This window comes from Protomyctophum parallelum, assembly GCF_964188405.1.
Source record: "Protomyctophum parallelum genome assembly, chromosome: 16".
Classification (NCBI taxonomy): domain Eukaryota; kingdom Metazoa; phylum Chordata; class Actinopteri; order Myctophiformes; family Myctophidae; genus Protomyctophum; species Protomyctophum parallelum.
Window position 1 is genome coordinate 14,579,218 of NC_139711.1, and position 72,089 is coordinate 14,651,306.

Genomic DNA, 72,089 nt, shown 5'->3' on the forward strand with positions numbered 1-72,089 from the left:
CGAAATAAACATGATTAAAAAAAAACACGGTCAGGGTAGAGTGTAATAGTCACATTGATTGTTTTGGTTCATCGCCTAGAAAATATACGACTGGCAGTTAGGGATCAATTAGCTTGTCCCAGCCTGTATGATTTCTGGTCTAGAGGGGCTGGCATAGACATATTAAGGCCTCTTCCGGCTCTGGGGTGTGTGTTCTCGAGAGGGGGCAAAGCTTTCCCGAGCTTTTCCCTGCGAAGCTTAAGGCCTATTCATAGTCTGGATTTTCGGTGGTGAGGTGACCACCGCTCCGGTGGTGAGCTGACCACCGGAGCTGAAATAACGTTGAGCGGTGGTGAGTAAAAACAGAGAGAAGGGCTGGAGCGGTGGCGGTGGTTTGCTCTTCACCACGGCTCGTGACGTCATGTTGTAGTTCGGTGGTCACCCCACCACCGTAAATCCAGACTATGTATGAGCCTTTAGCGGAAGCTTGCCAAGCTTCCGTGTGCGTCACAGAGCGGATGTTCGGGTCTGACAAGTCCCGGAAAGAATGCACTGTGATTGGCCAGTAGTCACTTGAGTGGTCGACATTGCAGCATTTGAGTACTTTTTCCACCACTGCAATCCTATTTTTATTTTAATTATTGTTTTGCTTGTGCAATCACATTCAAACCCAGAATAATTCATAATTTTCAGCCCTGTACAGCAGTTGTATCATGTGGTTGCGTTGCACAGTGCCGAATTAACCCCTCCGAGGGCCCTGGCGCTACACCAAATCAAAAGGTTCCATGCACACGTGCATGTGATTCGTGATTCGCGTAACACAATTAAGAACAACACTTTTTTCATTTGCGCGCCCAGTGAATGAACGTGCGTGCGTTCAGCGCACCGCCAGCACTATCGCCGCTGGCTGCTCCCCGTCGGCTTCAGCGGAAGCAACAGCTGTATTATTTGAAATAGTCTCTCACAGGGCCCTGCAAGCTGCAGGCCCCCATGGCGCTTAAGATCCAGTAAGTCCATCGTTAATCCGGGCCTGGTTGCAGACCACTCCAAGCTAACGGCGCATGCTTCAATTAGCGTGGTGGTGGAGGGGACCACGTTGTCTCACTGATGTCGGTGAGTTCACAGGTTCAGACGAGCAGAGCTTATCTCCGGGTGCCAGCCGGACGCGGCAGGAAATAACTCAATTTAATATCCAATGCTGCTGCGTGATAATGGCTGCACTCCTATCACCATGGGATATTCTGGGTTCCCTTTAACCATTCTGCTTCCCCACTGTCTCCTCCCCCCCCCCCCCCCATTCACTGCCAATGCTTAGCTGGAGCTAATAAAACATGACATATTTTCTTATCCAATACTTTCTCGTATATCCTTATCACCTTATCAATCATCTTACTATGTATCCTCTCCTCTCCTCTCCTGCAATCTCGTTGTCAAAGCAATTGTAGTGCTTTACTTTTCCGTAGCTAAATTGACGGCCTCCGCTTTCATACTGTATATGGAGTATACGGGGTGTACGAACATGTTCGTAGATGGCTGATGCCGTACCCTATAGCCTATAGGGGGTCCAAATATGTTTGTAGATGGCAGAAAAATTATTAATGTCAGTAAACGATATTAGGCAGTACTAGCTCAACTGCCTTCCTTCCTTTCTTCCTCTTTCCTTTCAACTCAAATTATCTATATTGCTGTGATTGCCTCAAGGTTTTCATTACTGCTTCTTGGAAGAACAGATAACACTGGCAAAATGTCAGCCGTCCCTAAAGTAGACTATGAATCAATGATCTAATGCAGAGATTACCAAATGCCAGTGATGCATCTCATATATCTCAATGTACATTAGTTCACTCATCCATTATGTGTATGTCATAAAGAAGCCAGCCTTGCATGTGGATGGAAAGATGAACGTATACAAAGACCACTCTGGAGACGTATAGCTTGACTGGAATTAATCTCTGCCCTCTGTTGGTGTGATTTAGCAGGGGGAATAGATCATAAATAATCATCTGGATAAGACAGGGTTGAATGATTTATGTAAACACGGGGCACCGCCGCACCAGTGTCTCTCTCTCTCTCGGTCCGTCTATACTATATATACTATAGTCGCTCACACCGCACACACGCACAAATGCATGTACGTACACATAACGCCCCCCGCTAAACTCCACCCTAAAAGCCATTGTCCAATGCCAATCGAAATAGTTTAGCAACCGTTGATATAGGGATAGTAAGTTTCCGTCACCTCATAGCTGTTATTTTACATGGCTGTGTTGTTGAACACACACAGCTTAACATCAGGAAAGTTACACAACTGATTCACTCAGGTGATGGCAATAATACTAATCACCATGGTCTTACCGTGCATTAAATGAGAACTCCCACCGGACGTTAAAGTTGATTGAGTTAGATTCTGTTTCTTCCTAACAATTCCTCGTATTTCTAGTTTATTTAAATAATCTCATGCTCATTTTTGTACAGTGCATATAGCGTACTGCAGGCCGGGTTGATTAGATTTAGAAGACATTTTGAAGCTCTTGCTACTGAAATGATCGGGAAAATCTGATGATCGGAAAAATTATATGGAACAATTCTGTCATGTAAGGTCAATACAACGCGTCAATACAACCACAATTTCCCAGAATTGCGATTGTATAGACGCGGGAATCCACTGGGAATTGAATTATGTCTCGAATTCTTCATGTATTCGTATTTCTTCATGCAGGAAGCCATTTGCAAAAAAGGGCGCATGTGTTTGGTCTGACGTACCAACAGTTCGACAGACATTAGTCCGACACCATACCAAAAACCCAAACCCTAAACCTAATCTCACAGGAAGCCACGGGTTTGTTTTATCCTGCCACGCATGTCAGGAGCCACGGTGTTGTCAGACTAATGCCTGTTGGACTGTTAGTATGACTAACCAACATATATTATATATGCACCCCCAGAAAATGTACGTTGGTTTGGGTTTACAGAAAAGGTTACAAAAATGTCCATTGAGCTCAATGAACAAAAAAGGTTAAAGGACTTAAGTTATATGAAATACTTACCATTACTATAGTGTTTGCAACTGTATTAATTGATTGCCTGAGTCCCGTGGGTGATATGGACACAAAAAACATAGTTCCATGTAATAGAGGCGTCAAAAATGAACGAAAGTTGCGCTAATATTTTAGAAATAGGTCAACAATACAAATGACATCAGTTTTGTGGATTAATTTACGTTTAATAAGTGACCCCAGTGCCCCCCACAAAACCGGTGACCGGAACTACTTAATATTTCACCAAAACCAGAACAGAACTCCCACCATGGGACTCAGGCAATCAATTAATACAATTGCAACCACTATATTAATAGCAAGTATTTCATACTTAAGTTCAAAAATTCTGAACTATCCCTTTAACACAAGTTTACTTTAGCTGGCATAAGTTCTCGGACCTAGAACAATAGTGTGTTGCCTATACAGCAAACACACTACTAATAAACAAACATGAAGATATAGTCATATGGTCTCCCAGTATAGGGAGAGGTGGCAGGGGAACTAAGGGGCCTTTCATTCCGGGAACCCCAAAAACAAGTCCCCATCAGCAGAAATTGGCGTCTAAATGTTTCCTCTAAGCCTCCATTAGACGGCTCTGAAGTGTGGCCGCATCCGAGAAAGTAATGCTATGGCAAATGCAATTTCATACACGAGAGAGAGAGGGGGGGGGGTGCATGGGCACACAAAGCCCATTTGACTGTTCCCAGATAAAATTATTAGACTAGATCAACATTTTTTATGAGTGGGTGAAATTACCCATGAACATATATTACCATGCGATACAATGAGGCAGCCAAACCTCATTCTGCAGATTGAGTTGAAGAGACAGACATTATCCAAATCTCCACATACACATATCCCATAGACAACACATGCATGCCATGGGCGTCATTTCCACAATTGTGTAAAACTGCCAACTGAGGCCGGGAAGGCCCCACGTTGTTTTCAGTCAGCAAGGACTATATGTGTTAAAAATGGAGTCCTTCCATCTGTTCGGGGTATTAGCAGTCCACACATTGTGTCAACGTGATCCCTGTGACTCCAATGGTGTGTTACTGTGTAAAATTGGAGGACTTATCTTGATCATTGTTCCACGGTGCTGCTTTGCAGCGGATGAGGCGGCAGAGATGATTGTTGATTTAATTTATTTTTATCTCAAAAGTACATGGAGGGTGCCGTATCAACAGTCGAGCTTGGATACACTGCAAAACGCCTTGATAACCACCCTGTAACTTTAATAACTTTAATAGATAAACATGTGCCTTTCCAAAATCCACAACCGCACCCACACACGCACGCACGCACGCACACACTGAGATTTAGCAACGGAGACAAACAGTATGCTTGCTTCCAACGCAGTCTGAAAACGCAGCTCTTCAGACTCCATCTTAGCCCATAGCACTTGCCGTAGTACTTGCTATTGCCTCGACCTCCTGCAGGCGTATGCATAGGCTCAATTTATGTAACCTAAACAGCAGTTTATGTAGATATAGCACTCTATAGTCGTATAGTGTATTCACATATAGTTTCATTAGATAGGTTCTTAAGCTTACGTAGGATTCATGATGACTATTTTTATGTTTTGATGAATTACCATGTTTTTTCTCAGGCACAATGCATCGTCATCACTGACGGACGGATGCCTATGATGACTGTAAATCGCTCTGGATTAAGAGCGTCTGCTAAATGCCTAAATTGTAGAGGCAAACATGCACGCATACAGCACAAAAGTGGTGGAAAATAACTAACTGCATTTACTTAAGTACTGTACTTAAGTAAAATACCTCAAAATTGTAGGCTACTTGAGTATTTCCAATATCCAATACTTTTACTTCTACTCCGCTACATCTCTGAGGCAAATATTGTACTTTTACTCCACAACAATTATTTGAAAACTGTAGTTAGTAGTTACTTTGTAGATTTTGATTATTATTACAAAACATACATTAACCACTTCAGCTCCATGTATTCATTTCAGCCATTTGAAAATAGCCGATTGACGAGCTCACAATGCATCGCGACGCATTGTGAGCTTGTAGATCTACTCTTTTCAAAAGATTCTTATACATTTGAAAACATGAAATGGGACATTGTGTATAAAGAGTACATTTTACTTTTGGTACTTTAAGTACATTTTAATAACAATACTTTTGTACTTTTACTAAAGTACATTTTGAATTCCGGACTCTTACTTGTAACAAAGTATTTCTATATTGCAGTATTGATACTTTTACTTAAGTAAAACATCTGAGTACTTGTTCCACCACTGACAGCACATCTCGCGGGCTATAGTTCACAGGGCAAAGCTTGACATGCGGATCGTTCTCATCATCATGAACCCATGCTGTGCAATTGATTCTCAAGGCTTTCTCTCATGCTTGGTCTCTGCATGGAAGGACAGGGATGGAGAGTCTCTGCTTTGTCAGTGTTCCTACCCACTATAACGGGTCCGTTTGGTTCCATTTGTACACTCTCAGAGTTAAATTAACATTGATTTCATGATATAAATTGGTGTCCCAGAGAGACAAATGCCATTAAATGGGGCGTCCGTCCGTAGCTTAATGCAGGTCCAAATGGGGGTCCTTGAAATTAAACGGGTTGAGAATCACTGCTAGAGCTCTCTTAATCTTAATCTTCCCATTCTTTTCAAATGGGGGTCCGTCTGGCTAATGAGTGTCAATTTGGGGGTCCTTGACATGAAAAAGTTTGGGAATCACTTCTGTACAGGGTTAGGGTTAGGGTTGTACACTGGTGCTGTACAGCAGTGTACAGCACCTCGTAGCAGAACCTGGTGCTGTATACTGTTGTACAGCACCTTGTAGAAGATGGGTACCTGATGTTTCAAAGACCAGTGGGACTGAAAAGTCACCTTGCAATACCAGCTATAAGAAGATCAAATACAGTATACATACAACCAATACCTATAATAATAAAAAAGATCTACAAGTGAATTGTTGTGAACTTGTAGATCTGCTTTTTTAGTTTGGGTGCCAGGGATACATCAAGTTACCCTGGTGTGGTTTCAGTCATACCGTGTGTCTTGTGAGGTGATTTTTAATATCCTGCAGCCCCCTCATGTCTAGGCTCCCCCAAGGCTCTATCCTGGCCCCAGTATATTTCAATTTTGATAACACGATATTGCTTTCCATTGCTACACTGACGATGTTTAAATCTACCTACCCCTCTCTGCCAATGTCAGTAATTCACTTCAGTGCTAGTATCCAGGACTCCTTATAGATGATGTAAAAATCAGCTCAAACATCTTTTCCTCCGTCAAAATCGCTGAGGTCACCTTTGACAATTATCTTAAAATTCGACAAATACATTTACTCCACACGCCGCTGTTGTTAAAAATAGTTTCTTTCAACTACGCCTATTGGTCAAGGTACAACGAAAAGCCTATCTCCCACCTAAACAGCTGCAAGCCATGGCACTCGGCAGGTGCTAAAAAATTCATTTTAGTTATTTTTTTGAACAAACATTTGAGTGTATTGGTCAAATAAAGATTTGAACACGTGCACATTCAGCAACGCAGCATGACTGCTGTCATGTATGATTTATGACCACTTCTGCGTCAACACCCCCCGCTGTCCATCACTGTCAGCGCTTACTGGGCAATCACCAATCACCATGCTTGGCATGCTTAGTCTCTCCAAGTCAGCTGTGTTGTGTGAGCCGCTCACTCCTAGTCTACATCAAACGGCTCAAGCACAACAACATGAGATGCATCTGCCAATCATCCATCCATCTTCAACCGCTTATCCATAGTCGGGTTGCGAGGGCAACAGCTCCACCAGAGAGCTCCAGACTTCCCTCTCCAGAGCAACATTGGTAACTTCCTCCTGGGGTTTGCCTTCTGGCTCTCTTTTCGTCACAATAGTGACAACATAGCGACTTCAATGATGCATCGGCTGGATGTTGGAATGTCATTCCTTTGTATGTTGAGTGATGGAAATGTTCAGAAGACATCATGCAGGCCTGCAGGGAGCAACCCATGTGCTTTTTTTATCACCAGCCTCCATCTGACAGCCTTGCACAGTGAACAGGGACAGTCATTTGTAGAAGTGGTCAATTACTGTGACTCACGCCACAGAGCTGAGATCTGTGTGTGTGTGTGCGTGCGTGCATGCGTGTGCTTACACAAGTTCAGGGGCTCATTTCAGGAAAGCACGTGCAAAGAGAGCAGACTACATTACATTTAAGTTCACCTGAGTCGTGTCCAGCCTGCTGTCTCCTATATCTTTTCTTTCACACATTCATTACCTGCTAAGGACCTTGGCAGCACAGTCCGGCCAGCGGACAGCAAAGAGTTTTCCAAGGAGCTTTAAAGAACAGCCAGTCATCATCAATAAATAAAAGATGACCACGGAGCTTAATAAATAACGAGGGAGCCTGGAGACGGAATTAAAGGCCCTTTCTACTATAGGCATTGCTCACACTGCTGGAGGGCACAGGAAGACAAAAAGGCTCATTTGATGTTGACTTATGGAGTGGGAGTTTCTGCTCCACCCCCTCCTGCCTCAGATCTTCAGATCAATATTTGATTAGAAGAATCTTGGCTGTATCAATGGCGCACGCACGCACGCACACACCCACACGCATCCCAGGCTGGACCACCAGAGGAAACAATTTCCAAGTCCACTCCTGCATTGCCACCCGGTGTCATTATCGTTCTCCGTAGCGTGGCTGATCCCATGGGCCCAAAATCCACCCACTGTTGTTCCGACGGGGACGGACACACCGCTAGAAGGCCAGGTCTAACGCCTATCTTATCAGTAGTACCACCGGCTGTCGGCATACTCTATCGGTGAGCAGTGCCTTGTTTTATGCAAGCTTGTGATCATGTTGAAGCACACAGTCCACAGAGGTTGCAAATGCATCTTAAATCTGCACCCACTACATTAATGGTGGTAGTTACAACAGAGCAGTTTAACGTCATGCTCAGGACACACACACACACACACACACACACAGATAGACACACAGATACACACAGACACACAGACACACACACACACACACACACACACACACACACACACACACACACACACACACACACACACACACACACACACACACACACACACACACACACACACACACACACACCAAAATGGCATGGCCATATCTAAATGATTGTGCACAGCACTGTCTGCACAGTGAGTGATGCTCTGGCATGGTGGAGTTTTAAGCTGAGCTCGATTTGTCCTCCATGGCTCCATGCTGCTGATCAGGACTGGCCTGCTGGGCTCACATAAGCACAAAGCCACCTCAGTCTAACTGGCCATGCAAGTCAGTTTCACGATGTTTTCGCTTCGGTGGCAGTGATTTCACTTCCATGATTCCTAATCGCAGCCAGTACTGGCTCCATTGCATGGTCATGTTGAGTAACCTGTTGGTGATTATGGGTTGATAGCATTCGAAGCGGGTGACCTGAGGACATGGTCATGCATCTACTGGCTACTAGTTAGTCAGTCATTATATATATATATATATATATATATATATATATATATATATATATATATTCTATTTCACTTTACAACTACACAGTTTCATTGTTCTTCATTCAACACAAAGCTCTTCACATTCGGCACTTTATCCCTGAGGACAGATTGTGAGCATTATGTTCCACGCCTGACTCCCATGCATGTTGACATACTGTATGGCTCCATCCAGACAAGTGCACCACCATGAATATTAACACCCGATGCCACCAAGGAAATAAGGCTTCTCACCAGAGGTCTCTTTAACTGTGAGTGAATACTGATGGCATGCAGGAAGAAGATGATTTATCCTCTAACTCAGTGCGCTAAGAGGGTGAAATGAGAAGATGCCCCCATCTTAATAAAACAATACACTGTGACCTCAGCCCTCCGATTGGGCTTTTTATGTGAGGATTCATTGTGTGTCTGTTCCCTCACCACAGCCCTTTCTCTCTGTTGTCTCTGGTGTCCTTTGAATAAGGTTCTGAGCAATGCTAATGGCTCAAGCCTTGCTGAGCCATGAGGCTCTGTAGCGTGAAGCAGCTTGATGTACAAGTACACCCTCTGGACATGAGGGTATGTTGCAGGGACTTACCCCCATCCAGTCCAACCCTTGATGCCGAGAGCGACCTCCTAGCTGGTATATTGGTTCTGGGTAACCCATTTGTGGTAACACTTGCAGATAAGGTTCATGAAATAATGATTAACTAATGATGAACTAATACATTAGTAAAGCATTATAGTTAAGCATTATTTCATCACAATTCATCATTAATTCATGATGAATTCATCATGAATTAACTCATCACTTTGAAGCTCTTCCAAGCATCGATGCAGTGCAAACTACAAACACATGCTAACGCAATGGTAAATAGTGGGGGCAGTAAGTCAAAGGCATTTCTCAAAACAGTATAAAAACAAAACGAATGATCAATTTTATTAATAATACATCCAAAACTGTGAAAATGAAGAAAATAAAGTTGAAGAATTCACTAGAAACCTTAAAACAGGTCTGAGTTTTTCATCCAGTTGTAAACAAGGAAGTGGTCCGGGTCTGCGACCATTTGATTGGAGGAGACAATGTAAGGAGCCCTAGGATTGGCCTTGGAATGACAAACGTCATCATTGGCTGAGGGAATCTGTCAATAAGATTACCGCCCAACATTAGAAGAGTCTCAAAAGTAGCCCAGCAGAGTTTCAGCACAGAGAGAATTCACCACAACACAGAGAAGCTGTTGTATCTGGTAAAAACCAAACACTCTAGTTATACTATACGAAATACTTGAAGGGTTTGTGGATTTATATGACGTGTGTGGGGGGGAAACATTATTTGTAATTATTTTTTTGTTTGTAAATAATTAATACTTTTTGCAAAGTTTAAGTGTGCCTTTGAAACTGGATGTGAAACACAAATGTGACCAGTGCCAGTGGTTTAATATACAAGTGGGCCATGGTCATGGTCAAACTGCACACTGTAACCTTTCATATGATGTATTGCTCATTGAAATTGGGGGGAAAATGAAGAAGATATGACCATTTGAAACTTGTTGAACTGGAACCCCCAAAGTACAGAATTTGCCCTTTTAATATTTCAGCAGTGATCTGTGACTTTAGGGGGCGCTGTTTTCCCTTCATTCCTCCATTATTCAACCAGCAGTGTTGCCATGTCTGCTTATTATAATTAGTTGGCCTTGTTTCTAAAGAAAAATAATGTATAGGCCTACTGTACCAATTTTATAATAATTTATAACCTGTTACTAAATTATTATTATTATTATTATGATTATTTGGGCTTGTTTTTAAAGTGTAGTTGATTATGGAGAGTTGGTAACCAAGTGGACCCTTATTAGATCAGGCCTATGTAAATGTTCCAGATGAGTAGCCTACAAATAAAATAGCTATATTAGCCTGTTATTATTATTTGTCTGCAGAAAATAATGTATGCCAGGGTCCAGGGACAATTTTGTATTGTTGTAGATCGGCTATTTTCGCTTATTTTGGGCTTGTTTTCATATACCGGGTTGCTTATTTCTCAGAACCTGGCAACCCTGTGATAGCTTTTTAGCTACGTTTAGCATTATATTGATATCAATCCTGTAGCTAGAACAAGTACATATCGCGCTATATTACATATCGATGTGATCTGCGTTATTATGACCTTAATTTTCATGGCAGGTACATTCCAAAGTAACTAATAATAGCCACGTTATGGTGACATAATGTTACAATGTTAACAATGTTTACATTGTCTTCTTCTTCTGCTATTGGAAACAGGAAGCATGTTCCATTGTTCTGATTCACCAGTGCCCCCATCTGGAACATTAGCTTTAGGCGGACCGAAAATAAACACACTTTTTACAAAATACGATGGTTAATACTTCTTTCTCTGCTATTTCTGTTAGCCAGTTAGTAAAAGACTAGTATTATCTTCAAAAACGATTGTGTACAAAATTTGCATACTTTGAAAGGAAAGCTGATTTTCTGATTAGCATTGGTTAGCATTGCTTAACCCAATTGTTAAAACATTAGACATAGTGACTTGTTTAAGCAATTGCAACGACTTAATGACACTAAAACGACTTTCTGATGGAATAAAAACATTCTTTAACATTCCAACTGTGTTAATGTGGCTAAAAACGAAAACCACCAAAAAAAGATATGAATTGTATTTTCATCTATAACTGTATATCAACTGTGCCGACTTGTGGTTGAAATCACAAATTTGAAACACAAATGTAAAACACAGATGTGAGACACGGATACAAAACACATGTGAAATACAGATACAAAACACAAATCTGAACTTGCGGATACAAAACACAAAGGTGAACCTGTGAGAACTCATGTGAGTTGCAAATCTGAACTTCAAAAAAAAATCTGTGATCGCGACTGTGAGACTTTTGAGACGGTTCTGGCTCCATACTTGCATCTCATCTCATATTGTACTATACAGTCAGTCCCTCTGATATAAATTCGACACATTTTAACTGGTGTAGCCTATAAAGATTTTTGTATACATTTATGTTTCTAACTTACTTTGAAATATACCGTAGTATATTATAGGTATCAAGGAAGGGGAAGTACCCAATCACAGATGAATGGAGGCATGCAGTTCAAATACAAGATGCTTATGGACTTCACTTACAGAAAGGCAAACAATTTCAAAGGAACTGGCCCAAATCTAAAATCCAAAGAACAAGCAAAAGGTCAAACACACAGAAGCAGGTAGAATTTGTAATCTGTTATGGAGTTAGACCCAAGTGCAGACAATTCAAGGCACCGCAAGTTCAAACATAAATGCATTAAATAACCACAAATTTGGTAAAGCAGGCAAGGGTCAACCCCAAGGAGCAGTCAAACAAATCCGCAAGGGGAGCAATAATCTGATTTCCACGGACAGGCGAAAGGTCAAAGACACTGAGGATAGACAGAGCACTAGAAAATGGGCTAAGGCTGCAGAAACAGCAACAACAACGTAAAATAATATGCACATGCACTAACTTCCATTCTATGCAAGTGAAACTGTGGAGCTTCTGGTTGCGTCACGTTGATCCCTGCCCTGTGCAGCATGGGTGTAGGCTTCAGTTACAATGGATATTATTTTGTGATGATAATTGCTTTTTAGCTACAAGTTTGTGCCTGCACAGGCGATGTACCACCACGGTGAATGCACACAAGTGACAGAATAGACATAATGCACAATTATATCTGAGTGAGTGAAATGTGACATTTATTGCAGGGAGAATAATAATGGGGCCGCAACAATAGTCTCCCTCCTCCATTGTCCCATCGGCCAGTCACTCAGATGGCCTTCCTCTCTGCACACAAAAGGGGGATTTTTCTCACATTCAGAGCTACAGCAATTCACATGCAATGATTTATTGGATAGGTTTAGCTGCAGTTTGGCAGCACAACAAACGTTGGTTTGAAGTTATTATGTATTTAATATTTCACATCATTATTTTGAGCTTGAGAGACTGAAGATCCTAAAGTCAAATCCTTGAAGCCTGATTTGTCAGTTGCTGTTTTCAGAAACACATGCACATACTATTTGGACAATCTAATCAAAGAGATATTAATTTTGTAGCTGTGATGCTCAAATGGAAAGTACCACATTTCAGTCAGACAACTCTACATTTAAATATATTGAGCAAAATATAGCCATCATTTGACATCACAGCTCTTTCTCATTTCATTCATTCCCTGTAAGCACGACTTAAAGATGGAGTGCCACAATTTTTGTATTTTTCCAGCTTTTCATGTGTCTATGGGGTGATAGTACTTCATTAGACACCCTGGAGTCGTTTTTATGTGCAATGGTGTAATAACTTTGTATTTAGGGTTTCTTCCTGGAGGCTGAACACTTGACGGTCAAACGGGCCAATGAAGTAAACACGGAGAGTGTGACGTAAAAAAATTGCACACACACACGCACCTCCCCCTCTATATATATTTTTAAATACGACAACCTCTGTGGGCGGAGCTGCCTGCCACATACACACGTGTGAACTGAACGGCGCAGCCAGTTTGCTGCTCTGTGCGGCAGATTTTCAAACAGTCATTTCACACATTACCAGTTCACAGCAGAGCAGACTGTTCTCCGTTAGATTGGAAGCAAGTAAATGTTCACGTCGGGTCCTCAGGATAATCAAGGAAACCACAACAAACCAGCCTTATATAGCCTACCTGCTCTGCTGTATAGTTGCTCTTGTTGTTCTCAAGGAGTAGGTTGTTTCTTTTATAATCACAGTGGTCGGGCTTTGATACAGAGTGTAGTGTCACAGTGCATGTGCATTCTTGTTGGCTGTTGTAGTCAATATGTAGGTCCTAATAGTTATACCAGGCTGTAAAGTCAAGAATTAGAATCTGTTGTTGTGTCGCGCTGGAAGTCATGTTGCCATGTCTGGCTATTACAAGCGACTTGGGCTTGTTTTCATATAAGTAACTTTCAGGGGAGATGTGGTTGACTTGACCAATGGTTTATGTGAAGGACCCTTAAATTAATATGTTGTTAAAAGGATTGGTGTTGTTGAAACGTTTTCATAAATATTCAAGGCAATATCTGTGACTTATTTTTGTGGACTTGGCCGCTTGTTTCTTTAAATCTGGCGACTTTTGCTCAATGCAGTCAGAAGGAACATTCATGTTGTAAATTGAGTTTGATCAGAGCAAGAGTGGAGAGTCTTCTGTCCAGAGCATCATGTGCCTAGGGCAGTGCAAGTGTTTTGGACAGTTTTAATGCCGGGGTGCTTAGCTGGAGGAAATCAATAGCCTACAATATATTGGCAAATGAATAAAATTATTCATGCTAACTGATCTATCAAATTAATTGTTTCTGCTGTTAAACTATGATTTAATTGGATGATGAGCTGAGCTGATTGTGACAATAGGGTCAATATAATTGGAAGAAATAAATAAATGATTATAAAAAAATCAGAAAAAACAGATCTTATATGGTATGGATGCGTGGATTATATGCCTATACATGGATGGTGGCAGTATAAGTGCATAATGGTGCTCATACGATAGGCCTATCTCAGAAATATGGAAAGTGTTCACTTCTAACATTCACAAAAACATGAGTTCTTGTTACATTACAGACACCAATTTGTCATTTTGTAAACAAAAGGACAGAGCCATGGGCTGTCCTTTTATAAGGAGGGGGAGGGACTAGGACAAGTGGGTGGTCTTAAAGGAGGAGGCGGAGGGACTGGATTAGGTGGGTGGTGCTACGGTTAAACTCACGCATACCTAATGAACTGGTGGGTGTGTCCACATAAAACCATAATTTTAACAAATACTGTACACTTTTTTGAAAAAAATATACCTCATATACACCTAAATACACCTGATGATCATGTTTAAGTGTGGAAGAAAATCATGGCACTCCATCTTTAATTATTATAATAAATCATTTGCCAAATAGATTTTACAGGGAATGAAATAGACCTCTCAACGGAATCATATAGAAACAGAGCCCACAGGTGGATGCTGGGTTGGTAGTAGGACCACAAAAACTTCATAGAGCAGAGCACAAAGCAGCAGTATGACCGAGACCTAAATATGGCCGTGTCTGGTCGGGGGTAATGCCGAGGAGATAGGGACAGAAATCTCTCTCCTTGAGCGCAAGAGTAGAACCGGCGGTCGGTAGCAGATCTTGATGTAGTATCCGAGGTCTGCTACGTGATCTGGGTGCGTCTTAGCTTAATCCGTCATAACTTGCGTAGGCATTGATATTTATGGCCTTGGGATGTCAGGGGTGATGTCACCCTGACGTCCCGGTTGTGATGTCAGAGAGGCACTCCGTTCCTTCGTAACAAGCAGTATAGTAGGAGCCTTGCAGCCATGTAGCTCACCATTTGGTTGCCCTACTCGTAGGATATTTGTGCTGCCCCTCCCCTCCCCTCCCGACGAGAGCGCTGCTATTCCTCATGCAGATCGGCTATTTTCGCTGCTTGCGAGGACACATACACGGCCGCTCGTTATTATGCGGCAGAGCTGTGAAGAAATTGGTTATTTTGAGGGTCGGCTTGGCACTTTTTGGGACATTTTGTTGCCCCCCTGTGTGTTGCCCTACACACAGTGCGTATTGTGCGCATAGGTAGCGACGGCACTGCTTGCAGCAGCAGAGCAGCAAGATGGCAGAGTAGCAGCACAAATTGAGTGGCAAAGTGAGTTTAACGTTGTTTAATGCAATCAGATAGGACTTTTCTCTTTGGATGGCTGGGCTGTCAAGGCCATAAAGTATAGTTTTTTGCCTCTCAGTAGGCATTCCCGCATAACTTCCGGGTATGATGATGATGCCACTCGCATGATAGACCACCTTCAGAGAGGAGGGCCTTGTCCTGGAGGGACCAGAGATGAGGGTGTGGCTGAACGACACAGACAATAAGAAGAATTTAATCCCTGATTCTTGGATTTCAGAGTTCTTCCATGTCTTCCCGGCACCCCAGAGCTCCTATTTTGAAGGATTCCTGGGGCTGATTGTGTTAATCAAGTCAAAATAAAACAAAGCGTTTTCTGCAAATCAATTAGTGTCCTGGCACTGTCCAGAAACTAAACTCAAATGTCCCAAAATAAATCCAAATGGAGACCAGTCAATGCTGTGTGTAGTGGTAAGTCTCCTCTTTCCACCCTTTACACTGTTCCGCAAAGTCTGTCCTTAATAGAAATCCAAAACTCCAGGGGAATAATCCACAAATGGAAATAAAGTTCTCCTTCTCCAGTGGTAGACATCCAAAAGATCTGAATGAACAATATAGAAAGACTTGGGATAAATCCTCTTGCTTCTCAGTAGACTGTCTGTCTCTCTCCATTCACCTCCACTCTGGACTGACAGAGTCAAACTCTCCAGGTGGCCCAAACATTCTGATTGCCCATCACTCAATCAGCCAGGTGGCTCACTGGCTTCTTGTAGCATAATATAGTCCAGTGGATAAATAGCTAAATCTCATATACCAGCGGATTGGTAAAAAATAAGTACATGGTATTCGAAACAAAAATACATAGAAACAATGTGTTGCAGAGGTTACAAGTTTTTATTTCGTTTTCGTCAGTGAACAAAGGTCAACTACCTTTGTTCACTAACGAAAACATAATAAAATCATTTTTCGTCATAGTTTTAGTCGACGGAATCAACACTGCCTCTCACTCTCGCACAGCCCACTTTAATTCCAAACTTGTCATGTCGATCACATACGCATGATTAATATCCTTCCTTGGTTCTCTGGTCAGCTAGGCCAAAACTGTCTGTCTGCGTACCCTACCTCAGGCACTCCATCTGGGCTCACTTCTGTTGAACCCAGATCTGGCTGCATGCACACAAGTACAAGCACAAGCGCACGCACGCACGCACACACACACACACACACACACACACACACACACACACACACACACACACACACACACACACACACACACACACACACACACACACACACACACACACACACACACACACACACACACACACACACACACACACACACACACACACACACACACACACACACACACACACACACACAAACAATGTTATTTATGTCCACGCACACAAAAGGAAATTGCATACAAGGTCATAAATATTTCAGGTGCCAGTGCAGCAAAGTTACATCCACAAAATCACTAAGACTTGCTATTCTTGTCTTCATCCATGTAATCTTGCATACATGGCTGCTGGGTCGCAAGACACATTTCAGTGTGGACTGACAATAAAGTACTATATCATTGTAACAAATGAGTACCGATGAGGACCCAATAGCAGGCAACAGGAGGCAGAACAGGTCAACTTAGAAATGTTTATTAACTAAATTCAGGAACAAAAGGCAGGTAAATAACAGGACTCTTAGAATACACAACTGGACAGACTCACGCAACAGAGAACTACGAACCAACTAACCAACTAAGAACACAATGCAAACACAGCAATAGACACAGGATAACAGGGCACAGGTGAAACCAAAATACAATCAACACTAGGACAGGCTGGGAGTCTAACAGGACACAGGTGGAAACACTGACACATCACAAGGTATAGATTAGACAAGGTAGGCAACATACAGTGATGAGTGTAAAAGCCATCACTGGTAATGAAGCGTAAAGCACTGTGGTAGACTGCTTCGAGAGGCTTCAATATGGATAATGAAGTGTGCATATGTGCATGTTTTTGTTCTCCTTTATAGTGCGAAATGTGAATGTTGGAATCTTGGAACTATGACTGCATGGTGGCCTTCTGTTGGCATTGTTTCTTTAGTGTCTATGTATTGTGTGATCTGTTTGTTTCCATAGGTTTTATGTATATCCTGATGACTGCTGTGCACAAAACAAATTTCCGAAAGGACAAATAAAGTATCTATTTATCTATGTTCTTGCTTGAGACATGTGGACCCGTATATCAGCTATTTACATTGCTATCACATTTAAAACGATAATATTTAAAACATAAGACAAAACTAGTATGTCATCTTTTCTGAGTTCTGACTATAGCTTGCAGGCTAACAGCTTCTTATAGGCTATACTTTATGTAATTTCCCAGGGCAAATGTTACAAAAAGGAAGTAAACAGATCGGATCGCGCGCCGCAGTGTTACTGTTTGCAGAGAGACCATATTGTACTTACGTAAGATGTAGCCAATATGACTTTAGTAAATTAAAGCTGCAATCCACAAGGTTTAAGTCTCTAGCGACGGAACTAGTTTCCAATCCGGTGCACTTTATTGACATGTTGTTCAATAGGTATCATAGCCGACAGACACGGCCAGAGTCAAAAGTTCTCCATGGCTGAGTAGGGGGATCACAATTCCCCTCCAGAGAGAGAGAGAGAGAGAGAGAGAGAGAATGTGGGTGGTGATGATGAGTTATTGGCTTCGCTTCTGACAGCCTTGTTTAATGATTTTTCTTCAGTGTATCTTCTATATGTGTTTGTCTGTATGCAGTTTGTCTTATGTGGCTCTCTGCCTCGCTACACGTATAATTACATCTGCTTCTGCTGGCTCACACACTCAAAGGGCATACAAACACACACAACAGCCTCCCTCTCCCTCTATCTACACTCTACTCACACACACACACACACACACACACACACACACAAGGATAGAGTTACAGAACAACATGTGGCGCACTGCTCACATTGATTTGGTACCCAAGTCACCTGCACACCTGCATAGTGCATACATCGTATAGGGAGAAAGGTTCAGCGGGGGCGGCAATCTTGTATGGGGTGGGAGGGGGGGGGATTGACGTAGACCAACTATAAATACAACACTCTAAAGGCCATATTGACATTTCAGGTGCTGATTCACCGGAGATGCTCTGGTTCCCGAGAGCCACTCCACCAGGGTTACCTTGGCCATGATAGGGAGACAAGAATACACTGAAAGGTACTTATACGACGGCTCAGACAAGCCTTCCATTGTTGCTTGCAGTCATCCCGGTTCTATATATACATCTGGCCAGCACGTTGGTGCTTTGCACTCCTGCGTCTTTCTGGAGAACATCCACATACTGTATGTTAATGTGTGACGTCCTCGTGGCCGATGCCCGCGTCTTTGGCAGTGTCCTGCTAGTCTCATTTATGTATGTATGAAACTATGTATATGATATCATGGCACAGTACTAGCCAATACTATACAATATGCCTATAGTTTAAGGAATAAATCTTCTCCAGTGCAAAACTCTTTTCTGGTTTGGTCCAGGGGAAAAGAAATCCCTTTCTGGCCAAAAAGTACATTTTATACTTGTGTTGGGGGTGGTTTTTCTTTGTTTGTTTTTTTGTCTTTTTGCCTTTATTGATAGTTACAAGTGAATGTAGACACTCACACTCAGGGAGAAGAGGAGAGACATGCAGCAAAGGTCATCATGAGCGGGACTCGAGCACGTGACACGCTGCCAGGCCAGAGCCTATACCGTATGTTAGGTAGGGATAGGTCGAGCCTGGCTCATGGACTATTCACATCAACATGGTGCATCGGCAAGAATGGGTAGACAAGGAGATTCCGTTTGAGCCTTTATTTCCATTGCACAGACACGCATTTATATTGAGCAAGGAGGTGGTGAGGCATCACGGTTATGGTTTTGAACTATGAAAGATAGAAACACATTAACATACAATTCAACCACATTTAAACAATACACCAAGTGAATATTCTCCTAAGTCTGTAATCATTGCATTTCCCTGACGTTCACAATAGGCCAAGCACATGTGCATAATGCATTACACAAACATATCTATACTATGAGCTTCAATGAGCTTCAAGGCAAGCAAGTAGCTACAAACACACCTATACTATGAGCTTCAAGGCACACATGTAGCTATAATAGACAGTATCTCCATCACAAGCCCAATAAAGTACAACATATGCATTCATTAAGTTAACTGAACTCACTTCAGTGACGCATAGCCTGCTGAGACTCCAGAGCAGAGGGCTCTCAGCTGGTTGCTACTGCTGCTGCTTTCAAACAGGGACTGAGAGAACAGGCAGCCTTATATACCAGGCCACCAATGAGTTGAGTGAGGACAGCAGTGATTGGTGATTGGCAATGAGTAGGAGCAGGTGAGGGGGGTGGATCCCATCCATGAGAAAAAGGGGGAGGGTTGCTGACTAGATGACTCTTTTCTACACCGTATGTGGCATGCACCTGGACCACTAGGCCAGCGGGCGCCCCAAAGTATAGGCTTTCTAATGACTTTGTATTGGTGAGTAAGTGAAACGTTATTTTTATTTTCGTAACAGAGGACGTTTCCGGCAGTAAAGTGCAGGAGGCTATGGACTAGAGCTAGAGCAAGACGATAATGGAGGCCGGGTGTGCTGAGTGCCGAGTGGTGTGAAAGGCAAATTGAACGTGTTGCAGGGTCACGGATGGATGAATATAGATAATGTCATACTTTATACATTACAACTGGTAGGAGAAGAACATAGACAGAATAACACCATACCAAACCTTTTTATATACACTGCATTTCATGATTATGGTTTCCACTGCGGCCAACAACACAGTCACACTGCTGAGGTCAAGGTGGTTCTTATTGAGAGAAGTTAACGGTCTCTCTCTCTCTCTCTCTCTCTCTCTCTCTCTCTCTCTCTCTCTCTCTCTCTCTCTCTCTCTCTCTCTCTCTCTCTCTCTCTCTCTCTCTCTCTCTCTCTCTCTCTCTCTCTCTCTCTCTCTCTCTCTCTCTCTCTCTCTCTCTCTCTCTCTCTCTCTCTCTCTCATTCCTCGCCATCAGGAAACACATTGCCATGTGCTGACATGATAATTATACACATTTCCGCCTCCATATTATACTGCCATGATTTTCTCCTATGCAGCCAAGCCTGAACACATATACAGTAGTCAGGGGATATTAATAAAATCTGGGAATACATTTCTTACCAAGAATGTTCTTCACCAATGTATTTGTAAAGGTGTCTACTAACATATCCCACATTGGTTTATATTCAACCACCCTAGGGGAATTTTTGACAGCTGCTGAAAGTTGGGGTACAATCAACAACCAATATAAGACCAAATGTTCTGAATTTCATTATGCTTCAAGTAGTATGTGAAACTAGGGGTTTTTCATCATTCTGAATCCATTCCAATCATTAGTTTTGTACGAAAAACACTCCTTGGGCTAAAAATGGCCATAGCCGTCATCACAAAGAGATAATGATCTCGCCATCAACACGCTGCACACACACCACAAATTAAATTAATTTACTTCTGAGTTCTGCCAATTTCTCCTGTACCTACTGTACAGTAAACTGTGAGGAGCATCTCTCACAGCGTCCTCTCCTCTTCATCCAGAGTGATGTGACCCAAAATATTGATCAGGGGGTATCTGATACTGTACATTTACAAAGATCCTATTGCATAATAGTCAAGGTACTGTAATCACAGTATCTTAGTACACTATGTTCTGCATTAGGCCTACTATACAATTTACTGTATCATAATTACCCTTATCGTGGTTGAGTATAATCTACTATATAATATAATATATAATATGATTTCACAACCTTGCACGGTCTGAACATAATGCATATACCGGTACATTTGAAATTGGAATCAAAGCCACTACAGAAACCGATGAAATTGAAACCGATTGAATCCTGGTCACTAAACTGCCTCCCCCTGGCCAGCCGGGGCGCCTGATGGAGGTGAAAGGAACTGGTTGGAATAACGTGTTCCTTCCACGCGCTACGTCCAACCAGGGAAACTCCCCCCTGTCAGGTGTAAAGGAGCAACTTGGACACTCAGGCATGAAGGAAGCATGAGTTCAAGTCTGTTGTGGGATAAAAAATATATTTAGAAAAGAAACCGATGAAATGTGTGAAATGTATCTATTCAATTAAGACACAACTGAACTTTATGTAACTTAAAGTGGCTGATATTTCATTTTCAATAATTGAAGTTTGTGGCGTTTTAAATTCCTAAGTTATGAAGCCATTCAGGAGCCAATTTCCACCCTTGAGAAAACATAATTTTGAGGTAGCTTACTATATAGTCAGAATTGTGAAAACAGCAGCTTCATATCAAACTTCTAGTAACTCTGCCCGGCACAGAGAGAAAGTAATTAATGATATCAGGTAATGGATTTCTCTGTGGTAATAAAAACAGAAAATACTGGAAAGATCACACCCGTGTGAAGTGAGGGGCGCTAATATATTAAAGTCTAACTCTATCTTCTGTAGTGATTCTGTAGTGAACCGATGACCCCTATATTACTCTATAAATGCCTCTGTCAATATATATTAATTTATGATGTTCTAATGTGTATATATACTAACCATGGATTTACCTTAGTTACGTCACCATCAACAGCCAATAAGAGACCACTATTATTACCCTGACATACATTCCCATCACTCGATCGCATTGCACCTTTTACTAACCCAAGATATAATAGACTCAGACGTAATACAATCAGGTATGTTTTACGTGTAGAACAAACATTAAACCTGTGTATAGGAGGGCCTGGCGCCCCTCAAAAACAAAACAGGCATATAGTGTGATATGTTTGTGTTATGTTGGTGTTAATCTATGAGCCAGTGATTTTGTGCAGGGTTGATTCCTGCTAATGAGATATCCAGAAGGTGGTGAATTATTTACCGTGTGTTGGCAGGAGTTCTGGCCACGGATGAAAGCAGTGTTGACGCCCCAGGAGAGCTGAAGGGGGCAGGGAAAACTACTACAGAGCCTGCCCTCCACCGCACTGGGCACTAAAAGGTACTTCAGAGCTGTTAGCTGACTAACAGCAGTTTGGTCATTATTGCTGGCTGACAACACCCCAGTCATAGTCAGTTAAAACCTGGCCAACAGTTGTATCGGTGGCCCCATGGCTCATGGGAATCATTAGGTTAGTTTGCTATGCTAAAGCCAAATTCCAATACCCAAAATCTCGGCCACTCGCTCACTCACACTCGGTCACTCCATCATGGTGGTGTTACGGTGAAATTGGTGACCTGCTGAAATATACAATCGTGTAGACGTCACATAATGTCAGATGTCAGAATGAAAATGATTGCGGTTAGTTTATTAGCAGAGTTCAACCTAGCGGTATTTAGGCCACGTATTTAAAGACCTCCATGTAAGTTATGTGAAGTCCACAAGATGAACCACCATGCTGGAGTGACCGAGTGTGAGTGGCTGAGATTTTGGGTATTGGAATTTGGCTCAAGTGTACTAGAGCTACAGTATATATATAGTACACTTCATGCCAGCCAGGAAGGAAGGAACCATGCGTGTGTCTCGTGCTTGCAAGCTTTGGCTGCTATAGCAATGGAATAGGTGTTTTTTTAATTCTTATAGGCAGGAAATCACACAGATAATTCTTGATTTATTGAATACATATAGGACCACAATGTAAATAGGCTTTATGTGTTAACCTTTTAACATTTATTGTTGTAAAATGGCAGATTGGCGGTACAAAATGGTGTGAAAATGGTGAATGTGGTGAATGGAATGAGATGGATTTTAGGGCACTGTGGTCACATTTGGCAACGTCTGAGCTACTATACTTTGAACAGGTACAATACTATGTACACATCCATTTATGGATACATACACACTCATGGATACATATACAGGAGCCCCTGCATCTCATCACCACAGACGGTCACACAACATAGTACCTCTTGAGACATCTACAATATCCTCCCAAAATGATATCTCTGTAATGTGATTTTGCACATGAGTCTGACATGAAACATGAACCTTTATGAATACCTTTCCCTGGCTTAAATTGGGAAGAAAGTAATACAATCCACAAGCCACATCAAATAGGGAGATTTGTAATTAATAAATGTGCGTGATTACAAACTTGGAATTGTTATCCAGGTATAATTATTACATTTTCCTTCTGGGCTCAAATGCCATTATCTTCATCTTGGGAACTGTCAGCACATCAAGATCTTACCTAACGCTTAACCCATTTTGGGGCGGGAACCACTTTTGGTGTTAGCATTATGTTATGCTTTAGCTATTGAAAAATAGCAGATCTACAAGCTCATAGCGCGCCACTCGGTGGCACGCTATGAGCTTGTAGATCTGCTATTTTTGAAAAATCGAAGAACGACTAGCATAGAAATATAGATTTTTCAGAAAACTGTCAGGATGTAGAAGACATTTTTAGAATAATCTATTTAGAAATGTTGACTGTTGGGGAGAGCTGGGGGAATGCAGAGCTTTTCATAGTAATGCTGGAAGTCTGTGACAGTCGAGTAAACTGCACGTTTGCATCCTCTGCTAGACTGTGTTTACCACTGAATCAGCAACAAAATGCAGGAGTATAACATTTTATTCTATCGTTAACAAGTTCCATATCACTGCCTTTAGCGAGAAATGTTCTTTGTCCCTGCACGAGTAGCCTGGAACTTACCTGCTTTCTATGGCATAGGCAGTTCCCGGCAGGATCCGCCGGCAGAAACTGTGCTGGACATTAGACTAATTAATTAGAGCGACAGAGAGAGAGAGGAGTGTGTCTGTGTGTGTATGTGTGTGTGTGTGCTTCAATTTAACAGCAGAGAGTGATCGACGTTTGCGCTACTGTATGCCGTATTGAAGTGGACTCGGAACCCAGACTTTTTTTTCCTCCCTGGAAATAAAAACGTCTGGGTTTCCAAGGCTACTGCACGAGTGACGTCCAAGTCCTACTAGATCAGCTCTCAGAATAGCCTTTAATTGAGAGCCAGGGGGCAATATGATGTCATTGTAGTCTACACAAACATTAACCTTCCGATTAAATAACAGGACATTTATAGAGCTTCAGCTAGCTTGGAAGGAATGTACAGCATAATCTAGCGGTGTACGTATTACAGAAACAACATACTGTATCTAAGTCTTAAATCAAGAAAGGACAATTCTAAACTATTAAATGTCTTATTGGAAAATAAAATCTGAATCTGTAGGTGCATGTCTATCTTATCGTACAGGATCCTACAGTACCCCATCCTATCTATTTTCACTCTTACAGTAAGTAAACTACTTTTAGTAAAACAAAGAAACTCACACTCAATTAAAAACTTTGACCCATGCAGAGGAATTTTTCTTTTGTTTTGCCATTTGTATGATAGCGATGTCAGCAGACTGGTGGTCCACTGCACATTCTCGTTTCCACAGTCTGCAAGATATTGTATCAATGTGTCAATTTTACAATGTACAATTTAGGCATAAATAGTAGATGCTTTTATTCACAAATGGCACCAATGCTACAATCAATCAATCAGTTGTTTATCAAGGTCGCACTCTCTCCATACAGCTGTATGCACTGTGTGTTATAAGATTAGGATACTAACATTTTCCCATGTTGATCGGTTAGGTCTACCATGGTAAAATGGAGGATTTCAGAGCAATGAATTTTCTGTAATACGTCCCCTGGTCTTGTCTGTTTAACCTTTCTGTGTTTTGTTCCTCATTTTCTACTGACCCCTTCACTCAGTGTCCGCAGCACAGAGGGCAAATGTTTACACGTTTCACTTTCATCTTTCCGTATAATTAAATAATGTATACGAGACGATAACACACACCAGTGAGTTTCCTCAGGGACCCTTTCCTCTCTTCCCTTTACTGCCATTTGCATGGACCATTTATCTGGAGTCTCTCTCTCTCTCTCTCTCTCTCTGCTGTTCTACTCCTCTCTGCTTCTCGCCTTTGATGCCTGGCGTCCTCCAGAGCATGTAAATCTCACCAGTAAATATTTCATCAGGGGTTGAGCAGGGTTTCCCCTTCTCCTGCGAGGTTAATGGAATTCTAAGCATGTCGTTGCCATCAGGATTACTTTAATCGAATCAGGAGGGGAAGCTCCCAGCGTAGACTTGCATTTTGCTCACTTACACACCGTGCTTTTCAAAGATACCGGAGGAAAGGCCGCGGAGATAATAGATATGAGAGTGGATATAGAAGGTGCTCAGAATAGAAGTAAGTGTGTTTTGTCCCTAAGCAGGTCATTAAAGAGAAAACCTTGGCTAGCGGCTCTAAGTAGCAATTGAATACTGCAGGGATGATGCCTTTTTGTAAGAGGCAATTAATATAAGTTTTAAAGAGCACATAGCGCTTCAATATTCATGGTTGCCAAACTTGCCATATTAACGGCCATAGTTTATGCACTAGAAGAAAACAACAGCAACGTGAAACTCTCTTATATGTTAACCACATTTGTAAATCTAAAACCCAATGGGAAATATGCATTGTAAATATGATGAGGGAAGCCAGCGCAAACTTAACTTCTGGGATGTAGGCCTATACAAACTGCAACACTAGTTGGACTACAGCTTTACTTTCACTGCCATTTTTCATAGGGGCCATACCTGTGTTCCCTCAGTTTAGGTTTGGAATTAGGGTTGGTGTTAGGTGGATATGGGCCTATCGTATTTGTACGATACAATATGAGCATCACTGACTGAGACATATCCCTATATGTCTTTATTTATTTTGAGCAGAGGCCTAGAACAGTGCATTGTTTGGCACTGTTTTGGGGGGTCCCCAAAGTTTAATTTTTTACTTTTTTTACATATAGTACACATAGTGCATGCATAAACTTTCCTTAATGATTATATCTGGTTTCAGAATTTATTTATGATGTATTTTCACTATTATTAAGGTTATTGTAGTCCATTTGTATTGGGGGTGGGGAGGGGGGCGAGGCAGGGGTCACGAGACATGGCCAAAGCATTTCCAGGGGTCCCCAGCCAAAAACGTTGAGAACCCCTGTCTTAGACGAGGTACAAACATGGATCAGCATTGCACTTGTGAGATGGGTTGTACCCTGTATCTTTTTATGACAAATTATATTTACAAAAATGTAGTTAGATTTAGGCCTAATATTGTATTGCAGCCAGGGAGAGACCTGCGACAACCATTCCCAAGCCACGGAAAGGAGCCAAGCAAGAAGCACCTTTGTTTGCACCTCCAATACACTCAACACTCCAACTTAAAAAATGTTAAACTCATGTGACTCCAGGCTTTCCTTGTCTAGAGACCGCCTACTACTGCACAAACAGATACATATTACTCACATTGTTCCCGTGAAACTGCATGGGCATGGATGGATGTATTGATTGCCTACTGCATGTCTTCTTCAGGTAATGTTTGGCCTCCACTTGTGCCCACTGAAAACCCACCATTCTCTCTGTATACTCAGCAGGGGGTCATTAGTGTGACCTGGAACACCTGAGGTACACGGTGTATTCCTGTACCTAGCACTCTTTCTCTGTTTGCTCTGCAGGGGGTCATTATGGGACATAATGAGGGTCTATAACCTAACACTCTCTGCTCCTCTCTACAGATGATCTATCTTACATTCCTCCACCCCACACCACTGACATGCAACTCTTACATTTGGTTGAATTTGAATTTATTAGATTTTATAATGTTCAAGCAGAAAACATTGGTTTCTGGACTGGTACCCAGAATTGGCTGAAATTAATTGGCTCTCTCCCTCTCTGTGTTGAGCAGTGGTGGAACGTAACTAAGTACATTTACTAGTACACTACTGTAAGTACATTTACAAGTACTGTACCTAAGTACACTTTTGAGGTATTTGTACTTTACTAGTATTTCCAATTTACAGTACTTTTACTACTTCTATACTCCACTACATCTCAGAGGCTTTTGTTTTTATTCCACTACATTTATTTGAAGAAACATACAAAGAAGATTGGATCAGTAGTGAATTTCATTGAAGGCTATTGAAGAGAGAAGGCAGTTAAGGAACTTGAAATCCAGAATAAATAATCCATAAATAATAACAATCACCCAGGATCAAGCAAGAACTGCAAGTCCAGTACCGCATTACCAACAAACAGGTGAAAAGCCTATAAAAGAGGGACAAGAGAGCCTATACCTGGAGGAGCTGGCAAGCACAGCTGAAGAAGCAGCATCCCATAACAACAAGCCAAGGAACAGTCTACAAAATCACTAACTGATATGTGGAAGAAAATGCAGAAACATATCAGAAGCAAACAAGGACAAAATACCACAGAAAAAGAATAAAGAAGATCGCTGGACAGAACACTTCGCAGATATCAACAGAGATAGAGAAAGAGAAAGAAAGGCAGGCCTAAAATAACATGGCATAGTAGGACGATCGAGAAGAAGCTCCAGCAACAACATCAGAGCTGTGGGACCATAGAGAAGATGGCCAAAGACAGATGCAAGTGGAGAAACTTTGTTGCTGCCCTATGCGCCAGCCGGCGTAATGGGGATAAGTAAGTAAGTAACATTTATTTGAAAACTTTAGTTAGTCACTTTCTAGATTTTGATTATTATTACTAAACAACCACTTCAGCCCGATATGAATTTCGGCCATTTGAAAATAGAGCTTGTAGATCTGCTATTTAAAAAAGAATATGTTTATACATTTGAAAACCTTAAATGGGACATTCATGCATTGAGTACGTTCTACTTTTGGTACTTTAAGTACATTTTGACACCAATACTTTTGTACTTTTACTCAAGTGCATTTTGAATTCCAGACTTTTACTTGTAACAGAGTATTTCTGTATTGCAGTATGGTGTCCCAGGCTCTGTGCTCTTTAGGGCTGCTTACAAATGTACAAAGGTGCGTCCGTTACATTGATGTTCAGATGTGAATTAAAAGTTTAAAATGTTAACTTATTGATTTTATTAGTGTCCTGTGCTATAATAAGGCATAGCAACAAGAGCGATCAAAATCAAAGAACAAGATTCTTGGGCAGTAACAATTATGAGGATGGAAATATCTCCGTATACAGTTAACTCTTTCCATTGTCAGGGAACATGGATTTTCCTGCCAAAGATCTGAGACAGCCCACAAATGTGTACGTTTAGTTTACCTCAACGCCCAGGCTACTTTTGGGAAGTAGCGCGGATATGTTGATATGAGGCTGCCACGAACATAGGCAGCCATTATATTGGCCCAATATCTCCATAATGTTGTCTTTTGATCTTGTGTTCTTCGATTTTACTCTACCTGCTCCAGTGCGTTTGATCTTTTTTTGCCAGTCATAGGGATTTTGGAATATTGCCTGTTCCTTTGGTCTTCTTTGCCAGCTTATTTGCACTGCTTTTATGTGTGTGGTCGCTTCACTTACGTGTATGTAAGGCTGTCCCACATGTTGTCAATGTAACCATTCTACTTCAACTGGCTCGGCCTCTGGCTGTCTGCCCTTGGCTCCTATTCTCCCATAACAACTCTGTACATCACAGTGTCCTATAATCAGCCACGTGTACAAATTATTGTTTCAACATACCCTATTGGCTTGAATATAAGACTGTTTTTTTCAATGGAAATATCCTACAAAACAGGGTCGTATTATAATCGGGGACTAGACTATTTGACATGCAATGTTCCACAAATGAGTCTTGAAAAATGGGGGTCGTCTTATAATCAGAGTCGTCTTACATTCGGCACAATACGGGGTATTAAATAGACACAAGGATCAGAATATCCCATGCACTAAACCACCATTTTGAAGAGAGATACAGAAGAGAGATTCAGAAGAGATTCTGTTAATATGTACTTCATGTACTCTAATAGTCAAAGGAACAAGATGGGAACTGAATTAAGCCACTATAATAATGGGAAATGATGGCAATGCTAAAGCATTACCAATCATATCTGATTAGCTCCCGGAGAGGCTCTATTGTTTCAACTCAGCTGGAGATGATGAGTCTCTGTATCTCTGTCTTATACTGTAGTTTCTCCTATATGTTCCGAGAAGAACGGCAACTATAATAATAATAATAAACTATTTATATAGCACCTTTCAAAAGCAAGTTTACAAAGTTCTTAACAACACAAATCACAGCAGAACACAATGTGGTGTGTGCGTGTGCGTGTGTGTGTGTGTGTGTGTGTGTGTGTGTGTGTGTGTGTGTGTGCGCGCGTGCGTGCGTGCGTGCGTGCGTGCGTGCGTGCGTGCGTGCGTGCGTGCGTGCGTGCGTGCTTGTGTGAGTGTGTGTGTGTGTGTGTGCGCGCGTGCGTGCGTGCTTGTGTGAGTGTGTGTGTGCGCGGTCTTGGGGACTGGATGCTTGCTTAATGGTGCTGCACATCAGTCTTCTTTAGGATTCCTCCTGGAGGCTATAATGCACTATTGATTTAGCTAATATATCTTCTCCCTCTGCACCGGAGCTTGCTATATAACAGCCTGTATCTCCACATAGCATAGGACCAGTGATATTGTGAGTCAAAGAAAACACAAGCAAGCACAGGAAGACTGACTGCGAAATGAAACACAGAGGCTAAAAAGTGGAGGGAGGGTGCGCTTCAAAAGGGGTGTATATCACTCTACAAAAAATCGTTTTTAGTCTACCACTTTTAAAACGGTATACGCCAGTTTTTCAAAGCGGTATACTGCATTTCAACTTTTAAAAGTGGTATATACCGTTTTGAAAAAGTGGTTTATACCACTTTTAACATTGGTATACCCTTTTGAAAAGCATAGTATTCCGTCTTGAAAAGTGGTTAAAAGTGGTATAAACCATTATAGCACGTACCAGGAGTGATTGTGTAGAGACTGTGATGCTATCCATGGCTATCGGCATCTAGTGATTGACATTGCACTATCATATATTTCCGAATCAGCTGGCATTGGATAATGAAGTCTATTATCTGTCATTGCAGTAGGTCCCCGGTGAGCAGACATCTCTGTCGAGATGGCGGTGGTGGTGTAGCGAGCTGACCTACTGTATCATGGCTTAATTAGCCTGGAGCTTCTGTCAGCTTTTCTGTTACTTTAAATACATTCCCCAAAGTACATATAGCCTAGGTCCTGGTCTGTCAACGCACGGTGGAATCAAACAGCAGCCATTTATCCCTCACTCCCCAGAGGAAATGTGATGAAAGCCCAGCGACGAAAAGGTCAAACTCATGTTAACAGCTGACAAGTCACGCTGCATGTATTTAAACCAGACCTGTGGTGAAATATTAGCTTCTAATCGTAGGTTTACACATGTGGATGTGCAGACTTTTCTTTCCTTTTTTGGTTGTGAAATGAATACCGGTAGTTTTAAAACTAAGTCTTTAGTAGAATAGACTATGTGACAACCAGGTATAGTCTGTTGACCACCGGAGAGACGGGTGACAGCCAGAATGTAGATGGCACCCGGGTGAGCAGTATGGGTTAGCGCCCCAGCCTGTGTCCTCCGTGAGGAGGAAGCCCAACAACCCTCGGTGAGGCCTTTCGGAGGGCCATGCAGGCAGCAAGCAGAGCCGCGGCACCATTGCCCTGCGGAACCATTGCCCACCACTCCTGAATGAAGTGTCTGATGCTGGGACTCTGGTGCAACGCACAGGTCCTGGGCCTGGTGAGAGCAGGAGTGGACCTGGTGAGACATAGTAGGGGCCCGGACAGGAGACAACCCACAGAGCCTATAGTCCTTCCATGCGCCAGAAGAGTACCTCCCAGCCCTGGCAGAGTAGTTCTGGAGTAGTTCCAACGGATTGTGTGGCCCTGGTTTTTCCCTAGTCAGTGGGACTGATTGAGGGTGGCTACTGGGACGTAAATTGGGACTTGATCACCCCGGCTGGGTCGCCTGAGTGAGGGGTATGATGTTAATAGACCTGAAACCCCATTGACCTCAGGATTCATCACTGAGGATACGTCCCAGGTGCATCCATGCGATGTATTATTTTGTAATAGATAAAAGGATGGTCAGACCTGGGGACTAGATACTGTAGGCCTACTTTGTGGACATATCCAGTTGTCGTGGTAATCTGCAGAACGCAGCAAGCTGGTTAGTAGTGACAAGCCATCAGCTCATTACACCCCATATTATCTCCAGTCTCATCTGCATTTACACCAATTAATGCTACAAAGCGGTTACACCACATTCAAACCACTGGGAATTAATTAGGATCAAGTGATTACACTGACGTTTGGCTGAAGCAGCCATGCTAGGGTAAAACAATCAAATTACTTTACTTCTCATATACTCTGGTCAATTTGTCACAGTTCAAATTGTCACTCATATGATGCGAGACCATCGCTGATTTAAAACTCTCCGACTGTGAAAACTGACAGAGGGGAGCCATGCAGAATGTCAGTGGTGGGTAAAGTACTCAAAGTAAAAGTACTAATACGGCAATATAGAACTACTCCATTACAAGTAAAAGTCCAGAATTCAAAATGTACTTGAGTAAAAGTACAAAAGTATTGGTATAAAAATGTACTTAAAGTACCAAAAGTAGAAAGTACACGTTATGCAGAATGTCCCATGTCAAGTTTTATAATGCATACAAATATTTTGGAAATAGCTTCAAGCTTCAAATGGCCGAAAAGTATATGGTTAATGTTTGAATTATAACCTACAAAGTAAGTTGTAACTAAAGTTTTCACATACTATACATCATACTGTACATCACTATTGATGTAGTGGAGTATAAGTAAAAGTATTGGAAATTATAGTACAAATACCTCACAATTGTACTTAAGTACAGTACTTAAGTAACTTAATGTACTTAGTTACTTTACACCACTGGAGAACTGACAGAGGGGAGTCATGAAGAATGGAACAGAAAAATCCCAGCTTTCATTGTGTCTCGGCTAATTAGCACCGGGTTGACAATTTCCCCAGATGCAACCCAAGTGAACTGGAGGCGATGATGGTGAGAGGCGGGGAATCCTCTCACAGTATGGAGGAGGGGTGGGGGGGGGGGGGTGAGCCCAGTGGAAGCAGCCTGGAGGAAGGGGTGGCCCGCTGACCTTCATTAGTGTACTTCAGCTAGCTGTGTCAAACAGGATATAAAGCTTGTCATGTGATAGTCAGTGGTTGCCTGCCCGTGGAGAGATTGGCGGCAGAGACAAATTAGAGCCAAAGTTGATAAAGTTTGATATGAGAAATCTTGCTATTAAATGTTCAAGGAGAGGGGGGGGGGGGGTGAAAGTGGAAGATATATACTACTGTATACAAGAGAACATCAGGAAAGAGCAATCGGGATAAAGAGAGATGGAGCTTGGTTACAAGAGAAAAACATGATATCAGACATATCAGATTCAAGTTGATTGCTTCGGTAAAGTTTGAACCAACCCCGCCCGGGTATGGGCACTCATGACGCGGAGGAGAGAACACGCCCCCAGCACCCACAGCGTCGAACCCAGGACCTTCTAGCTGTGAGGCAACAGCACTACCGACTGTGCCACCGTGCCCCCTAGTTCCGGAGAACAGCTTGAAAAATATTGACTCTTGCGGCCACAAACATTTCAATCGCACTGCACCATCTAGGGTCTTTTGGGAAAAAATCTCATGGCATCATTATATGCTACTTGTTTGTTGTCAGACACAGTTAACGTGACATAAATAGTTATTCAAGCAAAAACACCTGGGCTTTGGGAAATACAAAATGGTATTTCCACACAAAGAGAAGGTCAAGTATCACTGGAGAACAATAACTGCTCTCGTTCCTAGAAAAATATACATATGGCTTATGGCAGTGTGCGTGCATGCTTGTTTTCAACCTGAACACTTGCCTGAAGCAGTGTGTGTGTATGTGTATGTGTATGTGTATGTGTATGTGTATGTGTATGTGTATGTGTATGTGTGTGCGCGTGCGTGCGTGCGTGCGTGCGTGTGTGTGCATGCGTGTTGGGGGCAACGTGGTTCAAAGGTTCATGCAACACATTCGTCCCAAATAACACACAGCAGGGTGGATTGCCATGGAACTTGCAGTGCTCTTTCTTGTTCCCTGAAGAATGAACATGATGTTGGTGACCCCATGGGATTTCTTCCAAGATATCACAAACTCGAGTACGTAATTTAATTGATACCGGCAGTTCGTTAGTTTGTTTGTTAGCAAAATAGTTTGACAACGGTTAATTTGAAAGGGATATATTTATGATCCACAGTGTAAATTATCAGTAATCTTCCCCAAAGAGGTGATTATGTTTTGGGTCTAAAAGGTCGAGGTCACAATTGAGAGATTAGCGTTGTAGTTCTCGAGTCCTTGACTCGTCTCGAGTCCGGTCTCGAGTCCACATTAGCCTACTCAGTCTCGTCTCGGTCTCGCCCTTAATTTGACTTGGACTTGACTCGGTCTCGGACCAAGTGACTCGGGACTCTTCCCCCAGGAGTCCACTCGAGTCACGAGTCACTACAATGCAATGAAATTATACCCATATTATGAGGAGCCCGAGCTGTCTGGCGCTTGTAGACAGCTATCTTGTTAAGTAACGGAGCATAGCTGACGTGCCTGCCTACTCTCAGTGTTTTCTGTACCTCAATACAAAAAATAATAATAATCTGGTCTCGGTCTCGACTCGGTCTCGTCTCCCTCGGTCTCGACATGGACTCGACCCCCTCCCAGAGTCTTGATTTGGACTCCCCTCCGCCCTTGGACTTTGTGTTGACTTGGACTCGCTTTAGGTGGACTCTACTCTACAACACTATGAGAGTCATATAGAACATGTTCTGGGTATAGGGTTTGCACCTCTGCTGTGATACATCATGTAATACATACAGTACTATATTGTACAGTATTATACAGTGTAAGTTGACGTCGTTGTTGTTTTGGTAATCCCAATTCTCATTTTATGTTACTAGATTTCTATGTTATGTTACTAGAGTTTGTTCTCTCTTTTTACTGATCACGAAAAGCAGGCTCTCGCGATGAACAAAATGGTACAGCTCATATATATATATATATATATATATACTTTCTCTGTCTGTGGAAAACCACTCATGTACAGACCAATATAATGAATTTCACCTTCTCATTGATGTGTCAATGCAGACAGTGTATCAGACTAAGTATGCATCTTCATTAAAAAACCATGACCCATCTGCGTGTTTGGCTGAAACTGTACATCAGAGGTCGGCTGTCGTCTTATGCTTAATTAATCACTTATTGCCTGCTTGCCAACAGATCACAGCAGTACAAAAAGGCTAATGTTATGTAGATTGTTACTTGCTATACTTGACTTATCAGTTTAGTTGAGTGCTTTAGATAATAATATATCCAATATTGAGGATTACGCTTTATAAGCTAAATTTTAGATTGTCCCCCTGTGTTATTATGGGTATGCAATATCGATGATGAAAAACTACAATACATTATTTGTTATTATTTAGATCAAATTACCTGTTCGGCAAATGAAACAGCTGACAAATTATACCGACGTGAATCATAGGGCACGTTCGGAAATAGCGCACTGAGCGCACTGTGCAATGCAAACTAATAGGCGAATGTGCTCCGGTGCTGTATTTCCGAACGCGCCCATAGTGTGATGGACTGCATTTTACTCTAGTCTTACACTGTATCATACTGTAAAAGGTTGAATATGGAACTGAGAAAGATAAAGTAGCTTGCTCTATAATGTATGGTGCTTAGGCTTTAACAAGGATCCAGTTATTTGATTTGATTTAGCACTGTATGTACATGATTGCATAGTATACAGAAGAAGTCTAGAACAAAACACGAGTTTTGATGTACGTATACAACATGGATACCGAAAATGGATTGTCAACATGCTTCTATATTATTATGTAATAATAATAATAAATACAAACATGGAAAAGACAATAATTAGAACTAGAACTGCACTCTGTCGAGTGCATACTTGCTTGTTGCACACTAGTAGGCCATAAATGGCCAACTAGTGCGCAAGCAGAGCGCGCAAGTTCTTTCGACCGCTGTAAACTGTCAAATCTCAGTATCTCTGTGAAGGAACGTTTGAAATGATTAATGTTTAGATGTAACTATTTGCTACCTACTTTGTACACATAAACATCTATTATTAAGTATGATTCAAGTTTCTATCTATATAAGAAATACTGTTTTATCGTTGTAGATATATCTGATGTTTATGCAAGAAAACAGCAAATCTGTGCCTGGTTTGCTGGGACCAAATGACCACAAATGACCATATTTTTTACGTCATCATTAAGAGCTAGTCATACACATACACACCACATACTCTGGTCCCAGCAGATCAGGCACAATTTGCTATTTTATTTTTACTGATTATGTATATAGTATACGTATGACTAGCTCTAAATGATGACGTAAGAAATATATATAGTATATATATAGTATATAGGCATATACTATATACGTATACATATATACTCTATACTCTATACTGTATAAAATGTGTAGTTGTAAGTTGATTAGCGGTATACTGTGGTTACTTTGCGCCAAAAACCGTGACAGCTGTTCCGCCATTTGATGCTTATGCAAGAAAACAGCAAATCTGTGCCTGGTTTGCTGGGACCAAATGACCACAAATTACCATATTTCTTACGTCATACGTATACTATATACATAATCAGTAAAAATAAAATAGCAAATTGTGCCTGATCTGCTGGGACCAGTGGCAAATGACCACAAATGACCATATTTCTTACGTCATCATTAAGAGCTAGTCATACACATACACACCACATACTCTGGTCCCAGCAGATCAGGCACAATTTGCTATTTTATTTTTACTGATTATGTATATAGTATACGTATGACTAGCTCTAAATGATCACGTAAGAGATATGGTCATTTGTGGTCATTTGCCCCAGCAAACCAGGCACAGATTTGCTGTTTTTCTGCATAAACGTCGAATGGCGGAACAGCTGTCACGACGAAGGTGACCGGGTGAAAACATTACTTGCGCGCTCTGCTTGCGCAAGTAATAAGGATAATTTAAGTGATCTGATGTGAAGTGTCCCTCCTTACCACACACAACAGTAACAGTAAGTTCGCATTATTTCCTCTAATTAGATGCAGATGTACAGTAGATTAATAATGGACTGCAGTAAAAAAGAGAATATCTCGCACGCACGCACACAAACAAACAAACAAACAAATACACTCACACATGTCAAGCTGCAGACTGCAATGAGCCTTTCAGGAGAGAAATCATCTGCTCGACGTGAGGCGATTAGGGCTCCCTCTGGTTGCCATGGTGTTACCGATGATTGATGTGATTAATATAGTTGTCGTCATGGCACCCTTAGTGCTGTTGAATGGAGGCCAGGAGACAGAGAAACAGGAGGGAATAGAGAGAGAGAGAGAGAGAGAGAGAGAGAGAGAGAGAGTCAAAGTGAGAAGGAGAGCAGGGCCGGGTGCAGAGACAGAGGGAGACGAAAAGGGATTTTAAAGTCAGTTATAATATAACTACATTATATAACTACTGTAATTTATTTCCTCACAAACACAAACCCTGCATTTATTCATAAATTTACAATAGTGCAGTGCCCATTCAGCGAACATAGACTTTGCTTGTTTAGAGGGCCGGACTCGATCAACTTCACAATCAGTACTGCACTTCCTTGAGTCCTTTGCATTGATTATGCTCTTGACATATTGTTAGGGGTGCTTGTTCAATGTCATTTTGATTATGCCTGGACAGCCTGGTACATTAACCACTCAAAGATCCTTAACCCTGTAAGACCCAGCGATGCTTTTTAGCAACAATTATATTTTTATAAAGAAAAGAGTTTAAATAATTCTGTTATTTTTTCACCTCTAAATCCTCATTGGGTCCTATTGTTTGGTCTTACAATGCCATTGGCATTGGAGAAGCTACAGACCTGGAAAATAAAGTATAGTTGGGTGGGTTGATCCTTAAATTCAAGAGTGGAGGCGAGAGTATCATATATTAAAATGTGTATGATGATGATGAACAAGGTGGTCCCCAAATAAAGGTTAGCGATGTACACAGTTATTCCACCAGAGGGAGTTCCACAGACTTCGTTCCTAGTATAGCATTATTCAAAAGCTGAATGGGAGAGGACACATTTATACCCTGCAGCAGTTACAGCATATTAGCTCCATCGTCAACTTCAAGTTCTCCATAAAGACCTGGCTGAAGAGCAGCTGGACCTAACCATCAATAAGGTGCATTGCAACGGGTGACTTTTACAATAGTTACAATTCACAATGTAGGCATTTGGCAGACGCTATTAATACAGAGCTACTTAGAGTAAGCGAGGACAACACAAGTACATCAAATGCATAAAAAATAGTTAGTCTTTGCATAAGCTTGCACGGTCATCGAGGCTAGGGCAAGTGCTACGGCAAGTGCTATTGGCTAAGGTGGGGCCTGAAAAGGTCTGTCTTCAAAAGGCCTCAATAGGTCACTCTGTAAGGTGTTTTCACTTTGTTGTGTCCGAAATGCCGTTGGCGCCTCGGACCCCTGCTAATTATACTTTATTTTGCCGTTTTCTATGGAACCCGGTCTCGTCTAAAGGGGGTCTTAGTTGACCGGGGTCCACCAGGGCCCCATCCCTGGTCCAGTCACATGTTCGCTCCACACCAAATCTAATCGCCGAAGATAGCTGACCTACAAGCTCACAACAGCCCCAAAACATGCGCCTCACACACGCCTCTCATGTATAGTTAAAATATAAAGACAAGTTGACTTATTTAATTGGCAGGATGTTTATTCAAGTAATTCTTTTGGAGCGCTTTAGCTGCTGGGTGCAGGGGTTTCCCAAGACACACTATCAAGAGGGATTTTTCTGTCTTTTTTACTTTAGATAATCCTTAAGCTCACTTCAGTTTTGAGCCATATACTTCACTGTGGTTTGAGCTAATGCATGTCACTCTGCAGAAATGGGTCAATGCGTTTAGTCAGGGCCATTCTCAAGGCAAGTACAATTATCAGTTGTGATGTTCCAGTGTCTCTATCCATTTATGAGAGGCTATAAACACCATGCACGCACGCACACACGCACGCACACACACACGCTGTTAGTGTTGTTCACTTGAGTTGATATATGGTTATTGATTGGGAAATGACTGCTACTACTCGCTATTAGGCACAGCAAATGAGAAATAAAACAGAATACAAGACTAAATCTTATATTTATGAAAAAACTAGGACTGAAAAGAAATGGAAAGTCTCACTTCATTGAACGCGGTGAATTGGGAACAGTTTTCAATCTGCTTTTGTGCTTTCCTTGACATTTCTGAAGGGCAGGCTCATTTTATTTCCTTCTTGATTTATTTTATATGTATTTTTCCTTCTTTCGTTGCAACTTTGAATATAATAACTCTCCAGACAATATGGGTTTTGGCTTCACTTCAGAGACCAGGGAGATAACATTGTGTTTCTCAAATACCAACACGTCAATAGAGCGTCACAGTCCCGTCCCCTACCAGGGCCCAGGAAATTATTCCCCGTTCATTTTCCTCATAGACTTTTCAAAAAGTATTTATTTAAAGACATTTAAAGCATCGTACAAAGCCAACTCGACACACAATTTTTTGGGCCGAACAAAGAATTAGAAAGAAGAAAAAAACGGTAGGTTACAACACTTTTTTTGTTTGTAATTATTTGTTTGGTCCAAAATATTGTGTTTGTCATGATTTGTCACGACTCGAGTTGGCTTTGTCCATGGCGTCCATCTGAGCGACAATGTTAAGTAGTTTTATCAAACACAGCCACCCACCTTGACTTAGATACTATAGAGACGACCCGTCACCCCACCCATTTTCAACCTATCTTCAGAATTTGGTCCTCACTAATGCTCATTATAATATGGTTCAATGGTTAAAGGAGAAACCCAGTACCTATGAACCATGTTGGCCTTGAATTGTTTCATAGATGCCCCCTGTTCTCCATTTTCCCCCATGCACCCCTCCCACAGTAAAATGCAGTTAGAATGGAGCTAGTTGTCTTCATTCTAATGCAGGTATTTTAGTAGCTCAGAACCATTTTTGTTGTTGTTGTTTTCAGGAATCGTAGTGATCTGCACTAGTGTTTGTCACCCTCACCCTTCATACAGAACCCAGCGATAGAGTTCTCAACAGGCCTGAGAATGAAGTGGTTCTGGGTTCCTGGGTTCTGCATGAACGACAGCTTGAGGGTGCCTGGGTGACAAACATGAAACAGTACATGTGTGAGACACTTTATTGATTATTGATTCATGAAAAAAAAAAAAAAAAAAAGGTTAGGAGCTACTAAATTACCCGCATTAGAATGAAGACAACTAGCTCCATTCTAACTGCATTTTGGTGTGGGAGCTGTGGGGAAAATGGATAACAGGGGGCATCTATGAAACAATTCAAGGTCAACATGTCTGTTGTATGTTGGGACAGGATTATAGGCTGATTCATGGGTACATGTGTTTTGGTCTGTATTTCTCCTTTAAAAAAGACAAACACAACAATAACATTCAGATAAAGCATTTTCATATTGTCTCTATCCACTTTCTACAAACTTTATCAGTTCAATGAATAATGAACTGTTTCTGCTGGCTTTATGCTGCATGCTTATGCGTGTGTTTGCCAGTAGGCAGATATCTTGCTCTGTTCCAATGACAGATCACTGAATCAAATGGAAGAAAAACAATAACATAGAGAAACCCACTGACACAGTCCAGGCAAACTATTTGTTAAATAAAGCTTGCACTTTTCATATGATTTATGCTGTGTCTGACAGACTCTGCATTCGTTTTTGGCACATTGGTGGAAAGTGACAAATATTTCTGCCGGCTGTGCTCCCCTTTCAGTGAATATTCTCAACATTCTCTTACTATTCGTTGTTATCTTTAGCCTGAAGTTGTACTGCATGGCAGCAGGTTAACCCAGAAGAGGTTGGAAACGGCAGTGGTGGAAAAAGTACTCAAATGTTTTACTTAAGTAAAAGTATCTATACTGCAATATAGAAATTCTCCATTACAAGAAAAGTCCAGAATTAAAAATGTACTTGAGTAAAAGTACAAAAGTATTGGTATCAAAATAAGTACCAAAAGTAAATTTACTCTGTGTGCACAATGTCCCGTTTCAAGTTTTCCATCCATCCATCCATACATCCATCCATCCATCCATCCATCCATCCATCCATTCATCCATCCATCTTCAACCGTAGTCGGGGCACGGGGACAACAGCTCCACCAGAGAGCTCCAGACTTCATCTCCAGAGCAACATTAGTAACTTCCTCCTGGGGGATCACGAGACGTTCCAAGGCCAGTGAGTCGATGCGTTTCCTCCAACTGCGCCTTGGTCTGCCCCGGAGTCTCCTTTCCAGGCGAAGAAGCAGCGACTCTACTCCGAGTCTTTCTCTTGTGACTGAACTTCTCACCCTCTCTAAGGGAGATGCCAGCCACCCGTCGAAGAAAACTCATTTCGGCTGCTTGTATTCGCAACCTTATTCTTTCAGTCATGACCCACAGTAACAAGCTGTACAAGGAGTAAAAGTACAATATTTGGCTCTGAGATGTAGTGGAGTAGAAATAAAATACTTGAGTAAAGTACAATGGCCTCAAAATTGTACTTAAGTGTGTAGCCTACAGTTACTTTCCACCACTGATTGTGACATAAACGGAATCAGACGTCCCTGGGCAGGGATTGGACCACCTGGCTGTGAATGTAGGTCAATGAATGGGTGAGAAGGGATAGCCTGAGAGGGATGGCCATCCATGTTGTCCTAACCGCCGGCCATTATTAGAGGCAGTGTGGTGGTGAGCTCATGTGTGCTCCAACACGTTAGCGTTACATGGAATGGCGATGAGCCCGGGGGCGAGACATATAGGGCAGTGCATGGTTTTCAACCTATAATTCACATTAAGGCTCATTATTTATTCGGCATTTGAGCCACAGAACCACCATTTGATGAGAGCCTCTCAGACCCAAGACTACAAATATTTTGTTGTCGTTGGATAAAATTTTGTCTACAATTCCATGCTTTTGGCATGAAATGTTGACCAAAATAACAATTCTTCTACATTCTCTAATTGTGTAGACTTCTTGTAAATTAAGTAATCCACATGTTTAACAATAATGTAACTCTTAATGTTACGCTCTCGAGAGTTAAAGATCTATAAGGGTGCATTTGGTTACCAACTTCCATCATTTAGCTGAGGACAACCTGGAACCCCCTCAAGGACCACTGGTGGTCCCCGGACCACTGGTTGAAAACCACTGATATATAGATATTATATTTATATCGCATTTCTCAGTCAAACCCACCCATGCAAAAATAACCCATGCCCTGATTATGCATATGGGAGGGCAGATTATTACTAATTAACTCAATCGCAGTGTATTTCTTTACTGTGTTGTTGTGATTGTGATAGTGATACACACAGGGTACCAGAGAGAGTGGAGGTCAGGATGGCAATGAGAAAACATATACTATATACAGCAGTGGTTCCCAAACGTTTTAGCCCGTTGGCCCAAAAGAGAGATTAGACATTTGCCCGGGACCCGGCCTAAGCTAGTGAAAATATCAGATCTACAAGCTCACAACGTGCCACCTCGCACCGCGTTATGAGCTTGTAGATCCGCTATTTTCACTACTTCTTTCTTTACTAATTTATGGAATTTCTTAGATTTTTCTTTAATTTCATTGAGTTTTGTTTTCAATTAATGGAAATGTTTTTCATTCATATTTTGTAAATGTTTTGAAATAATATTAATTAAAAACAAAATGTAGGAGACAAAAAAAAACAAAGGGACCCATACAAATGTGCACGTGACCCACAAATGGGTCCCGGCCCACTGTTTGAGAAACAGTCATAGGCCTACAGAGATCTGAACAAGAACAATGTGCACATAAATGCTTTGATATACGTTCTACTTTTGGTACTTTAGGTACATTTTGATGCCAACACTTTTCAACTTTTACTCAAGTACATTTTTTATTTGGGACTTTTACTTGTAAGTAGTTCTACATTGAAGTAAAACAATTGAGTACTTTTCCCACCACTGTTCACGACCTGAACTATAGTAACAGCATTCTGGGTTGTTTTCGGTTCCTGCCTGGCTCTGAGTTTGGCGTCTATACTCGCGGCCTCATTTGCGGCTACAAACATAATTTTCAGGTATAGTTACCCGCCAAGTTTATAATTGACTGCGGGAGGGGAAATGAGAACAATGTTCAACCCCAATCTGAATCCGCCATTCTCCACAAAGAAAGGAAGAAATTAAAGCAATAGATAGTCTAAACTGAGACAGCCTACATACTATTACGCACAACACATACAGTAGGCCTACAATACACACACTCAAGAAACCCAAACACAAGCTCTCTCGCACGCACGCACATGCACGCACGCACATGCACGAACACACTGATTGGATTCCCGGGGGAAATCTGTCTGACAGCTCCCTGTCAGCGTTATGTGTGTCTTTCTCGTCAGCTCATTTGCCGTCTTCCCGTCCTCATTTTCTACGTTCCTCTCCTTCTCTCATGCGGTGGGTGACTCTAGTAGGCTTGCTGTTGATTTGTTTCCTTTTTGCCGCTCACATAATCTCACATAATCTCAATCCCAATGTCCATATCCACTATTCCGCATGCGGGTGGATTTTACTCCTCCTTGTCTGAAGAAGAGCTTTATGTCAAAACGTTACTCACTCGTAACTCGTTGGATGCCTATAAATAAAACCATCCTTTTGCTTTTAATCTTTAATCATTTTAGGTCCAGTACCTGCCTCTCTGATCCTGGTAGGGTCACGGTCCCCCATGCTGGACAGGTCTAAGGGTAGAGGACCAGTGGTGGAAAAAGTACTCTTTTTACTTTAAGTAAAAGTATTAATACTGCAATGTAGAATTACTCCGTTACGTTCCCCTATAGGCTGGGGCTGCACACTTCCTCCATTCATTCGACTCAAGCTACTGTAGGACAACATGCACCTGCCGATAATCTTCTTACAGCTGGTGGCTGTAATGATGAACCAGCCAGCCAGCAGTGAGCACACCTGGCTTGACACAAGCACAGATGTGGTGATTTCCTTTTAAAGTGCTACAGGTAACAGATTAATGGACACTTCCCTCATGCCCTGAACATTTTCACATTAGCTTGAATGTAATGCTCAGAACGTTCACACTCAGAGACACTCGTGTCACAGTGCATGCATGTGCAAGCATGGGGTATTATTTACTGACAAAACGTGTCATGAAATATACATGAGGAATCATCAGTTGCGCTTTACTCTGCTCCTTAATCCACCTACTCAAGTAGAACATGTCTCTATCTGTGTCTTTTTTTCCCTCTTTCACAATATTAAAACTGTGTTGCCTTCCGGGAAGAGGTTAACAAATTCAGTTTGATATCAACACCCCAACCTTGCAGTTCTTAGCTTCACTGACACTTAGAAATGTCAAAATGTTGAACATGCAAATTCTAATGGTGACATGTGCGCTACCAAGGACACCTGACACGTCTGGTTGGGAATACCCCACATGTGGAGTCGCACAGGGGACCTATATAGGGGGCCTATAATCTTCCTAGCACTGATTAACACACTCCCTACTTTTGGCGGAACGCTCCGCCATAAGGAATGTAATAACCTTCCGCTTTTGGCGGAATTCTCCGCCAAATAAGCTTTAATATTGATATCAAACCGGATCGCTGATTTCAATTTTTTCATTATTATTTTGGCTCGGCCTTTCCTTCTTTAGCGATCCTAGACCGGATTGCGCAACAGCGGTCCCGTCCACCTCCCATTATACAGGCTGACTAAAAGCTGAATAACTCCTAATCTACGGAGCTCTCCATGGTTTGGATAATTAGCGCGATGTTCGGAGGTCTTTGCTGATTATCCGGTGGTCTAGATGGAAACATTGGCACTTTCTAGAGCAAGGATGGCTATAGTTTAGCTCGCTAGCATTGACACTATTTATTAGCATAAAGATGGACGCCCACAGCATCCGTTCTAGTGCTGTGTGTGCACCCTCTAAATCGCCCCCGCAGCCCGTGGCACTCTGATGTTGGATTTGCGTCCAGCAGGTGGCAGTAAACCTGTTTAACAGCGCCCTCCAGGATGGAACACACCACTGGGAATATGGCTGATATGACCATGGAATATACAGTCCCAGTCTGGCACAGTTTTTATTTACCCAGGGAAGTAGCTGAGCACAGGTGCACATTGAAACACACAGACACAGACACACACACACAGACACACACACACACACACACACACACACACACACACACACACACACACACACACACACACACACACACACACACACACACACACACACACACACACACACACACACACAGAGCAGTTGGGGGTTCAGTGCCTTGCTCAAGGGCACTTCAGCGGTGTTGGGTGAGTGATGACAATCACTTCCCCACCCAGATTTTTCCTGCCCGTCCGGGGAATCGAACCGGCAACCTTTCGGCAACAAGGGCGCTCCTCTAACCCTTAGGCCACCGCTGCCCAGTCTGGCTGGCAGCCAGACTAAAAGTCTGGAAAGAGTCCAGAAACGGGCTTGCAGAATCATTCTTGGCCGGAGGTACTCGGGATACACAGGAGCTCTCCTTCACATTGTGCACCCTAGCAGAGAAGCGCATCCACCTATGCCTTGACTTCGCCAGGAAGCTGTTCAAATCTAATTTCAGGAACTGGCTACCTACCCTCAGGAAAGAGATCTCTGGACGTCAAACTAGAAATGGAGACGACCTGGACACCCCATCATGCAGAACTGAGATACAGAAAATCCTCATCGCCGGCTCTGTGCCATCAAAGAAACATTGTTTTGACCAAAAATGCCATCTGGGACAAGGAATAGGAGATACAGGCGATTGAAAGAAACAAATAGAATGGATTATTATGGCGAGGACGATCTAAGATGGGCGATCCATTGTCATGACAACAACAGGTAGCTACCCGATGCTAACGCAAGTAGCATTATGGCTTGATCGATCGGAAGCGCTATAAAAGCGCAATTGTCATTGATCTACGGCAATTGTGTTGAGCGTAGTATAAAAAAAGGCTTTAATTGACCTAGATCTAAGGCAATGGTGCGGAGGATGTTAAGGAAAGAGGACACATGCACAAAAGATAAAGGTATGCAACTTGGCAGTTATGTAAATGGTAGGTGCATTTATATAGCACTTTTATCCAAAACACTTTACATTTCATTCACCCATTCACACACACATTCATACACAGATGGCGGGGGAAACCATGAGTCATGCACCAACCTGCACATCATGAGCAAAAGGGGGTCCAGAGTCTTGCTCAAGGACACTTTGAGGAGAGCCTGGGATCGAACTGGGAACCTTGCGGTTCCCTATCCGGCCACTCTACCGGCCACTCTACCCCTGAGCCACTGGCACTGCCACCCCACACTTAAATAGTAATACTATACATGCAGTATAACACATCAGGCTACTATAACATGTTTGTTAGGAGGAGGACAGAGTGTGTCTAGTGTGTGATTTGTAAGAAATTGAAAATGAAATTAATTTTTTGTTTTACTGCCCTTTATATGAAGAATTAAGACATGTATTATTTTGTAAAATGACAACCATCTGTGCTAACTTTTTCTGGTTAGAGGACTATGAAAAACTGGAATTTTGTTTTAGGAAAGGCATTTTTGCTTTAGCAGACATTTTATGCAAAGCGTGGGAAAAAAGGCAAAATGCTTTGTTTGTGTAAATATGTTTCTTGTACACAATGCAATATTGAAGCAATGATATGGTGTGTCCTGTAAGTCCATGTGGGCTGGGCGCCTTTGGTGCATGACACAAAAATAAAGAATCTATCTATCTATCTGTTAGCCTATGTTGTAATATTATATTACACATACAATAGGGTGACAATATTACGTTAATATTAAGGTAGATCCAGCCTTGAAGATGGATTCGGCAATGTGACAGTTCTGACACTTCTGCCAATTGATATAGTAACAAATTTATGGTTGTGCTGGATTGTCAAAGAAGCAATTGATATGACATATATTGTCCTTGGACATTCCGGAGTGCTTGGGGAGATTGTCTCCGGTACCAGATAGATGGCCTAGATTTGCTGAATGCAGTCTACTCACATATCAGGTAACTCCTGAGTTGACATTGTACAAGCCTCTAACAAGCCACTATTCTAGTGCCAAAAACACATCTATATTACACATCTATATTAATATATATAAATCAGTAAACCCTCCATATAAATATTTCCAGGCGAAGAAAGCTGAAACATATTTTAGAGCTGAAAACATCTCTCTATTCAACAGGTTAAGGTATGTTTTCTAATAATAATGAATATTTACAAAGTAACTAAACTAAAGTTTAAAGTAATATTTGCCTCTGAAATGTAGAAGTGTTGTAGGGAAGTAATAGTACTGAAGATTTGACATACTCAAGTAAAGTACAAATACCTCAAAATTGTACTTAAGATTGTACTCTGAGATTGTGTACAAATGGAACCAAATGGACCCGCTAGGGTCCATTTTGTTCCGCGTACACTCTCAGCGTTACAGACCCATAAGGGTCTATTTGGTCCAAACTATCATTTAGCTGGGTACCCCCTGGAACTCACTCAAGGACGTCTGAGGGTCCCCAGACCCCACTTTGGGAACCAATGAGCTAAGGTGTTGCCCTATTTTCTATCTTGCCTGTTTCGTTTTTTCTACCATTCCACTTAAAGCTTTTTGTTGAACTCGGTAAACTATTAACCCACTATACGCTCATTACAGAGCCACCACCTCAATTATTATTATTATTACACCTGTTTAAGGCAACAGACGAGACAGCTGACCTCAGATTAACCCTATATCAGTAGCCACGTGTTGATGAACAGAAAGTATGCTGTGTGTGTGTGTGTGTGTGAGTGACTCTTTTCTTCTGTAAGGATTGATTGATAATTGTATTAGACAATAAGATGCAACCACTACAGGGTACAGTCAAGCACAGCATTGGTCCAAAAGGACAGCACCGAAGAAAGACCTTGCGGTCTTGTTTCCATTTGGGTCCCATGCATTCATTCACAATGACAACAGTGACAACAAACAAATACGATTTCTCAAACTGAATCTACATGTACAATCACCTTCTCTCCCTTTGACCTGATGACAGTGACAGGTGAGTTTTCAGACCCTTGTTAAAAGAAACCAGTGATCTGCTTGTTTTGAGGGAAGGGGGCAGGGCATTCCACACTTGAGTGGCAGTGCTGTGGAATGTGAATTCGCCCATGTTTGTTATGAAAATGGGTCGCACCAGACCATTATTCACGCTCCCTCTAGTATTATGGCTGTGGGAGTTGCTCACCTTTTTGAGGTAATCAGTCAAGTAAATGAGCACTGTGGGCATGGATGGCAGAGCTGCATTTACAATCTTGAATGCTAGTCCTATTTTCAGTTGCTTGACTCTGTCTTCTACACTGAGCCAACCTATGCTATCAAATTGCATTGCACAGAGGTGGGTCATTGGCCCTAGTCCTAGCAAAAGTCTGATTAGTTTGTTTTGGGAGGTCTGGAGCAATTCTTTTTGTGACATTGAGATGTTGGAAAACCAGGAGGTGCATGCCTAGTCAAATAAGGGCTGAATAAGCTCCAGCTAGTGTCCTGAGAGCCCTCTTGTTAACAAAGGAGGAGATTCTGCCCAAGAATCTTGTTCTTTGATTTACTTTTTTGATCGCCCTTGTTGCCATGCCTTCACCCGTCAGTTTATTGTCAGGATACAGCCCAGATATGTAACCTCTTATTTGCTAGAGATTGCTAGGAGATTGTCATCAACACTGACCTTGAAATGCTTTACACTCACTTTGCTTAGGATAGCGGTGATACCAGTGAGTGCATGATGCACAGGGCTGGACTCAGTAAGACATTCGGCCCTGACATTTGGCCCAGACCGGCCCACCACGACCGCCAAGCAGATAGCAGATACTCCACCGGCCCACTCTGTCGACGGCCACACAAACAAACAGGCCCTAATACCACCACTTTTTATACATAGTCATTAACAACTGTCTTCTCAGCTTCATGTGTTAGAATGTGGTATCCTTTTTACAGAAATAATTGGATAAAAATATTTTTTTGGGACATGCATTATATTAGGATTGTCCCGATCTGATCACGTGATCAATATTATAAATATTATATCTATATCACAATAGTACAATATTCAAAATCACAGACAATATCCAGTCTAATATGATAAGTGTGTGTGACTCAAAATCAAACGATCAGAATCGGATCGGGAGCAAAAATACACGATCGGGACACCTACATTGTATCAATAAAGCTGTTAATCAATCGAATCGGTCAATCAATCAATCAATCAATCAATCAATCAATCAATCAATCGTCCTTTTGCTGGGCAAAGCTCTAACAGATCACAATTATTTTTGTCAAGGACAGAGAACCACAACGCGTGCTGGAGAGCTGGTTCATGTCTCTGCTGTCCTCTGAACCACTGTGGGATTAAGATCTCCGTGACATGTCTCTGCTGTCCTCTGCCCCACTGTGGGATTAAGATCTCCGTGACATGTCAACAAGAGTTAATGAAAACCCCCTCTCACAAAGCCAGGGTAATCCTGGCAACAAAATGGCAACAGTGATAGATCTGTCATAACAGCAGGAATGAGACCACTGGCACCCAGTTCTCCTCCATGGAGGGATCCTTCACGCCTCAACGCCCAGTGGTGGAAAGTAACTATACACACTGTACTTCAGTGCAGTTGTATTGTATACTTATGTATACTTGTACTTCACTTGAGTATTTCCATTGTATATGCCCAATGCACTACATTTCAGAGGGAAATATACATAATGTACTTTCTACTCCACATGTACTTAATTACTAGTTACTTTTCAGATGGCAATTTGACACAATGGATCTTAACCCTTAAATTGTAAGTAACAGAAAGCAGTATTGTCACATTGCCATTGTAGCTATTTGTGTTAACAGCTACAGGTAAATTGTGATTTTTCAATAAAAATGTCTTGGTTTACCTGACCTGGTTACCAAAGATTAGAGAATCGGGTAAAATGACGTGTAACAGACAGCGGTTGAATAAATCCAAATGACAAAGAATTCTGTCAGGCTCAGTGTGTGTCTGATAGGCCATTAAGCATGAGGCATGACTCCATCTCAGCTCTCTTCATCAAACAGATATGGATCTACTTAACATATGCAGCAGCTAATCAGCCTCTCTGTACAATCGATCCCAGGTCAGAATTTTGTTCTTTGAATGTCACTTTGTCAATGCAATCACCTATTAACCAGACTCTAATGTCCGCTATTCAGGATTGATGGTGGTCATTGATAAGCCATATTGGTACACTGTAGCTCAGTGGAAAGCACATGAAGACACATTCATGGACACTTTTAAGAGAGGAGCTCCTTTGGGGCTTTGGGTACAAATGAGGAAGGATGCTCATTGCTTTCAGGTACACGTTCATCATTTCAGCTGCAGGGTAATAGCATGTTCTGTTCTACAAGCAGTCGTCAGCTGAGCTGTCATGTGGAGGGCGATCAGACGATGGCTGCATAGGGAGTCCTTAAGGGGAAAACCTCTGCCTATGCTCTTACTTATCTTCTACTAATTGATTGTCAATTGTTTTCCCTCAGCATCTCATTTCAAATAGTATTTTTTGTGCATTCTCACAATGACTTGGCATTTATTTGAGAGCTATAGGTTCTGTAAATTCAAGTGGCAGTAATTATAAAGAGTGTTCCGTTTGGCTCCTTTATTTAATATTGAAGATTGCTTTTGTTGTTGCCATTAAAGAGACACACAGAGGCAAGATGCATTGAGGGAAAAGCTGGTAAAGGCTTTGCCATATATGGCCGATCAGAAAATGACTGCAGAACCAATACAGTTTGATGCCAGCCATGTCTTAATGTTAATATGAAACATTTACTCCAGGGCCTGGATAAGATATGTATGCACTTCATTTAGCGGGGAATATCTCAACTGTTCTTGGCTAATATGACCCCCGCGAACAACTTAGGAACTGTGAGAAATTCTTTATCCGGGGCGAAATACCCCAAAATGACCACGCCCTTTTTAGAATAACCGCCACTTAAAACAAGCCATCTTCTAAAATGTAAACCGTTGGAGCTACAGATGTTCTGAGGTGTTCAAAATGTTTAGAATACTCATGTTTGAATACTCAATAGACCATATGCACACTGCGGTGCGGTCATCTTTCCACAAGGCAGGGTGGAAAACATTTTGAGCATGTGTGTCATTTCCGGGTAGTTCGCCCCGGATAGAGAATTACTCACAGTTCACATCGGTCATATTAGTTGTTCGCATCGTATATATCATATTAGCCAAGTACAGTTGAGATATTCTCCGCTAATGAAGTGCACTGTGCATACATACTGTATCTTAGCCAGGTCCTGGAGTAATTCCCAAAGGGAATATTTGAGAAAGTGAATGTCATATGAAATGGAGCTCATAGCTGAAGTTCAGGAGCTAAGGATATTTGTCTTCAAAGTCTGTTCAAACACCCACATCAAAAACCACACATAGCACATAACACCAAGACAATACAAAAACATGAGGTCCCCACTGTATACAGAACCATCCCATCATACATGTACGGTATACAGAACCATCCTATCGGCAGGGCAGTTTGTTAATGCCGCGATGGCTGAGGGGACAAAACTCCTACTAAAACTGACCTTTTTCCATGGCAAGGTTCTGTATCTTTGTCCAGATGGCATGATCACCTCCACCCATTAAAGGCCTATCCAACCCATATGGTTCTCCCTCTGTTCTCACTTTCCTCACTCCTCCCCCCCATATACTCCCTATAACCTCTCCTTTTTAACAAGTGCCTAAGGGGGTTTGTTGTGCCCACGAGCCACGGCGGATCCCCAAAGCCTCCCCACCTCGGCTTAAATGACCCGATGACTATAGCCTGGCAGCAGCAGCGAGGTAAAAAAAAGACTAGCCTGCATGGCAGCAGGAGCGAGGTCAAAACAGACTAGCCTGCATGGCAGCAGGAGCGAGGTCAAAACAGACTAGCCTGGCAGCAGGAGCGAGGTCAAAACAGACTAGCCTGGCAGCAGGAGAGAGGTCAAAACAGACTAGCCTGGCAGCAGGAGCGAGGTCAAAACAGACTAGCCTGGCAGCAGGAGAGAGGTCAAAACAGACTAGCCTGGCAGCAGGAGAGAGGTCAAAACAGACTAGCCTGGCAGCAGGAGCGAGGTCAAAACAGACTAGCCTGGCAGCAGGAGCGAGGTCAAAACAGACTAGCCTGGCAGCAGGAGAGAGGTCAAAACAGACTAGCCTGGCAGCAGGAGAGAGGTCAAAACAGACTAGCCTGGCAGCAGGAGAGAGGTCAAAACAGACTAGCCTGGCAGCAGGAGAGAGGTCAAAACAGACTAGCCTGGCAGCAGGAGAGAGGTCAAAACAGACTAGCCTGGCAGCAGGAGCGAGGTCAAAACAGACATTGTCTGTCAGTCTTGCGGGATATCGGTCAGTCTCACAGGATGTCAGTCGGTCCCGCGGGAGGTCGGTCGGTAGGTATAGGTCAGGATTCTTCTTCAGTTCAGCAAATGCTAAGATATGGCTTTTTATGCCCTATTTTCCTCCATTTTTGTAGGTATGTGCGGGTATTTGCCAATTTTTGGGGGGCATATTTTCCTCCATTTCCCTTCATTGTCCTGCCAATTTGCCATGAAGCTTACAATGTCAGAAATTTGCATGAGTACTTTTACTTTTGGTACTATGCTTTTGTACTCTCACTCAAGGAAATTTAGAATTCCAGACTGATACTTGTAACAGAGTATTTCTACATTGCAGTATTGATACTTTTACTCAAGTACAAAATGTCAGTACTTTTTCCACCACTGGCAGCTGACAGCACTGGCCAACATTAGCTCCTTATCTACCACAGTCACAGCACAGGACAAGAAGCCAGCTAGTGTCCCTTGTGTGAGACCACCTCTGGCCTGATACAAATCCTTCACCTGGCTGGATTTAGCCACACCTGATGGAACAGAGATGCCACAGACCCTTATTTTCAGGTAGGTTAGTGGCTGGCGATATGAGCTAGTGTTAACGCCCAGGATTCCATGTCTCCCGCATGGAAAGCCAACATCTTAACTACTAAGCCAAAGGGAATTTCCAGTATAGCTCGGGGAAGATGTCAGACTTTGTAGGTCATCTGGTTGAGGTTTTGGGCCACTCTGTTACACAGCAAGATGTGTTATGTGAGAAGAGGTACATATTATGCTCCCAACGCCTCCAATGAAAAAAGCAGGTTCCAGGCAGAGGAGCTGAAAGCTAAAATTATATTCATTAGCTCTGACCAAAGTCATTTTAGTCCCACTGCCTCTACGACTCAATGTCATCAAGACACATGGATTGTTATACAACACCCTTCCCATTTGCTCAAGAAGTTACACTTGAGAGAGAGAGAGAGAGAGAGAGAGAGAGAGAGAGAGAGAGATAGAACTTAATTGGGTTTTAGACTAAAGTGTTGGTACACTGTATGCAACGCATCTACAAATTGTACAATTGTGCAATATGTGCAATGTGAGATGTCCATGACAAACAAACATATACAACCCCTGTCTAGGGTGAGGGAAATAACATAAGGAGGACAACATCTTTCCAAAAGTATGGTTTTTATATTGTTTCTTTCCAGTGGAGATATAATTCTCCGTTTTGTCTTTTTTTCCTCTGCAGAATAATCGGCTTCAGGGTGTTGGTTTACAGATGTGAAAATGCTAACTTCACAATTAAAAATATACCCCTAACCAAAAGAAAACAAAATCTTAACTAACCGAATTAAGGAAAAAATTCAATAAATTAAGGACCAAAAAATAAACTACCAAACACCCCTACAAGGTGCAAAGTATTAACAATATTTACAAAAATAGGAAAAACAATAAGGATTCAGAAACTAAGGAATAACTGTAGATCAAAAAAGGTAAGGAAGTTAACTATAGTAGCTGAAGAAAACTAACATAAAATGGACTGGCCGACAAGAGGTTTGACTCTCTGCTGCTGTTAAGCAGCCAGTCCCCACAAAACTCAGATCAGGCTGAAAGCTTTATTTATAGATGAGGAACCAGACACCCAGCCAATCACGGCCAGGGCGTGGACGTCAACAGTGAATGGGAAGTCATGGGCAGGACCTGTCAATCTGCACCACAGGCTGTGGTGCAGATTGCAACTAATCACAAAATATCCTATAACCAAGCTTTTGAGGGTCGGGGGGGTGTCTGTTGCTGCACTATATAGTGACTCAGGCACTCTTCCGGTCAAACTCGTCACTGTCAGGTGAAAAGAAGAATGTTATGTATTTAGCATACCCAATAGTAACAGAATTCATTGAAAGTTTTATTATATCAATCATTGGTTTACTCCAATGTTTGCCATTGGAGTAAAATGTGTAGTCATTTCCGGCTATAAAAATCAGTAGGGGGCATCCTCTGGGTTTATGAAACATGCCAGTCATTGTCTCCACCAGGACGAAGGCATTAGTTAGCTTAAGTTGAGGCAAATCTGCAAAGAAAATGCTTACCACTAGCTTTCTTCACAGATGGGTTGGAAGTAACATTCTTTTCTGTGGTAGTAGACACCTTTTTGAACACTTGGGAAACTTTGTGACAGCTGCTGAAAGTTAGGATACTATTATCAACCAATATAAGCCAATATAACAGGCAAAACATTCCAAATTTCATTATACTTTAAGTAGCATGTGACATGTCAAACTAGGGGGTTTTCATGATGTTGAATCCATTCCAAGCATGAGTTTTGCACGAAAACACTCGTTGGGCTAAATTTGGCCACTTGCCCTTAATGTGCCAAAATGTGCTGACCTCATCACATTTGTGATGACGGCTATGGGCATTTTTAGGCAAAGGAGTGTTTTTTGTGCAAAACTAATGCTTTGACATGTCACATGCTACTTAAAGTATAATGAAATTTGTTGCCTTATATTGGTTGACACACATAGAGAGAGAGAATAATACACAACAACCCATAGTGATAGTGTTGCCAATCCAACTTTTCCTATTGCTCTTACACAGCCATGTGTGTTTGAAAGGAGCGGACAAAAAGACTGATATCGCTGGCTCCTGTCAAGTGACAGTTTAATTAATACTGAGAGACTGAAGGCTGAGTGGGACAGTGGGCCATCTCCATCTATGGCCGAGTAAAAATAGGATGGAATATTATTATTTTATTTTTGTCCTGCCCTCATGGTGAATAAACTGTCATGGGTCTTGGGGGGGGGGGGGGGGGGGGGGGGGGGGGCTAGGCCTTACACCATATTTCATGAATTGAATTGAATGCACACGACAGGTGCTGAACAAAAAATACGTACAATGAGAAAGGAGGGTTGTCCGCACACTGAATATCTGCTCCCAGGAAACTCTTATTGAAGAGTAACAAACAACGTTTTGACCCTTCCATTTCTTTGTCAGGTATGAGTACAAAACAACAATTGGGCGTGTTATATACAACAGCATATGGGCAGGTCAACCAAGAACAAGGCGTTTCGCAATGAAGGAGATTAAGCTGACACACCCACCGCATCTGAGAGGATAGGGCTGCATTTGAGCATGTCAAGCAGAGGACTCAATTAATTATAGTGGCACTAAGGCCAACTCTTTGGAACCCAATTTTAAATAGGGAAGTCGAGGGTGAGGTGGTAACTGATTACCTGACTGAAACGCACAGGAAGCAGGCCTGAAACAACAGAGCTTATACAGCACAGTTGAGAAGCAGGAGTTCATAATAATAATAGAGTTAGTAGATTTGCAGACAGAGTCCATATATGCAGATGTAGGTGATGGTCTTCTCTATGTATGGCTATTCTCAGGGTCTGATGAGGACAGTGTCGTGTGATGATAGTCAGCTCCACGTATGGAGATCCATGTGTTGTACCAACTTGGTTCATTTGAAGGTCTGAGTAGCATCCACAGTGGTGTCTGTCACAAAATGGTCATATATTGACATTCCTACAGTATGTATGGGCTTAATATTGATCACATCAGGGATCTCCCCATCTATGGGCATAACAGGGATTGTAATAGGGCATCAGCTGGGAATCCTTTCCTTTTTTCTTCCCGTTTTCGGGGCCGGGTAGGGCGTAAAATGTGTGCTAATTAATTAGTAAGGCCAGGTGGGGCCTCGGGCCACCCCAGTTAGAGCCAGACCTTAATTTCCGGCCCTGTTGAGAACTCTACTCTTCGCCGTCACTACTAGCCATTGCTCAGATTTCCATTACTGTGGTGTCCACTTGATTGTTACCGTTATATGTCTCCAGCTTGACATGACTGGTAGAGGTTACTTTTTGAAAGACGTTTTCGAATGCAGCCTCATCAGTGTCTCTGGGTTTTGCCAGTGACTACGTTGTGACCCAGCAGGACCTCAGCGGTGTTCTGGAAGCATGTCACCCATAGTTTGTTCTTAGAGTCTTCTATTTTGATCTTCAGTACAAGTCGTCACGATGCGTGACCATATAATTATTGGGACGTGATGTCACGATGCGTGACCATATATGGAGGCGTGGGTGACTAAACATGATGTCACGATGCGTGACCAGTATATGGGGGCGTGGGGGTGACTAACGGAATGACGGGAAATGCAGCATTTCATTGTAAGTGCAGCGCGACCTTCAGTCGCAATTGAGGGCTCGTTTTTAGTAGCTTTACAGATTCCATCGTCAAAGTCAGCATCAGGGCCTCTGAGAGCAAAATAGTTTATTTCCATCCCTCCTCTTTTTCCTCCTCCTCCTCCTCCTCATGTTGCATTCCTCTTACACATCTACTCTTTATCCTGTCTTCAATCTCTCTCTCTCTCTCTCTCTCTTTCTCTCTCTCTTTCTCTCGCTCTCTCTCTCGCTCTCTCTCTCTCGCTCTCTCTCTCTCTCGCTCTCTCTCTCGCTGAGCTCTGCTGTACAAAAACGATCTTATTTGCCATGCAATTTACCCCCCCCATCTCACTGTAGTGTTCCATCACCTATCTCTGTCCCACCTCTGATCTCTGCCTTCTCTTTCATTATTCTCTCCCCGTTTTTGTATGAAGTTGTTCCAGCATGAGATCAAAACATAAAGCTCTGGAGTTATTCTCTCTCTCTCTCTCGCACGCACACACACGCTCTCTCTCTGAGGCAGAGATGACAGGAACCAAAAGGCCTATAGTGCCCTGCCACAAATAATCACACTCACACACACACAAACGCACACACGCACACACACACACACACTCACACACACACACACACACACACACACACACACACACGGTCAGCCTATATTGCAAAGGGAACATAGTGAGTGCTGGAAGTGCTTGAGAGCATGATGTGACTCTGCAGTGATCTCTGTGCATAAAAGAATGTATAGCATCTAATTAGCTCCTAATATTCCCCCTGAAACCACACTCAACACAGACACTTAACTGAACTGCAAAACTAGACTTGAATATGTATTGCTGGCTAAGTAATAGTGATTGCAGAGAATTTGACATTCACAAACAGTGAAAACAAACAGATACACAGATATCTAAAAAGTATAGTTAAATAAATGTGTGTGCGCATGTATGTGTGCGTGTGTGTGTGTGTGTGTGTGTGTGTGTGTGTGTGTGTGTGTGTGTGTGTGTGTGTGTGTGTGTGTGTGTGTGTGTGTGTGTGTGTGTGTGTGTGTGTGTGTGTGTGTGTGTGTGTGTGTGTGTGTGCGTGCGTGCGTGCGTGCGTGCGTGTTTTGTTCTTATTAAATTGGGATATTATCAAACCACATATATCAGTCTACAGTACATTTCCCAAAAACAAATGCATACAAATTCAGTCTGAGAAAACATAATCCCACCGGGCCGCCGATAAGAAAGAACAGTCAGAGAGGGCAGAGATATGGAAAACCAAAGCCATGATGACACCCCCAGCAAAATGAACGCTAGTTCAGAACTAGCACCGTTGCTGCATGCTAATCAAAAGTAACTTATTATTAAAGCAATATTATTACCTTTTATTTCTTGGACTGTGTCTTCTCACAACAAACTAAGTGCTGCTTCTTTTTCCAACATGCATGCATACTCATACATATTATTACATTTGCATGTTGGTACCGCATGTTTGTGCTCTGCTCATTTTCATGATTTTATTGTGCTTTGAGCCTTTGAGTATGCAGTTTTTTCCACAAGAACTGTTATTTATGGGTTGAATCAGTGGGGTGGGAGTGGCTATCTTTGGGAGAGCCTTTGTTCTGTTTTGTTCTGTGTGTGTATATATGGATGTACTGTTCATTTGTGTTGAGGACCCCCTCTAAAATGAGATGAGACATCTCAAGGGGATTATCCTTTCAATAAAGGTATATATATATATATATATATAGTAACTAATAAATATAACTAATTACTTTAACTTTTCCAACAACTGCTGATAATGAAAACGTTTACCCTCCAACAGTGAACCGGCAGTACGTTGGGACTGTGAGCTACGTTCATCCCAGGTGAATTTATACATCCTTAAATTGGAGCCCACAGCTTCTGGAGCAGCCCTTTGAAGTAGTTACAGTACATGATCTATCCAATGGCACAGAACAACACAAAGATATTCGCAAACCAAGAAGCCCCCAACATCCTACCTCTATTTTAACAACCACAGTCTTTCCATATAGGCATCTCTCAACTCCGGATCAAAGCCCACACAACACATTTCCAACTGCCTGCCTGCCATTTCCAGCCTGTTGACTACATCATTATGTGATATTTCTACATTACTCGGTAGCCAGCACCATAACCCTCAGATTGTCTGCCTGCTGGTTCCAGCTGTGTAAATTCCATCCAGGGTCCATCAGAGACAGATCTGAACCATCACTGAGACAACACGTGGTCTCACTTCCTTCCTGGACTTGTCTCTACATCCTAATACTGGAGGGTCAAATTATGACAGGCAATTGCTGCTGTCAAAAAACACTTTGTTTGAAATAGACAATCATGCTTTCCAAGGTGTGATTTGGGGTCCTAAGGATGAATACAAAATTAATATCAATATCTTAAAACCAAAATGTTGAATTGTGGGTTTGAGCCCACATGCCCTTTTGATGTAAATCAACTACCCGTCAGTGGGGAGTGTTGGCTGGCAGGAGGAGTAGGACTAAGGCCCTATACGTCCTCTCTGGGGGGGGGGGGAGTCTGGTTCATACAAACCTCCCACAAATTGTGGGTTATATGATCTGCCTCCACTCCACTGGGGGTGGTGGTTCATAGCTACTGTGAGATGTCTGAAAGTAGGGCTGAGGATACTGGCTCAAACCCATGAGTGTTCTGTTGTGATGTGACTTGAGGGGGTCAAACTGTCGGGTGTCCTGCAGGCCTGCTGTTAGATAGAAGGCTGAGGAGTTTGTCCTGTGGAGTGTCAAGCTTAAAAAGGCAGATTTATGCAAATTATTCCTGTAGCAAGAGATAACAATATTTTGTTTTGGGGGAAAACAACATATAAGTCTATGCTTTATCTTTCATTCTCCTTTTCTTCCATGCTCCTGTGTGGGGGGTCGGATGAGTCTGTGGTTCACTTACAGTAAGTAAAACATTTGAGTGCTTCTTCAATCCACTGATGCACAACCCCTCTGTATGCTCTGTATGCTGTATATGAGAGACTCTGCCTGATGGCGTCAAAGTCTAATAAACCCCCCCGGTCCAGAGGGATGTCCCTTTGGTCTAGTGCTTAAGGTATTGGACTTTCATGCGAGAGACCCGAGTTCGAATCCCGGGCATTACATATAGGCAGAAGGGGAAACGACGTAGCTCGTTATCCTCCATTAGGGTTCTGTCTGTATGAGTGTGGAGGCAGCTCAGGGCAACATACTGATTAAGCGTGACTGAAATCCCGTTTGACAGGCAAACAACAGAGCAGGTGCCACTCACCCACGGGCTGCAACCATTCATCCCAACCACCAGGAAACGATTATACTACACACTACATTACTATACACTCATGTCCCATTATGTTAACAAAGACACACCCTAATACACACACATACAGGGGCACACACGCAAACACACACACACACACGCGCGCGCGCACAGTCGCACACGCACGCACCCACACAAGCACGCACGCACACACTTTACTTTCACTGTTTAAAATCTAGTCAGTATCTAAACAATAACATGTCACTATGCTCTCTTGTTCTCTATCTTTGTCTATCTCATTTTGCCTGTGTTGTTGTCGTTGGGTTAGCCCTGAAACATGATGTGAACCATGGCTAGGTTACTCTACTGATCTGATCTGTCCACACCATTCCGATTATGTTGATGTGCCTGGATAGTCTGGAGACCCCTCCACGCCTGATATCAACAGATGGGCTTCTGTATCGGTCTTCACCACATATCGATTTGTTTGGCATACGAGGTTAGCTGACATTTGCAGATGTGGAGAATGCTGTCAGATTGATTACATGCAGCTTGACGCTCCGTTGACATTATCAGACCTTCAACACTGAACATACACAGCTCCCATAACCTTCTCAGATTTGAAATGTTGAGTAATTGAGCTGATTGCAAAAATAAAATAAAAAATCATCCGCCATTTCAAAATAACATTTAAGTTAGTTTTTTTGTATACCCCACCATAGACAACCAATATAAGGCAAAATATCATCATACTTTAAGTAGCATGTGACATGTCAAACTAGGGGGTTTTCATGATTCTGAATCCATTCCAAGCATTAGTTTTGCAAAACTAATGCTTGTAATGGATTCAAAATTGCACACATACCAATAATGTGGTATTACGGAGAATTTACCCATATAGATTTATGTTAGATAGAGGGGAAAATGTCTATTCTTTTCCATGAAACCAAACTTTATTTTGCAAATCAAACACTATAGAAAAGTGTGCTCCACGGAGTGAGATCTCCGCCAGGATGGGTTGACTACCCACTGTACCCAGGGCTTAGTCGTGCATAGGGAAGAAATACTTTTGTTAGGCAACATTGAACGTTGTACTTACCATACATCAGCCCAGAATAAAGGAAGAGTTTTTTGCTTAGCGCATTGGTGAGTACCATTGGTCATGATATTTGCATATTGTTCTGGAACGAATAGACTGTTTTGCTTTGGAGCCCCCAGCTGGCAGTTGATGGTCAAAATCAGACTCACCTCATTTCCTACCTCATTTCCTGTTTAGGCAGGATGCTGTTGTCAGACCAGGAAGTGAAGCCATTACTGCAATGTGCTTCTAACCAATGTGTCAGTGTGAATTGTTAATCCTACTCCATCCTCTTCACATGCTTATTAAGACGCAATGTCTGTGAGTATACTTGTTTAGGAGGCTTATATTGTCGATAAGAGCACCTTATTTGTGAACTTTATTATTATTATAATCTATCATTTGGATGTCATGATGATACTACTGTGGATATGCTAACATGCATAGCTATGTCAATTCATTATTTGTAGCTTACCTACATGCTTTGTTATATTCTTTATTCATTTTGTACTTACATTAATGCTGAAACATACTGTACTGTTTGTGCTTCGTTTCAGTTTCACACTTTTGTTCAGTAAATCTTCAAATACAAGTCCTGGCTTCCACTGGAGTTATTGAACTGAGTGTTTAACTTACTGGGTAACCTATCGCTGGTGAGACCAGTACAGTGAAAAGACAGCAACACAATAGGCTGTGAAAAAGGAGAGCCTGGAAGGATTCCTCAACAAGCTGTCAGCCAGCAAGGAGCACCCCTCCATCGCAGTCTCAACCTTACGAGTCCACTTCTACACCCCACATCATCATGGCTACAAGCAAGCAGGAAAATCCATCACAACGTGACGATGATGGTAGTCATTACGGATCCATATCATCTAAATTATCATGCAGATCTCTCAAGTCTGCAGTATCAAGCGCCAGCATGGCCGTCGTCACAGCAAGAGCTAAAGCAGAAGCAGCACAAGCCAGAGCTGCCTACGCAAATAAAGAAATAAAGTTAAAAGTCGAAGCTGCTCGTATCCAGGCCACCTTAAACATCGAGGCTGCTCGTATCCAGGCCACCTTAAACATTGAGGTCGCTCGTATCCAGGCCACCTTAGAAGCCATGCAACAAGAAAAGGAAATGGCCGCCGCCCTAGCCGAGGCGGAAATAATGGAAGCAGGCTTATTGGAACCAGAATATGAGTCGCCGAAAAGAGCATCAATATCTGTTCCTCTTCAACAACAACTTCAGCGCACAGCAGACTATGTGAACGATCAAGCCAGCGTCAAATCCTCTCACCAACCAGCCGGAACATTCACGGACGAAAATAGGACAATTTTCTACCCGCTTCAAGTCACTAGTCAAGAGCAAGCTATATCCTCCGCTTCAAGTCACAACATCTCCAGTGAACATGTGGTGCGCGCTGCACCCCCCACCCCCAGTCACAACATCTCCAGTGAACACGCGGTGCATGCAGCATTTCCCACCCCCAGTCACGACATACCCAGTGAACGCACAGTTTGTGCTACAAATCCCAGTCACAACATCTCCAGTGAACACACGGGGCACGCAGCATTCCCCACTACCAGTCACGACATCCCCAGTGAAAGCACGGTACGTGCTACATATCCCACTCCCAGTCACAACATCTCCAGTGAACGCATGGTACGTGCTACAAATCCCACTCCCAGTCACATCCTCCCCCCAAGCGAACACATGGTGCGTGCAGCATTCCCCACTCCCAGTGAAGATGTGCTGCATCCAACACATCCTACTCAAAATCATAACATTCGCCTAAGCGAGTATACAAGCTCCAGGCACATTGATGTGGAACCAAGCATGGGCGGACAACAACTCTTCATACCTGATGCCGGGCAAAGCAGTCGGCAGCAGCAGCAACATGGATACGGTCAGCAAGAACGCAGACAGCAACAGTCTGCTGTCCACCAACCCCAACACAACCCTATTGGAACTCATAACCAAAGCAGCCAAATCACCACCTTTGACTTAGCCAAATACATGGCTCGTTCCCAGCTGGTAACGACAGGGCTAACTGCCTTTGATGATAAGCCAGAGAACTACTGGGCCTGGAAATCAACCCTTCAAAGTGCCATCGCTGGCCTAGACCTCTCACCAGGAGAAGAGCTCGACACACTCATCAAGTGGCTTGGCAAACAATCATCTGAACATGCACGCAGGATGAAAGCCGTTAATATCAGAGACCAATCTAGAGGCTTAAAGATGACATGGGAAAGGTTGGAAGAAACATATGGCTCACCCGAAGCCATCAACATGCCCTCTTCACCAAACTGGACAACTTTCCGAAGGTGTCATCGAAAGACCCACAGAAGCTCAGAGAACTAGGTGATCTGTTGATGGAGGTGGAAGCCGCAAAGCTGGATGGCAACCTACCTGGCCTTTCCTACCTAGATAACTCAAGAGGAGTCATCCCGATCGTAGAGAAGCTTCCTTACGGGATCCAGGAAAAGTGGACTTCGGTCGGGTCAAGGTATAAACTTCAACACAAAGTTCATTTCCCACCTTTCAGTGTGTTTGTGGACTTCATCCGCACCGAGGCTAGAACAAGAACAGACCCCAGCTTTAATACCATCTTCCTCCAGTCAACCCCTGCAAAGAGAGACCATTCAGACAAGTATGATCGCACAGCTGTAGCAGTCCACAACACCCAAGTTTCACCCACAGGCAGAAAGGAGGATCAAAAAAGAGACGACCTCACCAAGAAATGCCTGATCCACCGTGACATGCCTCATCCACTAAAGGCATGCAGGGCCTTCAGAGAGAAGAGCTATGAAGACCGCAAACTGTTCTTGCAAGAGAATTATATATGTTTCCGGTGCTGCTCATCCACAAGTCACCTTGCGAAGCAGTGCAGAGCAGAAATACAATGCAAAGAATGTGAGAGCAACCACCACATTTCAGCATTCCATCCAGGCCCAGCTCCATGGAGGCTAAGGTCAGATTCTCCCGTCTCAAAGCACGGCGGGGAGCCTGACGAATCCGACAACCAGGCGATGATGGAGTCTCCACAGTCGGACCCCTAACGTGCTCTCTCAACCCGTTACCTAAGGGGTCCTTATGTCTTCTGAAAGCGCTCGTGATAAGTAAAGTGTATGTGGGTTCAATAAAGAACCCAAGCGGGGAGTGTTCTGGAACGAATAGACTGTTTTGCTTTGGAGCCCCCAGCTGGCAGTTGATGGTCAAAATCAGACTCACCTCATTTCCTACCTCATTTCCTGTTTAGGCAGGATGCTGTTGTCAGACCAGGAAGTGAAGCCATTACTGCAATGTGCTTCTAACCAATGTGTCAGTGTGAATTGTTAATCCTACTCCATCCTCTTCACATGCTTATTAAGACGCAATGTCTGTGAGTATACTTGTTTAGGAGGCTTATATTGTCGATAAGAGCACCTTATTTGTGAACTTTATTATTATTATAATCTATCATTTGGATGTCATGATGATACTACTGTGGATATGCTAACATGCATAGCTATGTCAATTCATTATTTGTAGCTTACCTACATGCTTTGTTATATTCTTTATTCATTTTGTACTTACATTAATGCTGAAACATACTGTACTGTTTGTGCTTCGTTTCAGTTTCACACTTTTGTTCAGTAAATCTTCAAATACAAGTCCTGGCTTCCACTGGAGTTATTGAACTGAGTGTTTAACTTACTGGGTAACCTATCGCTGGTGAGACCAGTACACATATAAATAGAAAATTCACACAACTTCAAATTATCTGAGCTTGTACTATTTCCGGTGTGTGACACCCACGGGAACTACATTCCCAGGTATGGGAAACAAACACGCAGCTACAAGCAAGCCAGTATTCAGTTCTACAAATGGATGGCTTCAGCACCATGGCCAGCTCCCCCAAATGGATGGCTTCAGCACCATGGCCAGCTCCCCCAAATGGATGGCTTCAGCACCATGGCCAGCTCCCCCAAATGGATGGCTTCAGCACCATGGCCAGCTCCCCCCACTGAATGGCTTCAGCACCATGGCCAGCTCCCACCTATCTGGATGGCTTCAGCACCATGGCCAGCTCCCCACACTGAACGTATTCAGCACCATGGCCAGCTTCCCCCACTGGATGGCTTCAGCACCATGGCCAGCTCCCCCCAACTGGATGGCTTCAGAACCATGGCCAGCTCCCCACACTGGATGGCTTCAGAACCATGGCCAGCTTCCCCCACTGGATGGCTTCAGCACCATGGCCAGCTCCCCCCACCAGCTGTCAAAAGGCTCCGTGCTGAACTATTCCCTGCTGCTCTCACAGCAGCAGTTTGAGAGCTGTCCATCTATGACAATGGGCTGTGGGGCTTAGAGACAAAGGAGGCTTGCAGTGGGTTCTGGGCTGGAATCTGTGAGACGGCTCAGTCATCTAAGCACTACAAATGACCCACAGTATATGCTAGAGCAGCCACAGGGGAAATAATGCATCCAGATACAGACTCACTACTCCACTACCACGTTTGAGGATGTTGGGGGGGGGGGGGGGGGGGGGGGGAGAGAGAGAGAGACAGAGAGAGAAACACAGAGAGAGAGGGGGGGGGGGGGGCACTTGGAAATAGAGGGGCAGAGACGTTTAACCGGTCTTGCCTCAGCATTCTCCTGTGTCTCTTTAAAGAGCTGATAGCCTCTTATGACAGCAGGAATGGTTAGGTTGGTTAAGCGTAATGGACCAGGAGAAGGGAGGGCATGGATTGATCAGACTGGGAAGTGAGGGGGAGGAAGGCCTTAAAACAGGCAGGGGATTTAAATGGTCTTAATGGATGGGTGTGTAAAGTGTGGGCTGATGCTCTGAAGGGCCTGCGCTGGTGTGAAGAGAAGAGAAGAGAAGAGAAGAGAAGAGAAGAGAAGAGACTGCATCACTGCTTAGTAATGAACATGTTGAAAACAGGGCCTCAAGGTTCCGCAAACGCTGGATAAATATCACCAGAACTTAGCTTCCAGCCATGCGGCACCCATGGGGTAACCCCTGCAATGGACTGGTCACTCTGCAAAGCACTGGCAAGCTGCACCAGATCATCAAGTCTCAATCCTGATAAATAAAATAGATGAATACAAAAATATGTATATATACTCATACAATACATAAAATTGCCTATGAGTAAGGTGGGCTGGCCAATGGACAAACTGCACTGATTTCAAACACAAACAGAAACCGTGGCCAAGCAACGCAAATTTGTGCATGCTTGTGCCACAGCATTGCTGATATTGCTATTAGTTTATTATTCCTTTTTAATATGATTTAACTATAAGGGTTCGTATATGTCAATTTGACAATATACACCTTGAGAAGAGCAGAGCGGAGCGGAGAGGAGCGTAGAGGAGAGGAGAGAATGTTCCTGTGCTATTTAAGACATGGTGTGACATTTCTCCCCCTAGTGGCTGCATGCTGTCATGTACTCGTTCATGCACATTATCAGCTGTTTCCAGGTGTCTTCGTTCCCAAAGATAAGCTCCCCAAAGCTTGAGTGACAGGCTTTAGGGTCTTTGAGGCACGCACGCACGTGCACGCAAATGCACACATGCACACATGCATGCAGATGCGCACACGTGCACACAAAAGGCAACACAGAAAGGCATGCTGATATGACTCTGCTGCTGTCAAACTTGTGAACCCATTTGTGCTTACATTGATGTTACGGCAGCTGTTATAGCCAGCCATATTAGTATTTTTGTTGTTATATTAAGTATATGTTATTTTGTACTTCTGTATGCATTATCTCTTGTTTCCTGTGTAACTTCTGAGGTGTAGAGTTGTGAGAGGTGGAGACTGAAGCCTGTTTGACAGACGCCTGGTCTGTGGCAAATTCATGAGACTGATCACTGGAGACTGCCAGCTGCTGTGGGGAATTGGCCCTCTTCACATAATGGTTGGCTCTGATGACGCCTAAGACTTAGTAGTGGATTGGCTGGGGGCCACTCCCAATCCACTATAAAGCTCACTGATGAACCAGACTGTCCAGAGGACTGTCAGCCTCGGCAGCAGAGAAGCGCTCCGTCCTCTCACCTGAAACCAATACTTCATCTGTCTTTGAAAGCCTTTATTGGAACTTGGAAGAGACTCGTTTTGTAACCTGCTTCTGGAAGCCTTGAGAAAGACTGCTCTGTGCCCATGACCAACTCTCTTCTGTATAGTTTTGCTTATAGGTATTTGTTACCTTCTGAAACTTTTTGTCCGGAAACATTTACCATGCAGACAGCAAAATTTAACCAGTTAACTGCCACCGTGTGGCGATAGAGGGTAGTTAGCTGCGCCAGCAGGGATTGGACAGATTGCAGCGTTCTCACATACGCTGTCCTTACTCACAGACCTCCATTGTAAGAAACGGCTTACAGTATGTTCGCATTAGCTGTTTATCTTTCGCCAGAAACGTTAAAATGTCATGCACGATGCAATGAAAAATCACAAATCAGATCTGAACATCGGATGGATGATGATCACCATGGACAGCGCTCGTATTTGCAGAGAAAAGAGCCAAAGAAGATGCTACTTTTAATGGCACCATATGGGATGCACGCGCACGTTTGCAAGGCGTTGCCTATAGCAACCGGATCAGTGTTAAAAGTAAACGAAACCGTTTCATATCGATAAAGTACATTATTTGACGGAGAATTCCATTAAAAGCAGACAACAGCTGGATTTTAATTGACGGAATACTCCATCAAAGGCAGCACATGTCCCTGTAAACTAATCTTAAGTCAATAATTGTCAACTTTAGGAACTGTAATGAGGTTCAGGAGCCTTCGGCGCACTCTCATCTAGCGTAAAAGAAAAAGCTAAAAAAGGGCACTTTTAACCCAGCATGCCTTGCACTGCAGTGCATCGTCGCGCATGTCACATGATCACCCTAGCCAATCGGAAGAAGGAAACACAGGAGTCCAGTTTCTGTTTCTGGGCGGTTTCAGAAGGCTGTTTTCTCAGAATGTAGGCTGCATCAGCGGTGATTGAACACAACGCGGATGTTCTGGGATCATTTCTGATGTTATGCTGTGTCGAGGTTACAATTGATGATATGCACACAGCTGCCATCTAGCCAGCAAGGTGCTACCTAGGTGCAACTTCCAATAGATAGCCCATTCATCCAAACAGAAAAGTCCTATTTAATTGTATTAAAGGTATATTCAGTCAAAAAACCTTAGGTTTCGTTTTTGGCTGTGGGACCCAGCCTTTCGTCCAATCAGGATAGAGAGTCAAAAACGAAACCTAAGGTTTTTTGACCCCCAGGGGTTAACTGGGGACAGGGAGGAACTCCTTATATGGCCAGCACACTCTATAGTAGGGAGGATTATCACAACAAAACAAAAAAATAAGTGATATTTGAATTAAGTGAAATCACTGAATATACCTTTAAATAACAGTGCACATTGCGGCTGTATGAAAAGCTTGAATTATCTGAAAACTATCTGAAAAGTGTTTGTTTCATAAAAATCTTCCTGTCAAGAAATTCCTTGCAGATGATTATTTGTGTGTCAGAGTTTGGAAGCACTCGTTATCAGTAGAGCAACCTCCTGCTGCCTCCTGCATTATGTGCACATTCAAAAAGGTGGTACACATGGGCTATTGAGTGATATTCAACGAGCACTTCCAAACTCCAGCACTTTAGCACAGAAAAAAATCATCTGCAAGGAATTTCTTGACAGGGAGTAGCTCATAACATGTCTACAGTGGATTTGTATTAAACAACCACATTGCAGATAGAAAGAGGATAATTCAAGCTTTCTGTACAGCTGCAATGTTGGTAACGTTATTTAATACAATTAAATAGGACTGTTCTGCAGTGCTCGTTGGCATCTGGGAGTATGTGTGCAAAGTTTGGCATGGATCGGGCCAACGGTGCGATTAGCTGGTGTGTGTGTGTGTGTGTGTGTGTGTGTGTGTGTGTGTGTGTGTGTGTGTGAGACCGTTACCAGCTAATCTCCGGCACCGTTCCCGATCCATGCCAAACTTTGCACACATACTCCCAGATGCCAACGAACAGAACAGTCCTATTTAATTGTATTAAATAACGGCAAACCAACATTGCAGCTGTACGGAAAGCTTGAATAATAATAATAATAATAATAATAATAATAGTATAAAACTGGGCATCCTTAGTTGAAATTCAAAAGGTTGAGAGTCACTGCACTAGCAGACTCAGTGGCAACAAGGATATACATCTGAATGTCTGCTGTTAAATGAGCAATGAGGACACACAGACACATGATTAAAGATGCCATGACAGATTGGGAGCTCATTTGAAAAGACCTCTGTCAGAGGATGAGGCCGATATATTTTTAAAAGAATGAAAAACTGAATCAGTTAATCATCAGTTAATCACTGATGTTTAAAAAGACAAACAAACAAACAAAAATGATGTAAATGATATTTGAACCAGAACAGATTAACACTAGAAATATGTACGTGATGCATTACCTAATCAATTACTAAAGAAATTACGGGGAAGAATTACCCCTGGAATGAGTTACAGACACTGATTCATGAGGAGTCATTGCGTTAAGTTATAAGGGCGTGCCACAGATGACTGAACAAACAGAGGCGGCAGACATGGAGATGAATGATAGTGCAGGTCAGCCATGTCCAATGACAACCAAAACAATACTGACACACACACACACCACAGTAAGCTGTAAGCTGTGATGCAGCCACTCACAGCTTACTCACTGGAGACTGAAAACATAGCACAGCCTACACTTGGCAAGATTTGGCAAGACAGAGAGAGAGAGAGAGAGAGAGAGAGATAGATTCAGTATTCAGTGGCAGTCATCACCTTCCTATAATTCCATCCTCATTTCTCCTCTCTTCCTCCTGTCTTTTCTCCAAACTTCTTCATCCATATCCTATTCCTCCTCAGGCCATCATTGTGCCACAAGGTCTCTCTCTCCCCTCTATGCACGCACGCATACACACACAGTGCATTTGTGATTTCTAATACCATCGTCATGGTAACACTCCCTCACTCGCAGCACAAAACAAGCGAGAACTCTGATCCCAGGAATTCGACTTCAATTCTTACAAGACAGACGGACGGATGGACAGACAGGATGGACAGACAGAATAAATGGAGACAAAGGGGGAGAGAGAGAGAGAGAGAGAGAGAGAGAGAGAGAGAGAGAGAGAGAGAGAGAGAGAGAGGGAGGGAGGGAGGGAGGGAGGGAGGGAGGGAGGGAGGGAGGGAGGGAGGGAGGGAGGGAGGGAGGGAGGGAGGGAGGGAGGGAGGGAGGGAGGGAGGGAGGGAGGGAGGGAGGGAGGGAGGGACGGACGGACGGACGGACGGACGGACGGACGGACGGACGGACGGACGGACGGACGGACGGACGGACGGACGGACGGACGGACGGACGGACGGACGGACGCGGACAGACAGACAGACAGACAGACAGACAGACAGACAGACAGACAGACAGACAGACAGACAGACAGACAGACAGACAGACAGACAGACAGACAGACAGACAGACAGACAGACAGACAGACAGACAGACAGACAGACAGACAGACAGACAGACAGACAGACAGACAGACAGACAGACAGAAGGGGAATTAATAAATGGAGACAAAGGGAGAGAAAGAACAGAAATGAAGAGAATGAGTCATAGAAGATAATTTGCCATCAGAGAGCCTTATTCCACTGTGGCAGGAACAGTATGTGCTGCTGTATTACTTCTATAAGATGCAAACACACAATACGCAATACATCCTCAGCGCTGCTCAGCATGTGTTGCTGCTTCGGGGAACATAACAAGTGGCGGAAATAGCTGTTTAACCAGCCATGGCAACCAGTATACTGGCTAATGTATTAGCATACTAATTACTAGTTTTTGTCCCCGGGGGCTCGGGGTGCACGGAGGGAGATGGAGGGAGAGAGGGAGAGGGTGCAGGAAATGAGAATGGGGTCAGTGGAAGCATCTCCAAGACAGAGGGGAGAGCCGAGGAATTACGGAGAGGCAAATAGGCAATAATGGAGACCAAAGAGAATGTATTGGCTCATCTTCAGGTTTTTTTTTATGGTTTCATTGTTTACATGAAAACAATGTACGTTTCTGACTCTACATTATGTTTGACCAATGATATAAAATATGTTTGACCTACTACTGTCATACAGTATGACCTAGATACTGTACATTACAGTATGTTTTCCATATGCATATGTTTGTCACTATACATTATGATAATCTATGACCTATAAACTATGGATGACCTAAACATTGACCTACACTTATTTTGAGGGGCGCTATAGCCCCTCCTATGTTAAGCTTTGAGGGTTTGTGTATTGCACAAACATTGAAGAAAAAAGTGTGTTAACACAAACATTGAAGAAAAAAGTGTGTAAACACAAACATTGAAAGACAAAAGTGAGGACGCAAATTGTGATTGGCCACAATGAGATGGTGTATGATGATGTATGATGATAAGAGTGGCTCTCAATTTTTTTGAATATATACATAATTTATGTTTTACCTACTGTAATTATGTTTGACCTTTACATTATGACCTGTTTGTTTGACCTATATTGCATTATGTATGACATAATACTAATAAATTATGACCTATACATTACTTTACACCTCTATGACCAACACACCTGAATATTAGCCTACCCATATACGGTATATGTTTGACCTACAGTATACAGATTTTAATTTTACTCACACAGGTTGGTAAGATTACCAAATCAGTATGGACTATTATATTATTATATTATTTAATTTTTATCACACACAAACTGCATTAGTGAATAAATTAGCTAGAAACCTTGAAAACTAAATAAAATAGGCAATTACATGACGTAGTTACCAGTTTTGTAAAGAAACATTCAGTATATATTACTTTATATATTTCATATTATAATGTACTTCACTTTTTCTTTATTTGTTGAGACGTGCCAGCATGTAGCACTCTATAATGTTTATAGGGCCTACTCATAGCCTCACTGTACATATAATCTACTGTTAGACAGATATTAGGTTCTTATAGCTTATGATTCTTGATGACTATTTCTACATAGTCGATGTATTACCTTATATTGTTCATGCTTACTGTCACTAATCTCTCTGGATTACGAGTGGCTAAATGCTTAAATTGTATTGCATTACCCAAGCACAGTGCATTACTACAATTGCTTACAATGTTATCACACAACACATGCCGTTCATTTCAAATTCTCTGATGAAGAACAGCAGATTGCTATGGATGCTATTAATTTGAAAGCCCCAGCAGATATTTGGACAACAGTGCTGTAATATGCAGTCTCTGTGGAAGCAACTGAGTTAGCGTATAATCATGTTCAAGTAAAATGTAAAATTGCACGAAACACACTCTTTGGGCTAAAAAGGGCCATAACCGTCATCACAAATGTGATGAGGTCAGCACATTTGTGGCTATGGCCGAATTTAGCCCAATGAGTGTTTTTCGTGCTAAACGAATGCTTGGAATGGGTTCAGAATCATGAAAAACCCCTAGTTTGACATGTCACATGCTACTTAAAGTATAATAAAATTTTGCCATATATTGGTTGTTGATGGTACGCCAACTTTCAACAGCTGTCAAAAATTCCCCTAGGGTGGTTGAATAGAAACCAATGTGGGATATGTTAGTAGACACCTTTACAAACACATTGGTGAAGAACATTCTTGGTAAGAAATGTATTCCCAGATTTTATGAATATCCCCTGACTATTTGCCTTTCTAAGTGGAGGCGATTATTCTAATCCCATGCTGATGGCCCACTCTCAGCTGTCTCCTCTGAATCACAGCACCCGGGATCAGCTGTCGGCCAATCATCTGCTCTGCTCTGAGACAGAGGACGTCTGTTAGCCAATCATCAGCCCTGCTCTGAGACAGAGGACAGCTGTTAGCCAATCATCCGTGTGCTCCGACACACACACACACACACTTTAGTGGCACAACCTGCGCTGCATGAAAACTGACTGACAGTCTCTGCCTGATGGTCCTGCCTGGAGACATGCACCAACGCACACACGCACGTACACACATGCTCCCGCTGGCTCAGCTACACTGAAGGTGCAAAGCCTCA